Here is a 72,089-nt window from a genome sequence, read left to right on the forward strand (position 1 = left end):
GATATATGAATGCCATAATTTACAAAACTTTGGTTTTATTTTTTTTTAAAGATTTTATTTATTATATTTGACAGAGATCACAAGTAGTCAGGCAGGCAGGGAGAGAGAGGAGGAAGCAGACTCTCTGCAGAGCAGAGAGCCCAACGCGGGGCTCGATCCCAGGACCCCAGGACCATGTCCCCAGCCGAAGGCAGAGGCTTTAACCCACTGGGCCACCCAGGCGCCCCGGGTTTATTTTTAATACCAATGTTATTAGGTCACAAAAGTCACAATGCTTCTTGTGTCAAACCTCTTGCTAATGAGAGCAAGAAGCCAAAAAATCTACAGAACCGCCTTAAGTGTTTCCATCCTATATATCATTTTATTTCCCTGCTGAGTGTTTTATTATGAGGAATGTTGAAATATAAAAGGATAGAATCATATGAAACTGATCAAACAATAACATAAAACTAAAAGCATTGCCTACATAGTTACTTGAAAAGTATTATAATTATATTGCCAAGCAAAAGAAATTAGACACAATTGGTGGCATATTGATGAGACAAGTTTTCTGGGAATGGTTGAGCTGTTTTATGAATTGAAGCAGGGGAAGATAGTTGAAACAGATTCTTTCAACAGTGATTCTATCAATCCTATACCACATCTGCCTTATATTTCATATTTTGAAGCAACCTATAGGCTAAAAAAAAGTTCATCTCTGACCTTTACTTTCACCGTGCAATTGAATAATTTTACTATTTTCAGTTCAGCCAGCAGCTAATTTGATTGTGTCCTGTTGTATATACTTGCTGATACCAGCAGAGTAGATTTCCTAATTGTTGAGCCACTTAAGAAATGTTAATGGACAGCTCCTCTTTAGAGAAGGTAAACAGGGGCGCCTGGGTGGTTCAGTGGGTTAAAGCCTCTGCCTTCAGCTCAGGTCATGATCTCAGGGTCCTGGGATTGAGCCCCACATCGGGCTCTCTGCTCAGCATGGAGCCTGCTTCCCCCTCTCTCTCTGCCTGCCTCTCTGCCTACTTGTGATGTCTCTCTAATAAATAAATAAAATCTTTAAAAAAATTTAAAAAGAAGTAAATATGTTTTTCTTAGAAAAACAGCCTGGAATGAAAATCTTGGTTCTGTGACCACAGATGTAGCCCCAGGGATGCTTTTTGATACATGTCATTTTGCTGTTTTTATACAGAAGTAAGCCCAAATATCTCTGTAAATTTTATGCTTTGATACTGACAAGTGTTAGCTGAGAGATACTCAAACCATCTTATTTGCTGAAATGAAAATTTTACCACCAGAGCCTAAGCATTTTTAAGAAGTTTTGTAAAGAAATGAAAAGAGAATATGCACTTGTCCTCTACTAAACAAATATTTTTTTTTCTTTCCTCAAACTCTGTCTTTAAATACTTGATTAGATTTAGAATGGGTGTTTTGTTTTCTTTTGTTTGAGAGAAAATGAAAACTCACTTTCAGAGAAAGATTAGTTTCTGCGTGGCTTGGCCTACATTATTCAAGGGAATAAAATTATGCCTTAACATCAAAACCTTTTTGTTACTGTTATGGATACTTTTGAAATCCTTTTTTTGGGGCGGGGGGAGAGTCAGGTTATCCCTTCACAAGAAGGAAATGAAGTAGACAATTGGACAAATTTCCCAGTGCTGGACAAAGCATTTTTATAGGCTGTCATTATTTCAAAGCCTTGTAAATGCATCTATAGACTGAATTCTGCATACCCTTGGATGTACTACTTAAATCTTTTGACGTAGGGGCCCCTGGGTGGCTCAGTGGGTTAAAGCCTCTGTCTTCGGCTCAGGTCATGATCCCAGAGTCCTGGGATCGAGCCCCGCATCGGGCTCTCTGCTCAGCAGGGAGACTGCTTCCCTCCCTCTCTCTCTGCCTGCCTCTCTGCCTACTTGTGATCTCTGTGAAATAAATAAATAAAATCTTTAAAAAAAAATATCTTTTGACATATACTTATGCGACTTAAGTATGCATGTATGCCAGATTCATACTATTAAGTATGCATTATCGCCTCAACCCTTCTCCTTTCCCAGTACCCGTGCCATTCGTCATGCCAACTTTGCAGCACCTTCCCATTGGATTTTTTCAAGACTTGCTTTGGCCAGTGGAGGCACTGCAGATGTAATGTGGAGATCACTTGTGTGTTCCTATATGCCTTCTTACACCTTTGCAATCTCTTGATAAGAAAACACCTGGATTTGTTTACCAGCCCAGAAGGGGAATGAAAGACACATGTTGCCAGACCAGTTTGAATCTGCAAAGCCCAGCCTAGGCCTCTATATACAGGAGGAGTATGTATGTACCAACTGTATACCTCTGATGTTTTATGTTTTTTGTTATTATTGTTATTATTTTTATTGTTATTTGACACGATTACTGTGTCAAAATATAACTGATACAGGTTTCATAATTCTTTCTTTGCTCACATAGGCAGTATCAAATGTTGTCCCATAACAAATATATTACAATTATTTGAAGACAAAAGAAATTTTGCAATAAATTCAACAATACAGTATTTTAGGTAATTCTATTGTACTGTGATGTAGGGTTATCTTTTTATGGTAAAGCACATTGTAAGTGCTTTTCTTAAAATTATGCATTCAAGTTGAACAGGAAAACACTACATTGTCATCGTGGATAAAGGAGCTGCCTTCATAGATACAGGCTAGTGACAGGGTGCTCAATTTAGGTTGGAGAGCAGAGGCTGAATTTGAATTTGTTTTGCTCCTTTAGCTCAATAATCTAAAACATTTATAACATTGTGAGTCAGAAGAAAAGGTCAAATTAAAAGTTCTGTGTAATGAACAGAAGAATTTTAGGGCAGTGAAACTATTTTGTATAATACTATATGGTAGATACATGTCATTATATATTTTTCAAACCCGTAGAATATAAAACATTAGGAGTGTGCCCTAATGTAAACTCTAGACTAGGGCTTCCAGGGCTATGTTGAATAAAAATGGTGAGAATAGACATCCTTGTCTTGTTCCTGATCTTAGGGGAAAAGTTCTCAACTTTTCACCATTGAATATAATGCTAGCTGTGTGGGTTTTTTTATGGCCTTTATTACATTGAGTTATGTTCCCTCTAAACCTACTTTGTCGAGGGCTTTTATCATGAATGGATGTCGTACTTTGTCAAATGCTTTTTTTTTCCTGCTTCTATTGAAATGATCGTATAGTTTGTATTTTTTCTCTTGTTCATGTATCACATTTGATTAATTTGTGAATATTGAATTATCCTGGCATCTCAGGAATAAATCATATTTGATCATGGTGGATGATTTTTAAATGTATTGTTGGATTCAGTTTGCTAATATTTTGTTGAGGATTTTTGTATCTGTCTGTTCATCAGAGATATTGGTGTATAGTTCTCCTTTTTTGTGGTGTCATTATATTGTTTTGGCATCAAGGTAATGTTGGCCTCATAGAATGAGTCTGACAGCTTTTTTTTTCTCTTCTGCTTTTTTCAAATAGTTTGAGAAGAATAAGTATTAACTCTTCTTTAAATGTTTAGTAGAATTCACCTATGAAGCTATCTGGTCCTAGACTTCTGTTTGTTGGAGTTTTTTTATTACTGCTTGAATTTCATTACTGATAATTAGTCTGTTCAAATTTTCTATTTTTTTCCCAGTTCAATTTTGGAAGGTTATGTGTTTCTAGGAATTTGTCCATTTCTTCTAGGTTATCCAGTGTTTTGGCCTATAATTATTCATAATATTCTCTTATAGTCCTTTGTATTTCTGTTGTGTCAGTTGTCATTTCTCCTCTTTCATTTTTGAATTTGTTTGAGTCCTCTTTTTTTCTTTCTCTCTCTTCTCTCTCTCTCTCTCTCTCTCTTTTTTTTTTTAATGAGCCTGGCCAGAGACTTATCAATTTTATTGGTATTTTCAGAGAATCAATTCCTGGTTTCATTGATCTGTTCTAATTTTTTTTTAGTTTCTATTTTATTTATTGTTGCTGTAATCTTTAGTATTTACTTCTACTGGTTTTGAGGTTTGTTCTTTTTCTAGCTTCTTTATGTGTAAGTTTAGGTTGTTTAATGTGAAATTTTTCTCGCTTTTTAAGGTAGGTTTGTATTGGTATGAACTTCCCTTTTAGAGCAGCTTTTCTTCATCTTAACAGATTTTGGACAATTGTGTTTTCATTTTCATTTATCTTCATGTATTTTTTTAATTTCCTCTGATTTCTTGGTTGACCCATTCATTATTCAGTATCACATCATTTAATCTCCATGTATTTGTATCCTTTCCAGATTTTTTCTTGTGGTTGATTTTTAGTTTGTGGTCAGAAAAGATGCATGGTATGAATTTGATCTTTTTGAAGTTGTTGAAACTTGTTTTATGGCCTAACATGTGATCTATTCTGGAGAATGCTTTGTGCTCTTGAAAAGAATGTGTATTCTGCTGCTTTAGGATGAATGTTCTGAATATATCTGTTAGATCCATCTGGTCCAGTGTATTATTCAAAGCCACTGATTCCTCATAGATTTCCTATTTGGATGACCTTCCCATTGATGTAAGTAGGATTTTAAAGTACCGTACGATTATTGTATTACTATTGATTACTTCCATTTGTTAATAGCTACTTTATGCATTTGAGTGCTCCCTTGTTGGGTGCATAAATATTTACAATTGTATCTTCTTGTTAGATTGTTCCCTTTATGATTATATATTGTCCTTCTTTGTCTCTTGTTACAGTCTTTGTTTTAAAGCCTATTTTGTCTGTTAAAAATATTGCTATACCAACTTTCTTTTCACTTTCATTAGCATGATAAATGCTTCTCTCTCCTGTCATTTTCAATCTGCATGTGTCTTTAGGTCTCAGATGAGTCTCTTGTAGGTAGCATATAGATAGGTATTACTTTTTTATCCATTCTTCACCCTATGTCTTTTGATTGGAGTATTTAATCTATTTTACATTCAAAGTAATTTTTGACTTGTATGTACTTATTGCCATTTTGTTACTTGTTTTATGGTTGTTTTCGTAATTATCTATTCCTTTCTTCTCTTACACTCTTCTCTGATGGTTTGTTGGCTTTCTTTGTGATATATTTAGATTCCTTTCTCTTTGTTTTTTGCATATCTGTTACTGGTTTTTGATATGTGATTACCATTAGGTTTGTATGCATATAGCAGTCTATATGAGTTGATGGCTGCTTAAGTTTGAACCTATTCTTTACTACTCTCCCCTCCACATTGTACATATATACTCTGATACTTTACAACCTTTTCTTTTGTGAATCCCTTGACTGATTTTTAGGGATATGCTTAATTTTACTGCTTTTATGCTTCCTACTTTTCTTCCTCCTGCTTGTAGTCTTTCCTTTCTACTCAGAGTCCTCTTTAACATTTCTCTTAGCACTGGTTTAGTGGTCATGAATTCCTTCAAATTTTGTTTGTCTGAAAGACTCTATCTCTTCGTCTATTCTCATTGATAGCCTTGCTGGATAGAGTATTCTTTGCTTCAGGGTTTTTTTCAGTAAAGATGTAATTTTAAAAATGGGATAAAGACCAGAAAAGATGATAGAGAAGAGAACCATTTTAATGTGAAGAAAAATTAGAAGGTAAAGAAAGCAACTCCAAAAATCTCTGAGGTGTAAGCTTGCACCTCAAGATGGAACAAGGAACAGCAAGGTGGTTCCAGAGGAAATCAACTTTAACGTAACTCTGTACTTAATACTCTAAAATTAAATTCCACAAAACATATTTAGACACGAAGTAATCCAAGTACTATGAAATAACTGTATATTAAATGTTTAAGCAAAAGAATGACTGAAAAAATAAATGAGGCACAGAAGGTCTCAAAATTAACCAAGCATGTTTAAAAATCAAAGCAAACATCTCAGGTTTAAACTTGAAATGTAAAGAGCTTAAAAAATGTTGCTCCCATTTTTACAAGACAAAGCTGAACAAACTGAAATCACTGACTTCTCTTGGGACCATAAAAGAACTTAAGTTGCATGGCAAACTCACTCTGAGATCTGGACACTGAGATGCATCAGAGAAATGGGAACCAAGATCTTCTCTGGAACAGAAACCGCTAGAGCCATAAACTAGTAGGAATATTTCAGTGGTAGTTTTGATGAGTTGCTAGAGGCTAAGTATTATAAGTGAGGTAGAAGAAGAAGAATGGAGGGGGAGTTCATGTTGGAAAATTAATGCCAGTGGTATATAAGTTGGAATTTATTGTCAAGATCTGGGGAAGAAGACAGAAGGGGAAAAAAAAAAAAGAGAAAAAAAAAAACAACTAGCCGAGAAAATTTGTTAAAATAAAGGTATATCCCAGATGATACAGAAACCCAGCAGAGGTGTTCATATCTTGTATCTTAATTGAAATAAAAATAGATAAAGTGGGTTAAACAAAAATAACAGGAATCCTCAGAGAAATTGATAAATCAGCTTTGTGCTGATGATATGGTAAAAGCCTGGGTCAAATAGGGCACCTGAAAAGAGCAGAGTTCAGTAATTCCAGGAAAAGATCTATCCTGTAGTACTTGAAAGATGACAGCTCCCGAAGGATGAGAGAGGCTTTAAACTGCCTGATTTTGGCTGCAGTCAAAACTAATCCAAATGTGAAAACAAGGTATAGTTAAAAGGAGAACTTTGGATATTCTCAGAAATCTCTGAACAGCCCAGTTCCCATGACAAACAGCACAGGATGCCACGAATTTACAATAATAGTGTCTGGAAGGATAAGTCTCACACCAGAGGATTGCAGTATATTCTGAAAACCCCGAGAAGACTGCTTTATCATTAGTTTAAGAGCAAGGAAAAAAAGGAAAAGAAAGGCTAACTACATAGAGCAGATGGTATAATGTTAACCAAAGATTAAGGATGATAAGAGCACTTTGAAAGGAGGGCAGTCTCAGTATTTACATCCACTAATGTCATGAAACAGTTAACATATCTCTTATTTTTTAAAAATTTATAATACAGTAGTTGAAGTTACTGATGATATTTCAAAGTTATCCATAGTTAAAGAGAACTTATAATAGTTCAAATGCATGTGATTTTTTTTTGTAGCGTAATGCTAATTTTCATGTGCATATTTTGGCTCTTGATTTCTAGGTGGTTGTGGTGTAATTATTTTATAATGTAGTCACCACAGAAACTAAACACAGTATGTAAATGCATGTTCTTTTGTGGTCCGATGTGTTTTTGATTCTCATTTACTGTCCAACTAGTGAATTATCAGAAAGGACAGGAATAAAAATATAGTATGTGGTGTTTTGGTAATAATCTTACTTTCTAAAGTTTATCTAACATTGCTTTTTATTTTTATTTGTGTAATAATTATTCAATTGTATTTCACTTTATTGTTAGTTTAAATATATGCCTAAAGATGAAATATGGAGACCTTAGACATTAAAACAGAGTCTGCTCTATTTTCTTTAATGAAATATAGGTAACTTTCTTATCCCAAAATCTTATATTAATGAAGAGATCTTAAGGGTGCCTTGGTGGTCCAGGGATCAAGTCCCACATTGGACACCCTGCTCAGCAGGGAGTCTGCTTCTCCCTCTCTCTCTCTGGCCCCCCACCCCATTCATGCTCTCTCTCTCTCTCTCAAATAAATAAATAAAAATCTTTTAAAAAAATAGTGAACAGATCTTAGAATTAACATGGACATTATAAAATTGATATATTAGTATCAAAATAGAGAACCAAAAGTGCAGAATGTCCCATAGCTCCAAACAGGCAGGTAGTAACTAAGTTTGATTTTGTGTTCAAACCATGTATTATAGACAATGAAGTCCAAATTCAAAGCACTCATTAACATAAGTTTGCCAAAGTAGAAAGAATAGATAAATTAACATTTTCTGTTTTCTTTTCCTCCCCTCTTTCTCTCCATTTCCTCCTTGTGCCTTCCTTCCTTCCTTCTACCTTGCTTTCTTCCTGACTTGCTCAAGAAAATCTGCCAAACTATCATTCTGTTTCCTTTAATTCCATACCCAACCTGTACCCAAGCACATTTCCTTAACATCAAAAGGAAAACTTTTGTTTAAAACTGGAAAATATAAGGGAGGCATTGAAGGGCAAATGAATAAAATGAATTTTAATACATATGGCTTGCTGCCCCCTACAAATTATCAAAAATCTTCCAGAATGAGAGTCCCAGATCTTCAGTATACATTTATTTCTCAGATGACCTAAGTCCTTCTGATTTACATCTTTTACCTTTTTATACTGAGGTATAATTTTGACTATTAAAATGTCTGCATTTTATTTATTTATTAAATAAATATTATTTACTTGACAGAGAGAAAGAGAGATCCCAAGTAGGCAGAGAGGCAGGCAGAGAGAGAGGGGAAAGCAGGCTCCCCACTGAGCAGAGAGCCCGATGCGATGCGGGACTCCATCCCAGGACCCCAAGACCATGACCTGAGCCAAAGGCAGGGGATTAACCCCCTGAGCCACCCTGGTGCCCCAAAATGCCTGCATTTTAAAGATATAACTGAATTAATTTTACTAGTGTATATATTCACGATTATATATACACTGAAGATTAGAGATATAGGCCAGGGTGCAGGTACATAGTTTTATCTCACTGTGGTTTTAAATTATATTTCTCAGCTGCATAATTATATTAAGCATTTTTGGATATACTTATTGTCCATGTGAATATTCTCATTTGTGTAGTGTCTATTTAAGTTTTTTAACCAATTATAAATTAGCATGTCAATTTTACCTTTTGTTATTTGTGTATTTTGAATAAGAATTTTCAGATATTTTCTCCCACTCTGTAGCTTGCCTTTTCATGTTTCCATTACCAAGATGGTGTAAAAAATAATTTATTTTTCTTTTATTCCTTAATGTTTTATATATACTGTTCACATTTTTATTGAGTTAATGCACTATTCATCTTTGGGATATAGTGGGACATAGTGGGAAATAGATAGTAAGATTTATACCAAGTTTTTATAATTCCACAATTATATTAGACAGTTCAACATAGAAAGTTGTACATTATGTCTTTTATCTTTATCTATTTTTAGCTCAACATTATTGTGATTTCTCCAAGAATCAACTACGGGAAAATTATTCATAAAAATAGACTCTTTTACTTTACTTCGAGAACTGTGCTCCTTAATCTGATGGCTGTACATCCGTTTTCCCAGTCATTATAATTCTTAAGAGAAAACCAGAAATATCTCTGAAATAGAAGTTCTATGAGCTTTGAAAGCAGGTGTTATTAATTTAAGCAAGAGACAGAAAATATTTAAAAAGTTAACGGGAAATAAGGGCATAAATCTCATAGCTGGCAAATTACTGATTTATGACTTTCATTATGCTTTTACAATTAGAACAAGGATGTGAAACTTTGTGTTTAAATTATTATTCTTTCTATGACCAGATATAGTTTTAGATAAACTACATGAAATAGTCATGTTAATAATCTTAGACAAAAAGAAGAATCAATACAGAATTCCCAATGAGGTTTGCTTTGTTTCTGCTACATTCTCTTGCATTTCCTTCCTTGAGAAGGCATAATATGCTAGAATAATTGAATCTAAATTATTCATGCTCTTTCTACCTCAGCTAATTTTTCAATAAAATAACTGGAATATATAAACTATGCACATAATTTCCCTGTGAATAGTGATTGGGAGGCAGAATTATTAGACTTTTTATCAATACAATTTTTCTGGATGTTCCAGAAACTTTCTAGCAAATATAATTATTCAGCAAATATTTATTTGGTGCCTAGTAATTTCAAGGTTCTATGAGAGCCACAAAGATAAAAAGAGAATTCCCATCTTTAAGGAAAAAAAAATGATACCAAGCCAAAAGAATTCTGTACAGATAATATAGAGTGTAGTATAAGGAATACAAAGATCTGTGCAGAAAGATGAAGTATTGTAAAAAGATATATATGTGTGGACTACAATGAGGACATGAAAGGAAAAAGCCATTGCAACATGTTTAGAAAATAGAGGTTATTCTTAGCGGGGAAGGCTGAACTCATCCTTGAAATTTATGTTGGTTTTAGGCAATTGGTCTTAGAGAAGATATTCTAGCTAAGCCAGAGGACATGTGAAAAGTCACAAGATTATGAACATGGATGGAAGTCATAGGATCTTACAGTTAATTTGGTATATCATGATGCATAAGTCTAGGGACAAACAAGGAAATGAGTTTAGAAGGATTGTCTGTGGCCAGTCTGGATTTTACCCTGAAGAAGATGGGGATATGATTATGCAGAAGTATAATATGCTTATTCGGAATTTTAGTAAAATCACTATAGCCAGTGAGTAGCAAAGGCAGCAGAAATAATAAACAGACTGGTAAATTACCATGGAAATTAAAATTTAGAACTCATATTCCTAATTCATGTCGTAGGCTTAACAAGTCCAAAATGATCAATTCTGTCATCTGAAATTATCCTACTGATGCTGCAATTAAAACAGTTTATGGGGGCACCTGGGTGGCTCAGTGGGTTAAGGCCTCTGCCTTCGGCTGGGGTCATGATCCCACGGTCCTGGGATCGAGCCCCACGTCAGGCTTTCTGCTCCATGGGGAGCCTGCTTCCTCCTCTCTCTCTGCCTCTCTGCCTACTCGTGATCTCTGTCAAATAAAATTTTTAAGAAAACAGTTTATGTACCCCTGCACACAACAGACAGGTTCATAGGAAGTGATATTACTAGATGCCAGCACCCCCACCTAATTCCTACTGTCTAGAAACGATTTCCATCTGTCTATGCTAGTTTCTCTGGGACCCCTATAGGTGAACAAATGCCACATGAAGGAATAACTGACTTTAATTTAAAAATAACAAAATTACATTGAAATAACAGAAATAACGAGGACAAACATAGAGAAAAGGTGACACAAATAGGGTGACCATAAGCAGTGACTGCAGTCTGAAAAGGAAAAAACTAAAAGAAGTAGAAAGGAGGACACAGAGAAGCTTACTTATACTGACAAAATCAGGAAGACCTTAGATTTCTACTCTTTTTTATTTTTAGACTTCAAAGAAAATACACAGAGATTTATCTGGAATTCACCGGTCTACCACATGAATTTGTTTCTACACATTCCTCTGTCACTGTCTAATTTGCCGAAATAGCAAGAGGACAGTACTTAATACAAACATAGTTTAGAAAGGGAGTAGATTAAAAGTGCAATGTATGGATCAAGGGTGTAGACTGGTACCCTTATAAAAGTAGATTGGCTGCCATGGGAACGGGGAGATACAGAAACTGAAAGAATTTGAAATACTGTAATAGTTGAGATATATGGACTCAGAAACCTAGGCTTATTCATCTTTGTATTTCAATGCCTAACATGATTCCAGTCACATAGAAGGTGTTTAACAAAGTTTCCTTGAATCAGTGAATTGGGAACATTCTATGCACATACTATGATTGCATTATTTTATTGTGTTGGGCAAGAGGGGAAAGATAGGGAGAGTAGGTACCACAAGTTTTCTGAAATTGGATTTGCCCAACCTGGTTAGTATGGTTTGTTTTGTTGTTGTTGTTGTTGTTGTTTTAAGTATTGCACATAAGTTTAAAATGGTCATTACGAGATGGCTTTAGAACTCTAGAGAATAAGGTATTACTGTTCCCTTCTGTACAAAATATGCTATGCTATCTTTCATTTGCCCTTTAAGATTCATTCTTCATTTTTCTCATTTGACTGCCCCAGAAAACTGACCTGCATTGATTGAATTGGCTGGTTCTCTTGTCTTCTGGCTCCCTATTGGATTTGGCCAAAGGGGAGCACCATTAAAAAATGTCAATAAGGGGAAGGGGATAAGATCACAGTTCATGTGCCTCTAGCACTTGTCTGGCAGCTCATCTAGGACTGGCTGCTTTCCAGTTAGGGGGCTGCCCTACCTTCTGTCTTTTCCTGCCTAAGAGAGATCCTCAGCCTCACTACTGCAGCCCAAATTACTGCAATATCCTTATGATTTCCTTACACCCTACAGGAATGCTTTATTATACTCTCTGCAAATTATTCAATTCTATTTTGGTATTTATTTCTTGGTGGATACACGTGGTAATCTATATTAATCTAATCTAATTTTATATTAATTCTTAAGATAGTCAATATGTCTATAATTGATCTTTTTTAAAACATACACAAATAGAACTATTAAAGCTATGGTAGTTTTTACTTTTAGAATCTAGTCTCATTCATTTATTTAAATTCCTCATTTAATGGCTGACAATTTATCAAAAAATACAGAAACATATAATCTTAGTAGAGATTATGTGAGAAATCAATAATGTTTGTTGCTAAGAATAGAAAATATACCTAGATAGAAATAACTGTGAAAGTAATGCCATTCAGTTTCATAAGTAGACATTTATGAATGAGTTTAATAGAGAGAACAAGTCTAAACTATTCCAGATCCAATAAGGATATGATTTATAACATTCAAACTCACTGTTTTCAAGTTATGTGTCTTCAGATACATAAAAATAGAAATTTGTAAATTTGTGAATTTACAAATGTTACGAATTTATTTACAGAAATAAAAATCTTTTCTTAATTTTAAGGGAAATCATTTTGGGAAGTTTAGTACTTATTTAGAATATCAGAAATGATATTAAAAGATGGTATGAAAGTGAGCCATTTCTAGAACATTATATATTTATATATGTATATAAATCTTTATAAACAAAATTATAGTTTAGATGAGTGTTACTTTTTCATATTAGAACAAGTTTTATTTTGACTTCTAAAACTTAATTTTTTTTTATTTAAGTTAACTATAAGTTATATATATAAATCCCCATACAGTTATAAGCAATAATACAGAGTATTCTATGTATCCTTTACCTAGTTTCTCCCAGTAGTAACAAATTGAAAAAATGTAGTGCAGGACCACAACCAGGATATTCATATTGATACAATCCACGTCTTATTCTAGTTTCCCTAATTTAATTATACTTGTATATATGTGTGTATCTGAATTTAAATATCAGAATTGCTACAGGGCTTTCTTGCCAATTCTTAGTTACCATCAGACTAAATTCAACATGAAAATTGAAGGCCGCTAGAAAAAAGGCACTTGAGTGAAATGGTATTTTATTGTGAAAAACTAAAAACATTTATTGAATAAGAAATTTAGTTTTCTTTTAAACAAATATATCATCACAATGAATATTTTCATTTAATTAAACTTGGTAAGCCATAGCTTGTTTCAGGATTTACTTCTTTTTTAAAGTCAGAAGCAAAGATAATTGTAGAAATTGGAAATAATTGTAAGGTTATCTTTACCAAAATATTTAAGAGACTTCTGCATACAATATTGATAGGAAACTGATTCATTCCTGCCATACCCTGATCAGTATTGAAATTAATATCAGAAATATAAGAATCAAGGAAGATCACAAATGACCCTTAAACTTAGAAAAATATTCATCCATATGCCAGAATCTTTTACTTATAGAAAATAAAAGTACGAAATGTGCTGACTCGTAGTTACTTCTAAAGAAGGAGAGAAAATGGTAGATATACAAAGCCTCATTAATGTCCCAGATTGTAAGGACTAAGTACTGAAGGAGACAGTAAGCCAATAGAAGTTCTCTATTACCTGCCTAGATCACCAACATTTTTTTTTCTTTTAGATTTTTTATTTATTTGTCAGAAAGAGAGAGAAAGCACACAAGCAGGCCGAGAGGCAGGCAGAGGTGGAGAGAGAGGCAGGCTCCCTGCCGAGCAAGGAGCCCGATGCGGGACTCGACCCCAGGACCCCGGGATCATGACCCGAGCCGAAGGCAGCGGCTTAACCCACTGAGCCACCCAGGCGTCCCGATCACCAACATTTTTAAAAACAGTTTTTCTTAGGAGACTAAATGTAATGCAGCAACAGCTAATCTAAGGCAAACAGCAGTAAAGAGATTGTCTTTGATTTGGCAGTACTGCTATCCTATAACAATGGAAATGAAGTGAGGCATAGACAGAATTTGTAACTGATGTAATGCCTGGTCCAGAAATTCCAGGATGTGCAAAATTGACTCCTTATATATTACATACAAAACCATCATCAAGCATAGAATCCTTGTCAAACATCTTGTGCTAAGACCACCTATGGCTCCAACTCCGTTGGAGTTGGTACAATACTGAGCTGGTAATGTAAGTTTATATCAACTAACCATTTAATCTAACATACATTCAGTAGGGTCTGATGGTAACCAGGTGCACTGCAATATTGGCAAAGAATCTCATTTCCCTTGCTTTTGGAAAGATATCAAGGTCATAAAATGCTCTGTTTATTTAAGGAGAAGTAAATTTTAGAACAAAAAACAACAAAGTGCCTGGAGCACTTAAAAAATTTCCGTCATAAAATCCAGAAAATATGTTAGCTAAGATTCAGTAAGTAGAAATTATATTTAAAAGTTACTGTAATAGGGAAAAAAGAGGATTCTCTCAATGGATTTGAGGAATCAGTGGAGGGAATAACAGAAATCAAACTGAAAGATTACAATATTGTTAGATAGTAGGATAGTGAGATATTAAGGTAATATTGAAGAATTAATACATGGAAAACTTATAGGTAATGATGATTTACCAAGTAAACTGTACCGAGGAGATGACTTAAGATTGGAGGTGAAGCTCAATAGAATTGAGAACAAGAAAGCCAGAGAATCAGGTGCAGATAGGCTAGGCTTGAGGTCACTGAAGATACTGCAAAAAGAACTAATGTCAAAGGTAAACTGAGAACCAGAAACAAGAATAAATTGTAAGACATCAGGTGGCAGCAATAGAGACAATTTAGAAAGTAGTTCTGGAGACCATAAGCCCCGAATACTTCTCATATTCAAGTGACGAGGGAAACATATGTTGTAGAGTCTGTCACGTACACAATAATATTAGTATCACTGAAGTTACAGGTGCACAGTGTATGGAAGCTTAATATTACTGTGGGTTTCATCATAAAGTAGAATATCAGGTGGTCTACCTTTTGTTAATAAAATGATTTTTTTTCTTCCTTGGAGGCATTTTAACTGTATTGTGGAGCTGCCAAGGTAACATAAAAAAAGAACGAGTGTATACTAAATATAATTGGTGGTAATCCATATCAAGTGTACATCTCTTTTAGAGAGTCATCCAATAGTACTTTAATTTCATAATGCCCAATGACATTGGCAAAGTGCATAATCTGAATAATAGGATATAGGAAATTATTAATACATTTTAAACACCTATAGATATTTTTTCAAGGCAAGAGGTGGGGATGGGGTGTTAGTACTATGCATTATGTTAATGGTACATACCAGCTCTGCTAAAAAAAAACAATACAACAGTGTGATTTAAGCTGCTGGTATACTTGCTATATACCACATAGAAAAGATATAATTGGCCTTTTCAGATATTTAGAGATATGATTGAATTAATTTAATTCACAAATTAATTCACAAATTCTGTTTCTTTATTGTGGCATATATGGAGTATAACAGTGCATAGAACCACCATATTTTAAGTTTGTATTTCTAGGACAATGGTTATTGTAAAGCATTCTCTATCGCATGCCCTTCAAAGAGAGGCTAGAAGTGGTTGTCAGTCTGCCTCGGTTCACGTTTTGGCTTTACTTCTAACTAGCTGCATTACCTTAGGTGATTTACTTAGCTTTTTGGAACTTAAATTTCCTTACTTATAAAGTAGGGTATTACAATGATGTGTAATAAAAGAATCACTTTCCCCTCCATCTGGTATATAATACCAATAGTGTATGTCATGTATAGAATTAGTAGTATAAGATGTATAATAGCACTCAGTAAATGTTAAGGTACATTACAGTATTGCCATTGTCATCATCATCAGTATCATCATCATCATTATAAAGAAAGAACTGGAATATTAGGTAATTTGAAAAGACAATGATATGTTTCATACAGTGAATATTAGATGCTAGGGACTTAGGAAATATCTGATTTAGTCCGTATAATAACCACATAAGGTAGTTATTATTATACCATTTTACAGGTGGAGAAATTAAAGCTTACTGAATCTGGATCAAATTGATTATAGATACCATGCTTTTCCCCTTTTATAGTTTGACCTTATCTTTTTCATTTAGACTTCCACTTAATTCCATATAGAAAATGATGTGCTATTTGCTTTCCTAACTCAAAATTCTTAACTTGGAGTACTTGATTCTGCTAAGTTATATTATACTCTTAGCTTTTAAAGAAGGAATATTAAATAGGGATATTCACCTCAATTTTTAGTCACTCCAGTTTAGGGGATAACTAAACATACAATTTTAAATGCTTTGTGATAGAATCTCTGGTGGCTGGGATATCACATGTTATTTGTTATTTTTGTGTACCGAAGCAGTTGGTACCTGATCTAAAACAACTATGACCTTGCAATGACATTGATTTTGACCTTGTTCCTTCTCTACAATATTAAAATTGCTTATATAAACTAAATTAACTTTCAGTTTAAATAATATTTCCAACTGTTTCTGATTGCAGTCAAGAAATGGACTATAATTGCAGTCAAGAAATGGACTATAATCTTTATCTTCCAAAAATATTCTTTGTATCTCTAATAAAATTGGTAACTTTTAAAAGAATCCGGATAATCTAATGTAATCCTGTTTTGTATACTTAAGGTAACATATTCACTCTGTCTGTGCCACCACCTTTAAGTTCTTTGTGCTTTCTGACATCTATGTTAAATATTCCAACTCTAGGCCATTTTGCAACCCGAAGACAAGCAAATCAGAGAGACACAGATAGGTGGAACACATCACAACTACTTCTACCAGCAGCTCTGCCAAGCTAACTACTTAGTCAGGGGTGTGTGTGTGTGTGTGTGTGTGTGTATCCATGTAGTATGGAGAGGCATGTATACATCTTCACAAAACTTTATATTTTTCTTGAAGCTTTGAAAAAGGTTATATTTTCTTTATGTTTATTTTTCTACCTTGGATACTCTGATAAAATTAATTGTAATTTATTGCAGCAGAAGTCATAGATACAATCATTTTTAAATGATTTCATTTGTTAGAAATCAGTTATTGTCATTTTATTAAAAATTCATTACCTAAGTATCAATAATCTTTTTTAATATTTGCTTTAGGGATATAACAATGTTGCTTTACCTGCCTCTAATTTTATAGTAAAATAGAGGTTTTCAGTATTAATTCATTGAAAAGAGCATTTTTTTAACTTGGTTCAGACAACTAATGTTTGCCCCTCAGTGTTGAAAGCAGATTCTAACCAATACACTGCTTGTTCCCCCATCATTCAGTAATTCTAGTTTACATCTTTAAGACATTTGCAGGAAAAAAAAATCAATATTAACTCAAACTTGCCTTCTATTAATGATTCAATCTTAATTACAAACCAGGAATGAAAGAATATCACTACAGGCCTAACTGAAACAAAAAATAGATTTTATGACAACACATGAGATAACATAGATGAAATTCCTAAAAAGATGAAACTGCCACAACTGACTAAATGAATAGCATATCTGAACTGTATAGACCTGAAGCTGATTCTGCTAAGTTAAATTATATATGATAAACCTAATAGCAACCAATAAGGATTCAAAAGATAGAGTGAAAAATCACTACAAATTTAGAATGCTACATCAGAATATACTCATTTAACACAAAATAAATCAGTAAGGAAGAAATAGAGGAATAAAAGAGATATGAGACTTATTTCCAGGGTGTTAGAGGTGGTAAGGAGGCTGAAGAGGTAAAGCACAGGGATTTTTAAACAGTGAAATCATACTATATGATACTGTAGTAGTGATTACAAGACATTAGACACTTGTCAAGAACCATAGAACTTTACACATAATTTTACAACTTTAAATAAACCTTGAGGTATATAAATCTTAAAAATCAATAAAAAATACTGTGAGTCTTGGGGCATCTGGGTGGCTCAGTCAGTTAGGTGGCTGCCTTTAGCTCAGGTCTGGACCCCAGGGTCCTGGGATTAAGCCCCACAACCTGCTTCTCCCTTTCCTTCTGCCTACCACGGCCCCTGCTCTGCTCTCTTACTCTCTGTCAAATAAATAAATAACTTTTTTTTAAAAAATCACTATTAAAAATAAAAGAAGGTTGGGGAATCTCAGGATGGAATGCACGATGTTTCAAAACAATCTAAATATAATACAATGTATAAAACAACATCACTGAAGGGAACAAAGGTACTGAAGTAAAGTTTGAAATGAATGGGATCTATAAGACTAAAGACAAAGGAACTTTATATGACCATTGTAATATTGTTGATAAAGTTGTTTTTTGTGGGAGTATGGATTGATTAATAGTTCAGAAATCACCATACATGTATATTAGACTTGAACAATTAAGTAAAAGAATGCAAGTGGTAGGAGTCAGGTGCCTCATTGTTGGAGAGAGGTTATAGATAAGAGAGATGAGTAGGCTAGAATGTTCCATGTGGTAATGGATTAGAGTTGGAAACATCAGTATGGAAGCATGTTTAACTTAATATAGATATATGTGTGGAAAGTAGAGGGTTGGTACGTGTACATGGGTTGGTATACACAAATGTATCTCCTTGCTTTGTCAGCTGAGAGGACCTAGAAGCAATGACCTCTTAGTAACAATGAACATACACAGAAACTGGATCTTGGATTCAAACACTATACTCCAATAAAAGGAAACAGGGCCCCTTAGAGAAATCATTGAACCTACAATGGATAGTGGGGCAGGAATTACACAAGATTGAGCCTGCAGCATCTGGTAGTGACAGGAAGTAAGAATGCACTAAAAATAATAGTAACAATGAGAGTGTGTCAGTGGTATCCAGGAGCCAACTGAAAGAGCTCCCAAAAGTAAAAGCTGGACCAATCTAAACAGTAAATAAGAAAAATGGTATTGAATTTTAACTGAAAATATAAAATAAATATCCATGAGTCCTTACTGACATAAGTAGATAAATGGAGAAGACCAATCTCCCATGCAGAAACTTTCCAAATAATTTATGTAGGTATTCCATTCTTAAGGAGGTGAAGTATAATTTCTTACTTTTTAAGTGGGAATAATGACTTTCTTCCAAAGAATACAGGATGAAAAGGGAGAGGGGAAATTAGCTATAAATCGGACAAGAGAGAAATGTGAGTACTAGTCAGGCCAGGTGATCAAGGTTAACATCAACAGTGAAAGTCATATTGACACTCTTGACATGGGATGAGGATGGCACTCGATCTCTGTGATCTTCTTTCCCAAAACATTACTCCAGTCTAATCATGAGATGAATAGCAGACAAAACTCAATGCAAGACATGTTTACAAATTACCTGATGAGTACTCCTTAGAACTGTCAAGGTCATTAAAAAAGAAAGAAAGAAAGAAAGAAAGAAAGAAAGAAAGAAAGAAAGAAAGAAAGAAAGAAAGAAAGAAAGAAAGAAAGAAAGAGAAAAGAGAAGAGAAAAGAAAAGAAAAGAAAAGAAAAGAAACAGACAGACAAGGAAAATCTGAGATACTATCACAGCTAAGAAGAGGTTTAGGAGACATGATAAAGAAATATGATTTCCTGGATAGGATTCTAGGACATAAAAATGACATTAATGAAAATCCAAGGAAATCTGAGTAAAATGCAAACTTTTGTTAATAATAAAGTATTAATTTGGGGAGCCTGGGTGGCTCAGTTGGTTGAGCGACTGCCTTCGGTTCAGGTCATGATCCTGGACTTCCAGGATCGAGTCTCGCATCAGGCTCCCAGCTCCTTGGGGAGTCTGCTTCTTCCTCTGACCTTCTCTAATGCTCTCTCTCACTCATTCTCTCTCAAATAAATAAATAAAATCTTTAAAAAAAATAAAGTATTAATTTTGGTTAATTAATTGTAACTAATGTACCATCCTATGAAAGATGTAATTGATGGGACTACTAGGTGTGGAGTATATAGCAACTCTGTGTGCTCTCTTTACAATAATTCTGAAACTTCTGAAATGCTTATTTAAAAGACTAGTAGTCCCTAATAGTTTCTGATTTGCCAAGTTTCCCCTTAAATACTTATAAAGACATGAAACAGTTGTAAAACCTGGCGATCCCGTATCCATAATTCTGAATCAATTGCTAAAAAGGGACTTATAGAATCAAACAGAAAGCCCTCTATCTTGGAACCTCCCAAAAAAGAGAAAATACCTTGCTAAAAAATTATTGTTATTTCTACCAGATCTGCTCCCCCACCCCACCTATCCTCATTCTTACCTTTGACTTTCCCTGCATTATAAATTCAAGATTTGAGCAGAACACATCATTTCTAGGCCTTCACTGTAGTCCGAGGCTGGTACTTCTTGAGAAAACCAAAGTGTTCTTTTTTTCTTCACTACCTTTTTCTCCACATTCACTTAAGCAATGCAGCTCTCCAAAAACATAACTGGAATGTTAATAGTTAATTGCATTATGTGAAGTAGATTACTTTTTAAGCAGTGAAAGAGAAATAAAACATCCTAAACAAATACGAGAATTTGAGAATTTTCAAATAATTGTCCAAAATACAGAAATTCTGAACTTGCTGCTAGGAAATAACATAACTGCCTTTGGTAAAAGCCCATTCCAAATTGGAATTGAAAAGTAAGCAGTTTCATTAATATGTTTTGAATTTCAGATCTATGAAAGAAATTCAGAGGGACATCAAAGTCAAACCACACCCCTGCCTTTCGTCATATACTGGCTTTGAGTGAATTCTAAAAAAGAAAAAAATAAATAAATAAAAATAGGCCATTAAAAATTGCAACAATGGAAAATGAAAAATACCTTAAGACCTTTATGCAAAAGCATACTTCTAAAACTTACCTACTACAGCATCCAATAGAATATTCCCTTAAACTATTCCCATCCTCAATAGAATGATATGATTTCTATCAAATAGAAACAAAAAACTCAAAGAGGTGAACCGAATGAGATGACAAGTGTACAAATAACAGGAAGAGAAGGAAAGATGAAGCAAATTGTATAAAAAAGAATTGCAAAATACCTAAGAATATACCATCAAATTAAAGTCTATGTTGAAGGCAAAAATTAAAGACCACAAATCATAAGCCTTTCCCAAATTGTAGTTCAAACTACAGGTCGTACATTTCAACAGAATATATTGAGAATTTGAATCAAGAGATTAACAAACAAAAATACTGGGCCAAATACATAGAAGATGAATAATTATTTATAAATATTTATCATATAAACAATATCCGGTAAAGTACAATTCTGTTAGGGAAATATATAATCTGCAAATTTTCACCATAAAATTGAATTTTCTGGTAGTCTGCTTTTCAGTAGATAGTGTGTAGAACTTTACTTAATTATAATGGTTTTCTGTTATTTCCTATAAATGACACTTACTTCAGGGCTCTCCTTGCTGTAATTTTTTATAGGTTTACTGTCAGAAATTTTGCTTACTTAATGTGTATTTGTAATAGAATTTGTATTTTATTAACTTATAATTTTGATTCAATAAGTATCGCTTTTTAAATTTTATTATAATTAATACAACCAATTTTAATAATGTGTAGAACATGTCAGAGTTAGTGAATCCATCTCTAAGATTTGCCCCATTAAGTAGATTTATGCCAGAAAAAAAAAGAGAAATTTATAACAAAATTATTTTAAAAACTGAATGCAGGAAATTTACTTCTTATCTATGAAAGAAAAAAAATAGAGCCATGAAATCAATCAGTTTTATAGAAGGAAAGCATGAAAAAAAATTCAGAATAAAACAAATCAATTAAAATTAAGAGAGAAGGAATTTCATACAAGATATGCAAATACAGATACAAAATTTAAAATATTTTTGTTCCTTAAGAAAGTCTGATAGCAAATGGAATTGAAGCCTCTATAAAACATGTTATATATAATTTTCATTTATATTAAAATAAACTTTTTGATAGAACTTAACTGTTTTAATCAATATACCAGCAAATATAATTAAAAATACCTATCTGAGAAATTTTTAAGTTAGTTTTATTTTTTATTTTAGAACCAAAATATGTTATTAACAAGTCAACAATACAGAAAATTATAAACAAAAAAATACAATTTTCTTCCAAAAATTACTAATCTTGTAGTGTCTGTATATTTTGATGGATTTCTGTGTATCCCCTAATACACACCAAATTAGGATAATAGTTAACACATTCCTTGAGCTATTTTTAAATTAGCAAACATCATGAACATGTTTCTATTTTAATAACTTAAAGAAGTAATATCACAGTGTTTAATAGTCTTTTAACAGTTAGATTATAGTCGTTTGCATTTTTTGCCATCTTGAACAGTACTATTTTGTGCAGTGGAGAATATGTAAAGTAGCAAATCACCATGGTATTGAGGAATGGTGGGTAATATGTACAGTGTACATAAATTTATTTGAAGCTTTATGGAATGTAGGATGAGGGTGTCAACAAATGTAGAAAAACAAGTTTCAACCAAATAGTGAAAGATTACCTACTATAAAATTGAACAATATTAAAAAATCCTGAAAGTCAGACTTACGTCAGGGTAATCTCGGGTGTAATTATTTCCCAATTTATTTTTATGTAAGTGTGCCATTTTTTTTCATGTATTTTCTTCTTGTTTTAAGTTCTGATATGATTTATTTGTGTAAATTACTTTAGTACTTGTGTTGTGGGGGCAAATATGTATTTGTGCAGTGCATAATAAGTAAGCATAATCACCTTCCCTTAGTTTTGCAAAATGATAATTTGTACTCTAACTAGGAAAATTCCACAACTTAGAGCTAATCATTCTATGTGACTTACCCATGCCTAAGAAGCTCTATTTCTTAGATTTAGTAAAAATGATAACTTCAAATGTGTTCAGTTGCAATCATTTCAAAATTTACTTCCTGAGGAGGCATTTTATTCTGAGGTAATTATAATCACTTTTTTTCAAAATAACTGATTGGATACTATTTCATCTTCCGGAGAAATGCAGGGACTGCCTTGTTAAACAACTTTTGAAAATGAGAGCTGTGAGGTGAAAGTGGAGTGATTCTAAAGTTCTGGAGTACTTTAGTTTTGAAATTAAAGATTCTCTAAACCTGCCATTTTTGCACTTCATTAAGCAGCTTAGAGAATAATTATAATGCATTTTTTAAAATTAACTTTCTAGGTTCATATCAATTTTTTATTGTGGAATTCAAGCAGAATATGCGAAATTGCTCCAACTCCAATCTCAAGAACTTCTAATTTCACCAAAACAAGTATATAATAAGTTATCAAGAAATTCTTAAAGTGTAGAGATATAATTTAGAGACAGACTTTAAGATATATATTTTTTTCTATTTGGATAACTTGGATCAGTAGATGAAACTAGTTGCTGTATACTACAGAGGTAGCCAATTAATGAGATAATCCTTCAACTTAGGTAACTAATAAATATTGATAGGAGCATATTAGCATAAAAATCCTCAATAGATTGTATTAATATTAATTTCATCTCTGACATAAATTAAGGGTTCAGCGATCTACATTGAAATTTGATGGTTTTTAAACTCAGAATTGTATATGCTTGTCATAACATTAAAGATAGAACACTTAAATATTTTATAATTAAGTAAAGGTTAAATTCAAGCTTGGCGTATAAAATCTTTAGGCAAATAACTTTATTAAATAACTCTCAATAATGGTGCATATTTCAAAAAAGCTTCTAATATGTGAAATAATTAAAAATCAGAAACATTTATAAGTATTGTTGTAGAAGTTACCAATATTAATTAGTATTATGATTTTATCTATAGTTTAACATTAGTGAATTTTTAATCTTAAGACTAAAAACAAAAAGTAAACTTTTTTATTTTTTTGCTTTTAGTGCGTTGGTTTATAAATAGTGAGAAAGTAAAATCTTCAAAATAATTGGAGATATGAGTACACCTGAGCTACAAAAGCCAAGAAATTTAACATTAATATCAAGGTTATATTAATGCTTTTATTCTTCCTTCTAGACCTTACATTGCTTATTGAAATAATTGAATAGTTACCTATTAGCCATATAATGTTATTCTTCAGTTACTTATTACTGAATTATTATGTTGCTATCAACACCAAAAAATTTATATTTCAAAAGTTATTTACAAATGATTGAAATGAGAGGGTAAGTACATTCACAGAATCTTAAGGTTTATTTTGTTTAACTAATGTGTCTCTTTATATGTATTTGAACACACTTAAAGAGGCAGATGAAACCAAATGTTGAAGGGGACTTCTGTTCCATGTCGTGACCATAGTACCAAATATGAGGATAATAATCACTAAGTGTATATATATATATATATATATATATATGTTCTGGAGAGAATACTAAGAAAAGATAGGGCTCTGGCACTACATGCAACCATTTGATTATACCTGACATATATATAGTTAAAGAAAAAAAGGAGGGCAGATTCCATGTTTATAAATTTTAAAAACAAGCAAAAGTAAACTATGTTACTTAATAAAGGAAAATTAGTCATAAAAAGTTGTAAAAAGTAAAGAAAACAAATGGTGATCATGAAAGGGCAGTGGTTACCTTTTTGGGACAGGAGATCTTGTGATTGGTAAGATATGCTAGGAATTTCTTGCCCCAGGTGATGGTTATATGGGTTTCACTTTAAATATTTGTGAAATTGTGCAATTATGTTTTATATATTTTTATATGTACATTATTTTTATGATATAAAATTTTTTAAAAGCTAGGAATAGGAGCGCCTGGGTCGCTTAGTGGGTTAAGGCCTCAGCCTTCAGCTCAGGTCATGATCCCAGGGTCCTGAGATCGAGCCCCACATCGGGCTCTCTGCTCAGCGGGGAGCGTGCTTCCTCCTCTCTCTCTGCCTGCCTCTCTGCCTACTTGTGATCTCTCTGTCAAATAAATAAATAACATCTTTAAAAAAATAAAAATAAAAATAAAAAGCTAGGAATAAAGCAACTTATTTGTACTCTACTGAGTTTATTCAGTAACTTAGTGTTACACAGATTTAAAACTCTGCATACCCGAACAGTGTACATTTGATAGGCCATAAACAGAATATAGCTTCACAGTGTATAGTTTTCCTCTCAGATCTGCACTTACCTGAGAGAAAGGTTAACTAATTCTATCAGTTACTACACATAAAGACTTCTCTGCTATGCCAAACACCAAACACTCATGGCTAGTGGGCTACTTTTCACTAACCTGGACACTTCTGTTCCACCAGTTGAGTTATAAAAGTATACAAAAACTAGTTAAGTTTGATTACAGAGTAGCTGTTATTTTTTTATTATACTTCTTAATACAAATATATGGTTTCATTAACTATTATGGAAAAACTGAAATATATCTGTGAAAATAAGGAATGATTTCTATGAAAGCTCAATGAGGTGTTTTAGGAAAGCTTTGTTTTAAAAATCCTATAGCATTAATTAGGGAAAATAGCCATAAAAATCTAGGTGATTCTTCTTTCAGATAACTTTGCAAGAGTTTTTAATTTAATATTATATTTTAAAGACATTTTCTGCCATAGGTGATGTATTCTAATTGCAGTTTAGGTAGGTAGGATTATATGGAATTCTAATCAGCTGTCTGAAAGAAAAGAACTTAGCCCTTGAATAAAAAAATAAAATCTTAAAAAAAAAAAAAAAAGTTTATAGGGGCGCCTGGGTGGCTCAGTGGGTTAAAGCCTCTGCCTTCGTTCGGCTCAGGTCATGATCCCAAGGTCCTGGGATCGAGCCCCACATCGGGCTCTTTGCTCAGCAGAGAGCCTGCTTCCTCCTCTCTCTCCCTGCCTCTCTGCCTGCCTCTCTGTAATCTCTGTCTGTCAAATAAATAAATAAAATCTTCAAAAAAGCAAACAAACAAACTTGTAGGTAAAAAAGATTGGTAGTTGTCAGAGGCAGGAATAAGAGTGTGTTGGGGGGTGGAGAATGGGTGAAGGTGGTATTAAATGTTTTAAAAATGAATCTAGATGCTGACTATGTATATTACTATATCAATTGATAAGAAGAACGTAAATTGACAGCACAGTTATAGTTTAAAATAATACATTCTTGTACATGGTTTTATGAAAACTGTGAGGTAGAGAGCCATGTATTACTTTAGGATGGGATAAAACTAAAATTTTGAGTTACTAAATGAGTCATTAAAAAAATCCATTTTCAATTAACACTATTATTTCATTAATAGTACAGTTATTTTGTAACAATATTCCCAATTACTCCCTCCTATCCTTTAAAAAAATGCTGTCATTCATCTTACCTATTCTTATTCTGTAATCAGAAGTACATTGTTACTATTACTATTTTGAACTTTTATCTAGTAGATTAATAATGATAAAAAATTGAAGATTTTATTTTTGTTCAAAAAATAAATGTTACTGTAGTCTTTTGTCCTTAGCTTTCATATAGTGTACTTTTTCTACTTTGTTCTTAAGTATGCTTTGAAAATGTGTTCTTTATTGAATGCAGAGTTATATATTGTATGAATGCACTATAGTTTTTTTATAATTTCTCCATTTTGAGATATTAAATATCTGGACTCTGAATCTTCTCTTTGTGTTTTCCTTACTTCTGAGGATTAAGTGCCTCTTGTGTTTTCAGAGAAGTATATAACATCTTATCATTTTCCTTACATGTTCCAAGTTGAATTTCTAGATTCCTGGGAGAAATAAGATGCACAATCCTGCTTAGACAGACCTTAATTAACAAATATCCATCAAGTATCTATATTTGCCGAGCACTATTCTAGAAACTGACAGAAATAACAACAACAAAATACAACATGCTTAATTCAATATGATGGTTAGGTTCCCATCTCTGTGAACCTAGCACAGAAAGAGGTACTTAAAAGAGAAAGGAGAGCTGTTGAGAGCTGAGTAGACTTAAGAAGATGTGCTTACTACAGAAATAAAATATCTAAATGTTTTCCTCTGCTTTTACTTATAAATTTTTGAGATCACCTTAAGATCATCTACACATTTTCCCATACAAAGAAATGTCTATTTTTCATGGGGCTTTGTTTCTTTTACATAGATTTCAAGTGACATTGTTTTTGTACATAATGTTAGTATAAATATAACTTTATTTTTCTAGTACTTAACTGGTTATCCCTGTACCAACTGTGAGATAATCCATACTTTCCCTATAAATATGAACTGCCATGTTCATTATCCTTGGGTTTGTTTTCAGATTTTCTATTCTGCTTTTTTCTCTGCCTGACTGTTTTTGTGTCTGTATTACACAGTCTTAATTTATGTAGCTTGTTAAAACATTAAAAATTCTTGATTATCCAAGAACTTAATTTGAATTATATTTTAGGTACTAAAAATAATTTTCATTATTATTTTATGATAATCACATTAATATAACAAACTGATTTGAAGTATTGTTATTTTGTGATATTGATCTTTCCATCTAGCTGTTTAATATGCTTTTACTTCATTCCATTCTTCTATATCTCAGAATGAAATTTAAAATTTTTCTTCCTTGGTTCTTATCCATTTCCTGTTAGTATTTTTATAAATTGAGATCATTTTAATATACTTCTTTTTATTAAAGGAATATAGGAAACTGTTGGTATCTAAAGATTTATTTGCATAGTGCCTTCTAACTTGAATTCCTTCCCAAATTTCATTCTTTCTCAATTAACATTGGAGTACAAAGTATACAATCATATTACCTCTAAGTTTTGATTCTTTAGATTCTCTTTATCTCGTAATAATTTTTACTCTGTTGCATTTGCTGGTATTTCAAGAACGGTATGAGATAATACTGTTGAAACATACATAATTTTCACTTTTCTGATATCAGTGGAAATATCTTTGGTATAAGTATGGCAAATATGTTTTATATTACAATACTGAATCCAATATACTAATAGTAGATGCTTTGAGAAATATGTTATGAAGGTTTCTACAGTCATGTCTGAGCTCGATGGAAAACAATACCATAATTAGTTAACAATGTCTGTTATATGGAGGTAAAAAGGAACAAAATAATACCTCTTTGCCATCCTTTTTCACTGTTTAACATTAATGATAAACATTTGGAGGAAAATTTGAAACTAGATTAATTAAAAGTTTTGAAATATTCCAAATATTTCACACTTTTAAAACATATGCTAAAGAAATAGTTTTTGAGGAAGGAGTCAAGATGGCGGAGAAGTAGCAGGCTGAGACTACTTCAGGTAGCAGGAGATCAGCGAGATAGCTTATCTAAAGATTGCAAACACCTACAAATCCAACGGGAGATCGAAGAGAAGGAGAACAGCAATTCTAGAAACAGAAAATCAACCACTTTCTGAAAGGTAGGACTGGCGAAGAAGTGAATCCAAAGCGACGGGAAGATAGACTGCGGGGGGAGGGGCCAGATCCCGGCAAGCGGCGGAGCAACGGAGCACAAAATCAGGACTTTTAAAGGTCTGTTCCGCTGAGGGACATCGCTCCAGAGGCTTAACCGGGGTGAAGCCCACGCGGGGTCAGCGTGGCCTCAGGTCCCGTAGGGTCACAGAAGGATCGGGGGTGTCTGAGTGTCGCAGAGCTTACAGGTATTAGAATGGGGAAGCCAGCTACAGAGACGGAGCCGAGGAGTGAGCTCTCAGCTCGGGGTTACCTTGAACCGGTCTCAGGCTCAGTCAGCTCGGAGCGCGGCCAGAGGCCAGGGTGACGGGAGTAATTGGGCACTGTTCTCTGAGGGCGCACTGAGGAGTGGGGCCCCGGGCTCTTGGCTCCTCCTGGCCGGAGACTGGGAGGCCGTTATCTTCATTCCCGCCCTCCGGAACTCTACGGAAAGCGCTCAGGGAACAAAAGCTCCCAAAAGCAAACCCGAGCGGATTACTCAGCCTGGCCCCTGGTAAGGGCGGTGGCAATTCCGCCTGGGGCAAAGACACTTGAGAATCACTACAACAGGGCCCTCCCCCAGAAGATCAACAAGAAATCCAGCCAGGAACAAGTTCACCTACAAAGGAGTCAGTTTCAATACCAAGGAGAGCAGCGGAATTCCAGAGGAGGAGAAAGCAAAGCACAGAACTCATGGCTTTCTCCCCATGATTCTTTAGCCTTGTAGTTAATTTTTTTTTTCTTTTTCAATTTTTTTTTCTCTTCTTCTGCTAATTTTTTTTAACTTTTACCCTTTTCTTTTTTTAACGTTTTTTAACAAGTTTATCTAATATATATATTTTTTTCCTTTTTATATTTTTCTTTATTCGCTTTCTTTTTTTAATTGTTCTTTTTTTTTTTTTCTTTCTGAACCTCTTTTTACACCTTTCTCCCCACTCACGATTTGGGATCTCTTCTGATTTGCTTAAAACATATTGTCCTGGGGTTGTTGCCACCCTTTTAGTATTTTACTTGCTCCTTCATATACTCTTATCTGGACAAAATGACAAGGCAGAAAAATTCACCACAAAAAAAAAGAACAAGAGGCAGTCCAAAGGCTAGGGACCTAATCAATACAGACATTGGTAATATGTCAGATCTAGAGTTCAGAATGACGATTCTCAAGGTTCTAGCCGGGCTCGAAAAAGGCATGGAAGATATTAGAGAAACCCTCTCTGGAGAGATAAAAGCCCTTTCTGGAGAAATAAAATAACTAAAATCTAACCAAGTTGAAATCAAAAAAGCTATTAATGAGGTGCAATCAAATATGGAGGCTCTCACTGCTAGGATAAATGAGGCAGAAGAAAGAATTAGCGATATAAAAGACCAAATGACAGAGAATAAAGAAGCTGAGCAAAAGAGGGACAAACAGCTACCGGACCACGAGGAGAGAATTCGAGAGATAAGTGACACCATAAGAAGAAACAACATTAGAATAATAGGGATTCCAGAAGAAGAAGAAAGAGGGAGGGGAGCTGAAGGTATATTGGAGAGAATTATTGGAGAGAATTTCCCCAATATGGCAAAGGGAACAAGCATCAAAATCCAGGAGGTGCAGAGAACCTCCCTCAAAATCAATAAGAATAGGTCCACACCCCGTCACCTAATAGTAAAATTTACAAGTCTTAGTGACAAAGAGAAAATCCTGAAAGCAGCCGGGGAGAAGTCTGTAACATACAATGGTAAAAATATTAGATTGGCAGTAGACTTATCCACAGAGACCTGGCAGGCCAGAAAGAGCTGGCATGATATATTCAGAGTACAAAATGAGAAAAAATGCAGCCGAGAATACTATATCCAGCTAGGCTATCATTGAAAATAGAAGGAGAGATTAAAAGCTTCCAGGACAAACAAAAACTGAAAGAATTTGCAAACACCAAACCAGCTCTACAGGAAATATTGAAGGGGTCCTCTAAGCAAAGAGAGAGCCTAAAAGTAGTAGATCAGAAAGGAACAGAAACAATATATAATAACAGTCACCTTACAGGCAATACAATGGCACTAAATTCATATCTTTCAATAGTTACCCTGAATGTTAATGGGCTAAATGCTCCAATCAAGAGACACAGGGTATCAGAATGGATAAAAAAACAAAACCCATCAATATGGTGCCTACAAGAAACTCATTTTAGGCCCAAAGACACCTCCAGATTTAAAATGAGGGGGTGGAAAACAATTTACCATGCTAACGGTCATCTGAAGAAAGCAGGAGTGGCAATCCTTATATCAGATCAATTAGATTTTAAGCCAAAGACTATAATAAGAGATGAGGAAGGACACTATATCATACTCAAAGGATCTGTCCAACAAGAAGATCTAACAATTTTAAATATCTATGCCCCTAAGGTGGGAGCAGCCAACTATATAAACCAATTAATAACAAAATCAAAGAAACACATCAACAATAATACAATAATAGTAGGGGATTTTAACACTCCCCTCACTGAAATGGACAGATCATCCGAGCAAAAGATCAACAAGGAAATAAAGGCCTTAAATGACACACTGACCAGATGGACATCACAGATATATTCAGAACATTTCATCCCAAAGCAACAGAATACACATTCTTCTCTAGTACACATGGAACATTCTCCAGCATAGATCACATCCTCAGTCCTAAATCAGGTCTCAACCAGTATCAAACGATTGGGATCATTCCGTGCATATTTTCAGACCACAATGCTCTGAAGCTAGAACTCAATCACAAGAGGAAATTTGAAAAGAACCCAAATACATGGAGACTAAACAGCATCCTTCTAAAGAATGAATGGGTCAACCAGGAAATTAAAGAAGAATTGAAAAAATTCATGGAAACAAATGATAATGAAAACACAACGGTTCAAAATCTGTGGGACACAGCAAAGGCAGTCCTGAGAGGAAAATCTATAGCAGTACAAGCCTCTCTCAAGAAACAAGAAAGGTCTCAGGTACACAACCTAACCCTACACCTAAAGGAGCTGGAGAAAGAACAAGAAAGAAACCCTAAACCCAGCAGGAGAAGAGAAATCATAAAGATCGAGCAGAAATCAATGAAATAGAAACCAAAAAAACAATAGAACAAATCAAGGAAACTAGGAGCTGGTTCTTTGAAAGAATTAATAAGATTGATAAACCCCTCGCCAGACTTATCAAAAAGAAAAGAGAAAAGACCCAAATAAATAAAATCATGAATGAAAGAGGAGAGATCACAACTAACACCAAAGAAATACAGACAATTATAAGAACATACTATGAGCAACTCTATGCCAACAAATTTGACAGTCTGGAAGAAATGGATGCATTCCTACAGACGTATAAACTACCACAACTGAACCAGGAAGAAATAGAAAACCTGAACAGACCCATAACCAGTAAGGAGATTGAAACACTCATCAAAACTCTCCAAACAAACAAAAGCCCAGGGCCAGACGGCTTCCCGGGGGAATTCTACCAAATATTTATAGAAGAACTAATTCCTATTTTCCTGAAACTGTTCTAAAAAATTGAAATGGAAGGAAAACTTCCAAACTCATTTTATGAGGCCAGCATCACCTTGATCCCAAAACCAGACAAGGATCCCATCAAAAAAGAGAACTACAGACCAATAGCCTTCATGAACACAGTTGCGAAAATTCTCACCAAAATACTAGCCAATAGGATTCAACAGTACATTAAAAGAGTTATTCACCACGACCAAGTGGGATTTATTCCAGGGCTGCAAGGTTGGTTCAACATCCGCAAATCAATCAATGTGATACAACACATTAATAAAAGAAAGAACAAGAATCATATGATACTCTCCATAGTTGCTGGAAAAGCATTTGACAAAGTACAGCATCCCTTCCTGATCAAAACTCTTCAAAGTGTAAGGATAGAGGGCACATACCTCAATATTATCAAAGCCATCTGTGAAAAACCCACCGCAAATATCATTCTCAATGGAGAAAAACTGAAACCTCTTCCGCTAAGGTCAGGAACACGGCAGGGATATCCGTTATCACCACTGCTATTCAACATAGTATTAGAAGTCCTAGCCTCAGCAATCAGACAACAAAAGGAAATTAAAGGCATCCAAATCGGCAAAGAAGAAATCAAACTATCACTCTTCGCAGATGATATGATACTATATGTGGAAAACCCAAAAGACTCCACCTCAAAACTGCTAGAACTTGTACAGGAATTCAGTAAAGTGTCAGGATATAAATTCAATGCACAGAAATCAGTTGCATTTCTCTACACCAACAACAAGACAGAAGAAAGAGAAATTAAGGAGTCAGTCCCATTTACAATTGCACCCAAAACTATAAGATACCTAGGAATAAACCTAACCAAAGAGGCTAAGAATCTATACACAGAAAGCTATAAAGTACTCATGAAAGAAATTGAGGAAGACACAAAGAAATGGAAAAATGTTCCATGCTCCTGGAACAATAAATATTGTGAAAATGTCTATGCTACCTAAAGCAATCTACACATTTAATTCAATTCCTATCAAAGTACCATCCATTTTTTTCAAAGAAATGGAACAAATAATCCTAAAATTTATATGGAACCAGAAAAGACCTCGAATAGCCAAAGGAATATTGAAAAAGAAAGCCAAAGTTGGTGGCATCACAATTCCGGACTTCAAGCTCTATTACAAAGCTGTCATCTTCAAGACAGCATGGTACTGGCACAAAAACAGACATATAGATCAATGGAACAGAATAGAGAGCCCAGAAATAGACCCTCAACTCTATGGTCAACTAATCTTTGACAAAGCAGGAAAGAATGTCCAATGGAAAAAAGACAGCCTCTTCAATAAATGGTGTTGGGAAAATTGGACAGCCACATGCAGAAAAATGAAATTGGACCATTTCCTTACACCACACACAAAAATAGACTCAAAATGGATGAAGGACCTCAATGTGAGAAAGGAATCCATCAAAATCCTCGAGGAGAACACAGGCAGCAACCTCTTCGACCTCAGCCGCAGCAACGTCTTCCTAGGAACATCGCCAAAGGCAAGGGAAGCAAGGGCAAAAATGAAATATTGGGATTTTATCAAGATCAAAAGCTTTTGCACAGCAAAGGAAACAGTTAACAAAACCAAAAGACAACTGACAGAATGGGAGAAGATACGTGCAAACGACATATCAGATAAAGGGCTAGTGTCCAAAATCTATAAAGAACTTAGCAAACTCAACACCCAAAGAACAAATAATCCAATCAAGAAATGGGCAGAAGACATGAACAGACATTTCTGCAAAGAAGACATCCAGATTGCCAACGGACACATGAAAAAGTCCTCCATATCACTCGGCCTCAGGGAAATACAAATCAAAACCACAATGAGATATCACCTCACACCAGTCAGAATGGCTAAAATTAACAAGTCAGGATATGACAGATGCTGGCGAGGATGTGGAGAAATGGGAACCCTCCTACACTGTTGGTGGGAATGCAAGCTGGTGCAACCACTCTGGAAAACAGCATGGAGGTTCCCCAAAATGTTGAAAATAGAACTACCCTATGACCCAGCAATTGCACTGCTGGGTATTTACCCTAAAGATACAAACGTAGTGATCCGAAGGGGCACGTGCACCCGAATGTTTATAGCAGCAATGTCTACAATAGCCAAACTATGGAAAGAACGTAGATGTCCATCCACAGACGAATGGATAAAGAAGATGTGGTATATATACACAATGGAATACTATGCAGCCATCAAAAGAAATGAAATCTTGCCATTTGCGACGACGTGGATGGAACTAGAGGGTATCATGCTTAGCGAAATAAGTCAATCGGAGAAAGACAACTATCATATGATCTCCCTGATATGGGGGAGAGGAGATGCAACATGGGGGGTTTAGGGGGTAGGAGAAGAGTAAATGAAACAAGATGGGATTGGAGGGAGACAAACCATAAGTGACTCTTAATCTCACAAAACGAACTGAGGGTTGCTGGGGGGAGGGGAGTCGGGAGAAGGGGCGTGGGGTTATGGACATTGGGGAGGGTATGTCCTATGGTGAGTGCTGTGAAGTGTGTAAACCTGGCGATTTACAGACTTGTACCCCTGGGGATAAAAACATATGTTTATAAAAAATAAAAAGAATTAAATTAAATTAAAAACAGATATGAAGCAAAAAAAATTATAATTAAATAAAATTTTTTAAAAAAGGAATAGATTTTGATGGGGAAAAAAATACAAAAGCTCTTTTTGTTCAAGAAGCTGTAAAACCTTAATGTTACCCTTTTATACATTAATATCTAAGGGTGATGACCTTAGAGCAAATCTCTAACCTATTGAACTGGTTTTGCATGAATCTCAAAGGCTCAGCATACTCGGTGGAGATAAGAGGTATTATTTATGACTGAATTTCACTTTAATACTGAAAATTTTGACCACCATGATGAAAATGTTATCTATTATGCATGATAAGTTAGGGTCAGGGAAGAGTGTTGATGTATCCTCAGAAATAAAATATAAATGCAGACACTTCTATTTATTATCTCAGCAAATAAAAAGACACAGTTATCTATTTTTATATATATTTTATATAATATTTTATATAATTTATATAACTCTCCTTTATATGTTTTATGTATTTTTATCTATTTTTGTATCTAGTTTTATATAAAGTTAGTGGATTAACACATCATTCATTTTATTATCTGTTTTGTTGGTTGATGGGTTCAACTTGGCAGTTCTTTTGGAGGCTTCAGTTAAAGTTTTTTCTGAAGTTGAATGAAGGCCCCAGCTGGTGCTGGAATCTCCTTGAGGCTCAGCTAAGATGCTAGAATGATTTAGTCTTTCTTCATGATCATGTAATCATAGTACCTATCTTTTCCACATAGCTTTTACATAGGTCTCTACACATGATCTCTCCAGCAGTGTAGTTATACTTTCTGCATGGAAAATCAGGGTTCCCAAAACCCAGAATTCCATGGGAGGAGAAGCAGAAGCTGTCAGTCCTCCTAAAGGCAATGACTGGAAATTACACAATGCCAATTCTATCATATTCTATTTGTTATTGCAAGCTACGGACTGTCTTTGGAAATTGTCAACCACAATTGACCTTCTGGCCCCTGAAGAGTAATAGTCTTCTCACATGAAAATACACTCAGACCCAAGAGCCCTAAAAGCCTTATTCTACGGTGACATCTGGCCCCAATCTTAAGGCTTAATATATTTTCATTTAAACAAGGCCAGGGTATAGATGTGGTTTCTTGAGTTTCTCTTATTCTGAAAACTTGTGAACTAAAATGACATATTATCTGTAATCTACATACACAGGATAAAATTGTGAAACTGGCTCAGGTGAACTGAACAAACAAACAAACAACAACAACAAAGGGTGGGGGGATGTCAAATGGGAGGCACATAGCAGTCTCTGGCCATAGCAAAGATAAAATACAGGCAAGTATGGCTTGACAGTCATTCTTGCTCCACTGATAAGGCTCTATTTCTACTCCTTGGTACTCCTCAACTGAGTTCTGCCCACTGCTCTCTTAACTGTAACCATTTTCCCTGAAAAATAGTCCATTTTTCCTAATGCTTTAGTTTTCCCAGCCTGATTGCTCATGTAGGAAGCTGGAGACTCCAAGACCTCTTTGCATTTTGAACCGTGTACTTTGCGAAGTGCATAACTTCTCTGAAATCCTTGCAGACTTTCTGTGTATCAGATAACAATCCACTCCATTAGACAGAAACCATACCTACAAATCTCTTTGAGCAAGTTCCTCTCTCCCTTTGGCTGACAGTAAAGACGCTAAGTGATAATACTTCAAAAGATTTTTAGAAACCCTCTAGAAGAAAAGGTCTATGAAGAATGCTCATAGAAATCTTTGTGTCTCGCTGAGAGCATTTATGAGGCACCATCATAAATCTCCCAGAAGTCTTACAAAAGAGTATTATAAGCACACCCTTGGGATGTTAACCCCCAGACCATCTTTTACTGACAGAGCCCTGGGTTTGATCTTTTCTCTCAGGCCATTTCTTAGTTTGAAACCTATGTGAAAACAAACAATTTCAAACCCAGCGGGTCCTTACATGAAAATGTATTCTCTAGATTCTATCAGAAATTTTTATTTCTTAATTGTTCATTTTTCTATATCAGATGGTAGATAGATAAAGAGAGAGCCTTCCTGAATCCAGTGGGCACTTTAAAGCTTCTGCCCAGAAATCTTCTTACCCAAATACTCAATCCCATTAGGTATCTTATTCACTTCCACATTCCTGTAAGTATCAGTGGAGCTTAACTTTTCACCACTACATAAAACTAGTCACTTTTTTTTCCAGCTTAGAAGCAATGAGAAGTGATATGGGTAGTACAGATTAGAAGGGTCAGCAACCCATAAAGGATTACCTTAGTAGAGTTCATCGCACATTCTTTATTCACCTCTGATGTGGTAAAAATGTTACTTGTACTGTCAAAGGAGGATCAAATGATGCAAGTCTTCAAAATCCTCAGCTTCCTGGAAAATGCCTGAATGACTGCATAATAAGTTTCAGGGATTCCCTCCTAGTCAAAGCCTTAAATTTAACATTAGATTCTGTAAGACTGCAACTATATGTTGTGGATTAATCCTACAGATATCTGTAGGATTAAAGTTCATGTGTTTAGTTTTGAGAAAATCAGTCCTGTGGTTGTAGGAGACAATGGTGTCTTTCAGGGAAGTCATGAAAGTGTTGTGGATCATTACCAGAATCTGAGTAGAGAATTAAAAGCCTAAGCTTACCATCTGATTTCTCCAAGTTCTTCAATGCAATTAAAAGTAATATATGAAACACTTTATATTCCTTATGTTCGCTTATGTCATTATTTTCACTCTTGCAGCAAGTTTGTGTCCATCCCAGTATTTCTTTTTTTTTTTGCGGGGGGGGGGGGAATTTTTGCCTTGCTATAGTGAAAGCTTCCATAATTTCATAGCCAAGTATTTGGGCTTTGGGTTGCTGTTGGCCATCATGGCCAAAAATTGGGAAGAATAGATAGACATGTATTAGATAAAAACAAGGATAAGCTGGAAGCAGCTGGGATATCTCACTCTGCCTCCAACAATGACACATTCTAAGTATAGTGCCTAATTCACTTAGCATATCCCAAATCTCATGATTTTCTTTGGTTTTCATTTTCTTCTTCTTTTTTTAATTTGACTAATGTTAACCTAGAATCAGAGTAGGTATTCTCAGAAATTTAGTTTCACCTGAGCCAAGTTAATATAATTCAAAACACAATGGAACCATAAAGAGAAGTGGTACCAGCTTAGTCAAGTTGACATTAGCTTAGCTCAGCTAACACAGACAAGACTGCAATACTTGTACGAGCTCAAGTGATCAATATTTGCTAATACTTGTTGCCCTTGTTTTCACACAAGTACAATTTCTTTCAGGCAAAAAAACCCATCTTGAGGTACCTGGGTGGCTCAGTTAGCTAAGCATCTGCCTTCAGCTTAGTTCATGATCCTGGACTTAAATGGAACCCTACATGGGGCTTCCTGCTCAGTGGGGAGTCTGCTTCTCCCTCTTCCTCTGCACCCCACCACCGCCACTTGTGCTCTCTCTTGTGCTCTCTCATGCTCTCTCACTCTCTCTCAAATAAATAAATAAAATCTTAAAAAAAAAAAAAAGCCATCTCTAGTTATGTTCCAGGCATTAAAGAAATAGAAAAAGAAATTTAAAGATTTTATTTATTTATTTGACAGACAGAGATCACAAGTAGAGAGGCAGGCAGAGAGAGAGAGGGGGAAGCAGGCTCCCCACTGAGTAGAAAGCCTGAGAGCAGGGCTTGATCCCAGGACCCTGGGATCATGACCTGAGCCAAAGGCAGAAGCTTTAACCCACTGAGCCACCCAAGTGCCCCAGAAATAGAAAATTTGAAGGAAAAAGTTGTCTACCATTCAGATAACAGGCTTGGAAGATAATCAGAGATTTGGATAAATGATGATGCATCACATAAACATACTGTATGGGGACATAAAGCAAAGTAAGACAGGAGGATAAGGAGCTGTTGGAATTTGAGAAAGAAGCACTAGGTGATGGTAATAAAATGAATAAAAAGAAGCCCTAGGTGATGGGACAATGGCAATATAGGGTACGTGGGGATGGGGGGTGTAGGGAATAAGAAACTCTGGTCCTTGATTCATTCTTGAATTTAAGCCTTTGCAATTTCTGGAAGAGAAACTTAAATAAAGTGTATGTAAACTTCATATAGAATTTACTTCCTGCCAACAACTTAGATTTTAAGCATTGAGTTTTAGAGAAATAGTTTTGTGTTATTTTCTGAAGTTTGCAATCCCATGACTAATTTAATAAACAGAAAATGGAGTTATTTCCATGTATCAAAATGGGTACCTTGAAATGATTATATAAGTTATTTTAATGTATAAAATGATTAGTACAGGGTCTTAGGAAAAGAACTAGATACTTGATGGAAGAGCAGAATAGAGTAAAAAAGACAACGATTGATTTTGCCTAGTCATGCATTTAACCTGTTACAACTTGAAGTCCAGCAGACTCTGAGATAGCAAAAGATGATTTAAGAAATAAGATACTCAGGAAAGCCACAGTGGAAGCAGACGCTGCAAAAGCATTGCAGTGAACAAATACATCTTAAAAGAGGGTACTGGCCTTTACCCTTTGTAGTATGTTACAATCATCTATATGATTCTAAACAAGTGAGAGTAGCAAAAAAATAAAAAGTGACTTGTTGCTTGCTTTTTGTCAGCTTTTCTTCCCATTAATTCTTTCCCAGATGCACATGTGAACTTTACATCAGGTCAGTGTTCAGCTAAAGCAAGAGCTTCTTTTAATAATGATGCTTTGATTTGCCCTTTGCACAACTCTTAATGAGCAATTACTCACAGCGATTGCTCTCGGAAAGATGGGGCAAAGGAACTCAGGAAATATTGGTAAGAGAAGCTTTATCAGTGGGATAACACTTATTTATGTAACTAAAAATATTACAGTCTAAAAGATGTATTCTATACTGTTTGCTCTGTGCAGTTTTGTTTTATTATATGGAAGTAAATGGGAAAAATGGAATATTATATTAGTTTGCTAGGGTTGCCATTACAAAATACTACAAACAGGGTGACTAAACCAATAGAAATTTGTTTTTCATGGTTCTTAAGGCTGAAATCCAAGAGCAAGTTGTCTGCAAGTTTTGTATCTCCTGAGACTTCTCTTTTAACTTGCAAATGGCCTTTCTTTTGCAACATGTTCACACATGGTCCTCCAAATTTGCACTTTTGCCCTCAATGTTTCTTCCTCTTCTTCTAAGGACACAAGCCATATAGTATTAGGGCCCCACCCTAATCGTCTCATTTATCTCAGTCACCTCTTTAAAGACCTTATATCTAAATGTGGTTACATTCTGAAATACTGAGGGTTGGGACTTCGACATAGAATTTAGGAGGGACACAATTCAGTGTTGGTTTTTGTTTTGTTTTGTTTTGTTTTGTTTTTGCAAATATCTTGATGAAATAATGTATTCATATTAAAAAATTTATAAATCTAAACTGCCTTACCCAGATTTCATGATAGATACTTTGTTTTTGTTTCTCACATCAATAGCATGGGTTCATATTATTATTACTATTTCCAAATAGGAAGGCAAAGCACAGAGAGATTTAATCAACTGCATTTTTTTATTTAGGAAGAAAGTGCAGTGTCAGGATCTGATCCTAGTTTTGCTGACTTTAGCACTCTTTCTAATAAAGCTGCCTCTGCATTTTATTCAAGAAGTGTTAATAAGTTGTGAATCAACATCAGGAATTGGCAGATGGTGCCTAGCTATACACATCATTCAATTTAATTATATTTAATTAGAATGATCAAAATGAGTATGTGCAGGAACATAGATAATGTGTATTTAAAAACGCACCAGGCTTATTAATGTGAGATTGAATAAATAGTCCATTAAATTGTATCTTTTAAAATCTTAATTTCTTACAAATTCCTCTTAGAGTTTTTTTTAAATTGGAAACTTGATTATGAAACAATTGCTATAGATGCACACTGTGTACCCAATTCTAACCTAGTGTTTATTGTGAAATATGGACATAATGTAGTTTTAAAATCCATTTGTCAAAAGTAACCCTCCATCTTTAAAAATCATAAGCTACAGTTTAGACCAAGTAATCTAAAGAGAATACAGATTACATTGGCCCCAAAGTTACTCACAAATTTTTAACATGTGATGTGCACTAGCCACTGAGTTATTATAATTGTAAATATATTAAATGGAATTTCAGAAATATATGAGGTCCCTCAACTGAAGCAATGAATTCCATCAGGATCAGTTAAAAAATAAAAAGAGGAAAATTTTTCAGTTACTCTTCAGTATTGGAACCGGGTAGACCTCCTGAGTATTGACCTCCTAGCCACTGTCATATGCTCATATGTCCCATGAAGATGAAGCAGTGAGACCCCAGTTTTTGTCTTCTGCTTGTGATCCTCATTCTTGCTTGGTTTTCCTGTGTTTTATGTTGTGAGAGCACTTCTCAAATTCACCCTTCTTTAACAGTCTGCCTTCCTTTGTCTTAGACTTTAAGCTTTTTCCAAACCCTTTAGCTAAACCCACCATAGTCGGTGTACACATGTCACTTCCTCTCAGTGGCATAAATCACTGCATTCTGAATTACACCCAATGACTGAGTAATAGGAAGCTGCTATTCTTTAAGTTTCTATGGTTCACCAGGCAACAAACTAGATGATTTATATAAATTTAATAATTTCAACAACCCAGTGAGGTAGACTCTCTTACTTTATGATATAACTATTATTTTTAGAAAGCTGAGACACTGAGATAGTTTAAGAAGTTTGCTCAAGGGGCTGCCTGCATGGCTCAGTCTGTTAAGTGTCTGCCTTCAGCTCAGTTCTTGATCCCAGAGTCCTAGGATTGAACCCCGCATCAGGCTCCAAGCTTCTTCCTCTCTGTCTGCCCCTACCCCCCATTCTTGCTCTCTTCTCTTTTTCCCCTCTCTCCCTCTCTATAGCAAATAAATAAATAATATCTTAAAAAAAATGTTTGCTCAAGATACACTCATAGTGGAACTGAGAACAAAATCTATACATTGATATATTGTGAAAAGAGTATCTCCATTGTAGAAAAATAGAGCTTTGTTGAAATATCAGCCCTACCACTTACTATTAAAACCTTAGTTTTCTTATCTTTAAAATGAAAAGATAAATGATGTTTATCTTAGAGTATCTCAAGAATTAAGTGGAAAAAAACATGGAAAGTTCTCATAATATTATTTGGAACAAGGTATATCATCAATCATGTTAGCTTATATTATTTTATGATTGCACTATTATCCCACCACTTAGCACTGCTGAATTACTTGAAGAATAAATAGGGTTGCTCTAGGATAATAGCAGCTGCCTAAACCTGAATTTCTCAACACATCCTCCCAGATAAGCATAATATGAACAAACAAGATAAAACAAAAGAAACATGAAATAAAAGCACTTGCTTCACAACTTAACAGTACTAGGAGCCAGAGATTTTCACAGGTGAAATTATTTATAAAGAAATAAACAACCAGATATCATTAGTACAGATACTGTGCATGAAAGGAATGAGAGAGAGGAGACTCAAGAGACTCTGCAAAAGAGAAGGGAATTGGAGGTCTTAGATGAAGCACAGATAAAATCATCCATAGGAAGAGAAAGTCTATAACTTCAAAGTACTGATCACACATCTAGGTCTTAACAAGTCACAATATTAACTATATAAAAGGGGGTTCAAAGAGACATGGACCAGAAGTGACACCCTCAAAGAAGCATTTTTTTCCTAGGAGAAAAGCAGATATCTAGAGACAAGTGGTTCTTCATAGAGAAATGGCAAGAGTAGAAGAAATGATGGGATTCCAGAAATAGGAAAAAGACCGACCAACTGGATATGAAGCTACTGTGTTAAGCATACAGAGAATGTAAATCAGCTGATTATCCTTTCTCACAACAAAATGATTTCAAAATGAAAGAGAATTATAAAACACACTCCAAATCCTCAATCAAGTACAGACAAATATTAAACAAATGATGGAATCTGAAATTCAAAAATTAAGAATGAATTTGGTTTAAAAAATGCAGCATGCAATTTAAGGAGAGTTGTTTGAACTTAAGAGAAAAATTGATTTAAATAAACCACTCTCACTATTAAAATGAAAAATAAATTACAACATGTCCAAGAAAATATAGATTGAAATAATTTAGTAAGGGGCTTTGAAGGATGATGGGGAAAATAGCCAAGAGAATAAAAATTACATCCTTAAAGGGTAAGATCAAAAGTGACTAAAATAGGGGCGCCTGGGTGAAAGCCTCTGCCTTCGGCTCAAGTCATGATCCCAGAGTCCTGGGATCGAGCCCCGCATCGGGCTCTCTCCTTGGTGGGGAGCCTGCTTCCTCCTCTCTCTCTCTACCTGCCTCTCTGACTACTTGTGATCTCTCTCTGTCGAATAAATAAATAAAAAAAAAACCTTTAAAAAAAAGTGACTAAAATGGACAGTAAGCAAAAAACAAAGCAAACAAAAACCCTGATATATATATATATATGTATGTGTGGTGTGTGTGTATAATCTGTATGTACAGATTATATGTATAATTAGAAGATATGAAGAAAAAAGAAAACAAATGTTTTAAAATATAACACACGAAAAATGTTCTTACATTTAAAAAAAAAAAACATGAACTTGGGAAAATTGACCCAGAAAAATCCACAATAACACATAATTTAATAATGTTGAGCCAAAATTCTCAACATAGATATAACATTTTAAAGATTTTATTTATTTTGTTTGTTTATTTGTTTGAGGGAGTGGGAAAGAGACTCTCAAGAAGACTCCTAAAGTGGGCCTCCTTTCTAGAACCCTGAGATCATGAACTGAGCCGAAAACAAGAGTGGGTTGGTTAACCAATTGAGCCACCCAGGCACCCTTAGATATAATATTTTCTGACTTCACCTTCTTTCATCAGTGTTTGGTAGTTCCCCTCTCAGAAATAAATCACACTTATGAATTTTTTTTTAATGTATTGTTGGATTTGGTTTGCTAATATTTTTTTTTTTTGCATCCCTGTTCTTCAGGGATATTGACCTATAGTTTGTTTGTTTGTTTGTTTGTTTGTTTTTAGTAGTCTCCATCTGATTTTGGTAGGACTGTAATTCTAGCCTCATAGAATGAACTTTGGTGTTTTCCTACCTTTTCTGTGGGTTTTTTTTTTTTTTTTTTTTTGGAATAGTTTGAGAAGAGTAAGTTTATCTCTTTTTTAACATTTGGTGGAATTTACCTGTTAAGCCATTTGGTCCTGGACTTTCATTTATTGGCAGTTTTCTAAATTACTGATTCGATTTCTTTTTTTTTTAAAAGATTTTATGTATTTATTAGAGAGAGAGAGAGAGCACAAGCAGGGGGAGGGGCGGGGGGGGAAGCAGACTCCCCACCGAGCAGTGAGCCCAATGCGGTACTGGATCCCAGGACCCTAGGATCATAACCTGAGCTGAGGGCAGCTGCTTAACCGACTGAGCCACCCAGGCATCCCTACTGATTCAATTTCTTTTCTTTTTATAGGTCTCTTCAAGTTTCCATCTCTTCCTGTTTCAGTTTTGGCAGTTTATGTTTCTAAGAATTTATGCATTTCTTCCAAGTTGTCCAATTTGTTGGCATGTAGTTTTTCAGAATATTCTTTTATAATCATTTGTATTTCTGTGGTGTTGGTAGTTATTTCTCCTCTCTCTTTTGTGATTTCATTTATTTGAGTCCTTTCTCTTTTTTCTTGAGAAGTCTCACTAGAAGTTTAACAATTTTATTGATTTTTTTTTTCTAAGAACCAGTTCCTGGTTTCACGGTTTTATTGGGCTTTTTTAGTTTCTAATCACTTCTTTCTGCTCTAATCTTTTTTATTTCCTTTCTTCTGCTGGTTTTAGCTTTTTTCTGTTATTATTTTTCTAGCTCCTTTAGATATAAAGTAAGGTTGTTTATTTGAGAATTTTCCTGCTTCTTGAGGTAGGTTTGTATTGCTATAAACTTCCTTCTTAGAACCACATTTGCTGCATCCCAAAGGTTTTGGACTGTTATGTTTTCATTTTCATAATTTCTTCTCTTATTTTAATTCTTAATTTCTTCTCTTATTTCTTGGTTGACCTATTCATTCTTTAATAGCATGTTATTTAACCTTCATGTATTTGTGGTCTTCCCAGATTTGGGGGCGGGTTTTTTGTTTGTTTGTTTGTTTTTGTTTTAATTTATTTATTTTAAATTTTTTTGTAGTTTTTTGTGTGTGTGTGTGTATGGTTGACTTCTAGTTTCACAGCATTGTGGTCAGAAAATATGCATAGTATCACTTGATCTTCTTATTTGCTTGAGGCTAATTTTTATGGGCTTAATATGTGATCTACTCTGGGGAATGTTCTGTGTGCACTTGAAAAGAATGCATATTCTGTTGTTTTATGATGGAATGTTCTGACTATATCTTAACTAAGTCTGTCTGTTCCACTGTTTCATTCAAAGGTTTTGTTTCTTTGCTGATTTTCTGTTTATGTGATCTGTCCATTGATGTGTGGAGTCCCCTACTGTTATTTTATTATTATTGATTAAATACTATATGTCCATTATTAACTGTTTTATGTATTTTGGTGCTTCCATGTTGAGTGCATAAATAGTTACAATTGTTATATCTTCCTGTTGGATTGTCCCCTTTATGATTATATAGTGTCCTCCTTTGTCTCTTGTTACAGTCTTTATTTTAAAGTCTCCTTTTTCTGATAGAAGTATTGCTACTCCAGCTTATATTTGATATCCGCTAGCATTATAGATGTTTCTCCACCCTCTCACTTTCAATCTGCAGGTATCTTTTGGTCTAAAATGAGTCTCCTGAAGCCAGCATACAGATAGGTCTTGTTTTTTTTATTTCCTGTCACCCTGTCTTTTGATTGGAGCATTTAGTCTATTTATAGTCAAAGTAATTATTGATAGATATGTATTTATTGTCATTTTATTATTTGTTGATGGTGAATTATATGGTTGTTTCTGAAGATTATTTTTCTTATCCTTTCTTTTCTTTCTTTCTTTCATGATTTGCTGATTTTCTTTAGTGATACATTTCTTTGTATTATTCTTTGCATACTTGTTAGTGGTTTTCCATATATAGTTATCATTAAGTTTTTATATAACCTCTTCTGCATGTAACAGTCTACATTAAGCTTATGATCATTTAAGTTTGAACCTATTCTTTTCACCATGTTTTAGATATATGCTGTCATACTTTAATCTTTTTATTCCAATAACCTAAAATAAATTAATGAGAGCCACTGACGCTTGAGTTGGGGGCAGAAAAAGCATTGAAGCAAAATGATGGCCAGAATTTTCCAAATTTGAATAAAATAAAATCTGACAAACTCAAGCAGTTCAAGAAAACACAGTGAATATAGAATTTAGAAAATCAAATAAAGGGACATCATAATTAAATATCAGAAAATCACATAAAGGGAAAATATTAAAGACAGTTAAAGAAAAATGACACATGTTGATTATAGTAGACAAACAAATAAATATGTGATAGAATAAATCCTTTCCTGATAATAGAATTCTAATAAATATAGAATGGATTATGAATTAGAAAATTCCTATTTCAGAATTAATGTAGTAAGTTACATTCTGGTAGGAATTCTTGATGGGTACTAGAACTATGGAGTAGAAGGGTCGTTGTGGAATAGTATATTACATCATCTCAACCGCCCCCCATAAATGTATAAGTAACAAAATAAAAACCAGTAACTAAGTGAGTGGTAAAGGAATCAGAAAATACCATAGTAAGTCTTACAGTGTGGAGGGCAGACTCTTAGATGGCTCCCTCCTTCTGGTAGTTGGTCTGCTATAAACTCATTTCATTGAATATGGGCAGGAATGGTTACTTAAATCAATAGAATACAGCAAAGATAACGAGATGCCCCTTGCAAGATAATACTATGTAAGTTTGTAACCCATCTTGCTAGTAGAATTTCTCCCTTGCTGGTTTTGAGGAAGCAAGCAGCTATATTCTGAGCTGCCCTATTGAGAAGCCCATGGAATTGAGGGAAGCTTCAGACCAATAGGCAGAAGGGACAGTCCTATGGCCTGTAAGGGTCTGAATTCTGCCTAGAGTCATATGAGATTTGAAGCAGATCATTTTCTAGTTGAACCTTGAAATGATACCACAGCCTCAACTGTGGTTCCCATCTTGGTTATGAACTAGAACACCCACTGAGCCACCCCTGTTTCTCTGACCTAGTGAAACCGTCATACAGTAAAGTTGTATATTCTTTAAGCTGCTAATTTTGTGCCCCACTATTAGGCAATAATAGATTAATTCACCAAACTATCAAAATTAACATCATCAATACAAGACAAACAGAGATTATATGCTACTAGATATGGTATTCTGAAAAATATATAACATCACTTATGTAGTGTCACAGCCCATAATACATACTTGAATCTATTCACAGGAAGACAGTAATACCTAAGTTGAGGAATATTCTGTAAAATTACTGGTTATATTCTTTAATGACACGAAAGAAAGAAAACATAAGGAACTGCTCCAGGTTGAAGGAAACTAAATAGACATGATAGCTAAATACAATTTCTGATCCTAGACCAAATCTTATACTAGAAAATAAATAGCTATAAAGCATATCACTGTGACAATTGATGAAATTAGAATATGCAACGCAAAGTATGCAAAAGTTATGTCCATGCTACGTTTCTTGAATTTGATTACTGTGTTATGGCTTTGGCTATGCGATTAAATAATTAGGTCTTAGGAAATGCATGCTGAAGTATTGTGGGCTTATAAAACTACAATATGATTTCCTATAGAGAAGGTAAGGCAAATGTGGGCAAGTGTAGAAAATTAATAGTCTGCAAAAAAAAAAAAAAACAGTTATTTTATACAATTTTTATAAATTTTCTCTAAGTTTAAAATTATTTAAAATGAAATGGTAAAAATAATGATAAACAGATATTCAGTTGTTCCTGAACACATTGTATTCCACTGAGAAACCTAACAGGACTTAGGATTTCCCACGATATAACCAAGGCCCTGTCATACATTGAGCCCTATATATAGTTAAAAATGCACAAACTATTAATGCCTTTTAGCTTCTACTAGCTTGCAGAAATCTTGACATACAGAGGTAGAAAAAATGCAGTTTTTCTCCATTCCTAGTTTAGAAGGTATCCTTATATATTTTATCAAAAGCTAATTAAAATTCCATGCCACTCCTAAAAAGAACATGAACACGAAATTTAGCAAAGGTAGATAAATCACTAGGACACTGGGAATTGACTGCAGGGGAAAAAAAACTTGAATATTGCAGCAAAACTAGGCCGTCTATTCACTTCAGCAAGAATCGATCGCTTATAATTTATCTGCAGGGCTGCCTGAGAAAGAGAGGGAAAGCCACAGTATCGTTATCATCATCATATAATTACTTACATATTAATTGATAATCAACTGTAAGGATACATGTAACACTGAAAAATAGAGAAGGAGAAGGATCTAAATAGGATATAGAAAAAGGACAATTTTAGTCGTAGGGAAAACACAGACCATTTTCTCTCTACAACTTCTCTCTCTCTGATCTCTTGGCTGGGGGAAAAAAATGTAATTGGATTTTACTAAGTTACCATTGCTCCTCTCTGGCAATTACAGTGAAATAGTGAAATTTAAAGTTTCACAGTGTATATACACTCTACATTATTTTCTTCTTCAATTTCCAAAATGTTATTTTATGACATAGCAACTTCAAAATCAAAAGAGTGTTTAAAAATTGTTGGCAGGCTGGATGGCTCAAGAGATTTGTAATAGGTTATACACTGCCTTTGATTTCTAGGTCATTGCTTTAAATCCATTCTGCTTAATGACTATTGGCTGTTTAAAGTGAAATGAACTGGTGAGTTTAGCCAAGTTCCATAGTGATTTGTATTACCTACTACCTTTTCCAAAAAGTTTGTGTATAAATAGTCTCTAGTCACACCCATGCCTCAATAAGCATGTTGAGAGATTCAGTTAAAGAAATATGAGTTCAAGACTGAGATGCAATCACTTTTTTGACTATATAATTATCAACAACTAGTTTGCCTTCTTTTGTCCTTAATTCTCCACTATTTAAATTTGTGCATAAATATGCATGTTTTTCATAAATAAATCACCTATTTCACTGAATTGTTTTATCAAATGTTTTATGTGACCATAGCAACAAACATTTTTTTGAGGGTCTCCTGAGGGACAAATACTACAGTTCACAATACTTTATTTTATGTAATCCGTACAACTCACTGTGAGGTAGTTACTATTTTTTTTTTAAGATTTTATTTATTTATTTGACAGACAGAGATCACAAGTAGGCAGAGAGGCAGTCAGAGAGAGAGGAAGGGAAGCAGGCTCCCCGCTGAGCAGAGAGCCCGATGCGGGGCTCGATCCCAGGACCCTGGGATCATGACCTGAGCCGAAGGCAGAGGCTTTAACCCACTGAGCCACCCAGGCGCCCCAGAGGGACCTTATGCAGCTTCCTTAAAACACATAGCTTGATTCTGAAAGTAAGTAAGTAATCATTCATTTAATATGACTAAACAGGTATTACTGGTCCAACTTAATACTATCAAATATTGTCCAAGGCACTGGAGAAATAATGGTGAACAAAAGACAAAGACCAAGCCCTCAAGAGCCACTTTTTGGAGGGCAAGACAGACAATAAACAAACATGTCAATAATAACATTTCAAATATTAGTAAAACTATGAAGAGCATAAATATATTTAATGAAGACAGAGTGAGAGGACATGTGTTGCATAGAATAACCCAGAAAAGACTCTATGGAACATTTAGCCAAAGACCTGAATAATGACAAGGAACAATGTCCTTTGTCAATGTGCTGAGATTAATGTGCAAATTTATTATAATTCCATTTAGCTCTATCCATATTTCTTTGCAGTCTTGTCTCTTGTCTTTCTCCTGATTTTTAAAAGACAAACGATATAACAAATTTTCAGAGATTGTCAATCCAAAATTGGAGACTATTTCACAATCCTAAAAAATAGAGGGAAGAAAGAAAAAAAATAGTTAAGGAAAATAAAAATAACCCTACATACTTTGTAATAAAATGACTGTGAAGTTTAATTTGGTCTATGCCACTTGCCTGTCATGTGATTTGTGATTTGGCTAAATTCCCTCTTCTTCTCACCAACAACAACAAAAAAGCTTTTGTATAATATCCTCAGTTGCTCTGAGGATTAAATGAAATAACTTTTTAAAATATCTAGAATATAGTAAATGCTTAAAATATGAGTACCTGAAATTGGGAGGCGTGAAGTGGAAATTAAGAAATAATTCTCCTGTGGATATCTTTAGAAAAAATTTTAAAGATTGTGACTCCTTTTCTTTCTTCATTTAATATAATATGCTAATTGAAGGCATATTAGAAAATTCAAAATATGACGGTAATATGAAATAAATGATAAAGTTGGTTCTTTGTGACTTGAGAACATATCTGCTGTAAGCAAACCTATAAATACATCCATCTATTCATTTTCCATTCAAAGAGTTATTAGTTATTTATTCTCACATAGTGTGCTACACATTAGAGAAATAAACTAGGTGATACTCCTCTTCAAAAAAACGTTAAATGAATGTGATTAAATACCATTAACAATATACAAAAAATCCATAATAGACCTGAACTTTCTGTGCTACCCAGAGAGGGGTCCACACAGCATTCTGCATTCCTGTTGTAATTTTAAGTTACAGCCTTCCACAATATCGGGAGCCTTTGATGTCCTGCAAATGAAGGAGGAGGATGCCCTCAAATTACTTGCAGCAGGAACCCACTTAGGTGGCATGAACCTTGACTTTCAAATGGAACAGCGCATCTGCAAAAGGAAAAGTGATGGTACCTGCATCATAAATCTAAAGAGAACGTAGGAGATGCTTCTGCTGGAAGCTCATGCCATTGTTGACATTGGAAATCCAGCTGATGTCAGTGTCATATCATCCAAGAATACTGGCCAGCAAGCTGTGCTGAAGTTTCCTGCTGCTACTGGAGCCACTCCCATTGCTGACTGCTTCACTTCTGGAACCTTCCCTAGCCAGATCCAAGCAGCTGTCTGGAAGCCAAGACTTCTGGTGGTTGCTGACCTCAGGGCTGACCACCGGCCTCTCATAGGGGTGTTTTATGTTAACCTGCCTACCATCGCTCTGTGTAACATGGACTGTGCTGTGTGGGTATTGCTATCCCTTGCAACAAAAACAGAGCTCACTCAATAGATCTGATATTGATGGAGGCCTGAGAAGTTCTGAGCATGCCTGGCACCATTTCCCATGAACAGCCATGGGAGGTCACGCCCGAAATCCTGAAGAGTTTGAAAAAGAAGAGTAAGCTGCTGCTGAAAAGATTGTGACCAAGGAGGAATTTCAGGATGAAAGGACCGCTCCAGCTCCTGAGTTCCGTTCTACCCAACCTGAAGGCAGGTCTGAAGGCGTGCATGTAACCTCTGTGTCTATTCAGCAGTCCCCTACTGAAGACTGGAGTACTCAGCCTGCCACTGAAGACTGGTCGGCAGCTCCCACTGCTCTAGCCACTGAATGGGTGGGAATAACCACTGAGTGGTCTTAAGCTTCTCTTCCACAGAGGCAACAAAATGGAAATAGGTTGACAGAAACTAAATAGTTTCTTTAAATTAAGAAAAAAAGAAAGAAAGAGACCTGAATTTCATTTCAGACTCTATCTAGTACATAAATAATTCTTCAAATTTTGAAATTAGAATTGTAAAGAAAACACTTTCCTCTTAGACCAGTTTGGACAATTTGTATATAAATATTGTCGAGTCCGAAGAAATAAGCATTGTTAGTCTATTACTGTTTCTATTGATGTTTCAAATTTAAGCAACAGTGAACAAGATTATAGCTGAACCTGTAGCCAACCAGGGTTGTTATCTTTCAGCCTCACACTTTTTCACAGCAATACATGAGACTTCCAAAATGTTTAACTTGTGTTAAGAATATTCTAAGATTAGGGGTGCCTGGGTGGCTCAGTTGTTAAGCATCTGCCTTCAGCTCAGGTCCTGATCCCAGAGTCCTGGGATCCAGCCCTGCATTGGGCTCCCTGCTCAGTAGGAAGCCTGCCTGCTTCTCCCTCTCCCACTCCTCTGCTTGTGTTTCCTCTCTTGCTGTCTCTCTCTCTCTGTGTCAAATAAATAAAATCTTTTTAAAAAAAGAATATTCTAAGATTGATACTTAGTATAATATTAATGAAGCAATGTTTTATTCTTTTATAAAGGAGAATAACATTAAATAGGCTACTTTATGGAAATCTCTCCAAATAAGTGGTCAGGTCATTGCTGTTTTTGATTCCTTATGAAGAATCATAATTGCAGAAATATAGATTGTTTTTTAAAAAACTATAATATTTAATCTTTTAGAAGGAAACCTAATGCTCATGACAGATCAACACCCAAAATATCCATGGGCAAGTTAATTGCTCAGTTGATGACAGGATTGATTAGGCAGAAAAACAATTACTATGAAGCATAAAATTTGGGAAATGAACTGTTTAATTTAATGGGCAGAATTGCTATTTAAATCATTCATGGCTGATCCTATTATTAGTTATACAAGTTCTAAGGTGAACATCAACTCTTATCATTTATGATAACCAAAGAACATTACTGTTAGATCTTTCCTTAAAAGCCTTCTTGAACTACTTTCATGTAAGTATTCCATGGAGAAGACATGAAATATGAAAAATATTACTAATGAGATTAATATACAATCACTCTTCTGAAAGAGCATTGCAATCAATCTTCAGAATGGAAGAACAAGTACTACTAAACTCATTATGCTTATGGAAAATTATGAGACAGTGAATTTAAGCAGCTTGTTCAAGGTCACAAAATAAAATAATTTCTAACATACAAATAGAAGTCAGTGCTTCAAAGCCCAGCCCAGAGACTTGTCTACCTAATCTGCACCCCCTGTAATAAAACTGTAACCCTTAACTATTCTCACTATTCATAATTGCTGTTCTCTCAAAGGAGAGTCTTGTTATGCTTTTATGTTGCATCAATAATATCCTTAAATAGAACATAAATATATTCTGTTTAAAATGGAGGATTTTCTCTTTTTTCTCAGCTTAGTCATATCTTAAATAAGAGGTGTTATATGATATATCAATTTTGTATGTAGAAAAGTAAAAACAATTATATATATTTCAAATAAAATTATATATTTACAAATATTTGTGTATATACAAAATAGTTTTTTATAAACCAATAGTTGATTTATTTTTTGTAAATCTTAGTTATATATTGCCAAAGTGTAATGTGATATTAAATGCTAATATTTCTTAATATATCAAGGATTTTCCCTGTTATTGAAGTTTTATTTTAACATCTGTTCATCTTCTGTAAATTTGAGATAAATTCAAATTTTCTCTCAATTATTTCTCACTTTTGAGAATTTAAAAAAGGATGTTCATTGTTAATATTGAATAGGCATTGTTTGTCTTTTCTTAGAAGGACAATAGTCAGGCTTCATGGAAAAACATAACAGGAAACTACTTTTTATATCTGTCATAGATTAAATGTAGAATTATAGATAATATTTCTGTGCATCTCATTGTACTATAAACAGCAATCAAGGCCATAATTACTATCTTCAGTTTCATATGAAGAAATGTTAAATCCCTTACTGACCATTGTTTTCTATAAGACAAAGAGAATACACTGTGACTTATATCAGGGCTGTCTTCTTCTCTCTGAAGTTTTTCCTACTTTTCAGCTAGGGCTATTTCTGGCTACAAAGTTCATCAAAGATTGATAATACTTCTTTACTGTTCAACAATTACTCTATTTTTGTTCAGTCATATCTAAAAGACTTTTCCTTTGGTAATCCACTCATACACATTCAAACTGTACAGTTTGTTTAGAAATGTCTTTTATTTTAAAAAGTTTGGTAAAAGTGTGCAGTACAAAAAATATTAGAATAGTAGAGTTTACATAAAAATGAAAACAACTGATCTCTCATCTTGTTCTGGCATGATCAATGCACAGTTACTTGGGAAACCTGTTTATCAAAGCCAACTAAAACTGACATCTGCATACTCTGTGTGAATTACATATGTGCAGCAAAAGACCTATACAAGAATGTTAATTGAGGGGCACCTGGGTGGCTCAGTGGGTTAAAGCCTCTGCCTTTGGCTCAGGTCATGAGCCCAGGGTCCTGAGATCCAGCCCCACATCCAGCAATCAGCTCAGCAGGGAGGCTGCTTCCCGACCCCCCTCCCATCTGCCTCTCTGCCTATTTGTGATCTCTGTCAAATAAATAAATAAAATCTTATAAAAAATAGAATGTTAATTGAATAATTTCCTATAGTAATTCATACCCAAATGTTCTTCACTGGTAAAAAGGTTAATTAAAATGTGGCATATTCACATATTCATTCATTGAAATACTATATAATGGCAAAAACTGTTGCAACAAATAAAACATAAATTAATAACTTCAAAACTTAAAGTTATAACTTTAAGTGAAAGAAACCGATATCAAAGTGAACATTTGGTATAATTCACTTAAGTTCAAGATTAGTCAAAACTAATCTATGATGGTAGAAATCAAAGCATGGTTGATATTGGTATGATCCATCTTTAATACTTCTGGGATGCTACTCATGTTCTGTATCTTGACCTAAATGGGGATTACATAGCTGTGGTCATTTTGAAACACGTTATATAAACTCTAAACTTTATTTTACACCATACTTCAGTAAAATTGTGGTCCCCTCTAAAATACAGCAGTTCAATTTGGCCATCTAATTTTTTTGGAGTTCCAGTTTGTTCTTGTTTTTAAATTTTTTTTTCAAGTGTGAGAAAAAGGTACAAGATAAAACAATTTTAGATAAAATGAAATTCTCTGGTTTGTTAATGGTTGAAGATTCCAAGTATGGCCCGGGACTCAAAATGCGGAATTATAGTATCATCTCACTCCTTAGTCAAAGGTAAAACCTGCTAATAGCAATATCCTTCAAAGGGGCAAAGAAAAGCTCCTGATGTTGAGAATTTGAGGGGTTCATAGCCGAGTAGTTTTAAGCTCTTTAGTAACCAAAATGTTAGTGGATGGAATCTAACAGAAACACGAATAGAAAAGAAAAAAGAAATTCACATCACATAATATATTTTTTTTTATCTGATCTGGTTTTTACGGAGAGCTTCCTCAAGGCAAAAACTTTGCTAGTACCTATTGGTAATCCCAGCTTGAATACCAGCAATAAGAGCTGTGAAAGAATACCAGGAAAAACATAGAACTGTTGCTTAACTGCAGACTACAAGAAAATAGACCTCAGCAGGTTAGGGCATAGCAAGTATTTTGTTAAGGCCTAATTCTGGTTCCAGTAGTTCACCTGTTCTGTCTTCACCATCCCTGCTTTCCTACCTGGGGGACGTCCTGGTCTCTGATAACATATGTCATGTTTGATTGCCTTTCATTTGCGATTCTTAGGTTGTGAATGAGCCATAACTTCAGTTTGTGGTATCCTCTTAACCCATAAAGTATGGTCACAACATCATACTTAAAAGTTCTGATAAATGATTTAGTAAATTAATTTTGTGGAATTCCTGTTGCCTTAGCTTTCTTTTTTCCTTTTTCTGGGCCTTTCTGGGAAGGGCTGAAAATGCAATGAGCTGTTTGTTTGTCTGTTTGTTTGTAAAAGCATATTAAAATTCTAAGTAACAGAAAGTTTGTATAATAAGTATTTAAGGTAAAGTCAACTGTGTATCTGGACATTCAAAAATTTTAAGTAACTCTATCCCACAGAATCCATTTATCTAATCTGTTAGGACTTTATTTCCATAGGGGGGCAAAAATAACCTCAATGAGAACTTATTCCTCTTTATAGTGTCTTATCTTTCCTAGAAATCTATAGATAAAAATCAAATGATCAGGACTTCTTTTTCTTCTCAGTGCTTGAGGAATGATTATCTTCCATTTTCCCCCTCCAGGTGATGGTGATATGTCTTTGGCTGGTTTTCCTTAATTATATATCCTGGAAAACACAGATTACAAGTACTCATCTAGCCTATTTCTGACTCAGGCACAATCCTCACTCACACTCTCGCTGTCTTTTTCAAATCAGCAGGAAAGGAATTCAGTTTCTTTGTCCATAAATCTTTTCTGTATTTCTTTCCATTCTCTTGTGTATGGGAAAACAGAAAAATCCCTTTCATCCTTACTGAATCTTTCAGTGCCCTCCCTGTCCCTCAGCTCTGCATTTCTTTCCTTAGTGCTTCGCTGTAGAAAAGATGCTGTATTATTTATTAGAGAAGTACCATTAACTGCATGTCACACCTTAATTTTTACTTACATTCAACATATATCATGATCTAATGATTAAAAGCTACCAGCAGTAGATAAATTTTGACTGAAAGTTAGATATTTCACCATCTAAGTGAAAGGGTAGAATTATATTCATAGTGCATAGACTAAGACATCTATTTTTATATTTAACCATCATATCTATTAAAATGATTTGTTATTAAGGCAAATATTAATGAAGGAGAAAGAATACCACGATTATCAATTTAATATGGAAAATGGATGAACAGTGTTTTCTAAGGATGTTATAGCTTATGGACTTACTACCTTTATTGAGCTGAAAATGTATCATTCCTGTTTTATATTCTATAACACATTGCTTTACACAACTTACATATTTGCATATTTTCTTGATATTAATTATATAAATTATACAATAGACATATGTAAAGGCCATTCAGTGCCTTACAAACTACTGTCATTTCAATACCTTCATAGTTTGTACCCTAACGTGTCACTAGCAGCCCACAATTAAAGACACAATGTGTTTTCAAATTGTAATCATGCACTAGGACTTCTGCTTAATTGAGAAAAAATGTCAGCTTCCTCATTTTCAGGCATCATAATTTCAGCAAGAGGTCTTCAAGCATCACTCAGACTCAGGTACTTGTCTGTACTGTCTAGGACTCTAAATTAGGAGGCAGTAATGAGAGAGGCAAAAAGAATGGATTCAGGAGGATGCGGCAGTGGTGGCCACATCTAGTTTCCAAGCAAAGCAGTGACAATAGACAACCCGTGGTTTTTGTCTCCCCTAGTGGCACTGGTTTCCTCGGTGAACTGGTTTCATGGCATGAATTTTACATCCCTGTACTAGTGCCCCTCTTCTGAGCTTTCCTTCCATATCTCCATCAGTTGAGTGATTTTCTAAATGTCCTATTAATACATTCCTTCTTAACGAAGAAAGAATGCATTTTGGTGCTTTGCAAATAAAACTGCCTATGCAGTTGTCAACCACAGCCCTCATATATTCATGACTGATAAGGTTAGAAAATCTAAGCCTCAAATGAATGCTTCAGAACAGTAGAAAATAGTTATTCTGGAAGCCCAAAGGTTAATCAGGACAAGATTAAAACTCTCAGCATCTATGTGTTCAAATTCATCTATAAGAAAACTATAATATTTATAGATACTTCTACTAAACCATTTTCAAATCATTTTAACAAGCTAGAAATATACTCTTCCACCAATAAAGCCCATGAGAGTAAAAATAGAAAAAAAGTATTGAAACAAAGATACAAATTCTATTATTCTTGACCTGAAATAAGATCTCATGTGCCTTGACAACTAGCCTGGTGTTTTCCTACTGAAGTGCACTGCCTCCCAGCTATTTTAGGGGAGAAATGTGTTCTACTTAAATTACTGGCCTAGTGAATACTTTGGGAAGTGATCTCTGATCTCTTTTTCTGAAATCATGAGTACTTCTAAGTCTTCAGGGAAAAGACTTGAAATACTGAGCACTGTCTTAGAGTACAGACTTTCTTTTTTTTTTTTTTTTCCTGTGTAAAAGTGATTGCAATAAAGAGAATGTGAGAAATGAAGGATTCAGAGGAAGAAGGGCAACTATAAAAGGTAGGTCCACATTGACCATAAATTATTAAAGATTTTAAGGTTAGGGGCTTTACCTTATGGGCTTTGACAGTGTTTGGTTTTTGGTTTTGATTTTGGTTTTGGTTTTAATTCTCTATGTATTTCTCTACTTCAGAAGCTAGAAAGTGGCAAAAAAAAAAAACACCTTTCATTTTTAACCACCCGTAATAATTAAATATTTAGTGAAGTGTTTAAAAATAGAATAACACATATTTAAGTTCCTAAAAATCTTATAGAGCAAAAAGAAATAAATTTATATCCACAAAACCTATACCTTGAATTTGTCCGGGGAACTAAATAAACAATATAAGTAAACTTTATTAGTCCCTACCACATTCTTCTGTAATATAAACTTAAATTACAAAATTGAATAGCTAGACTCTTCTTTGAAAGCTATATTATCTTTTTAAGAGGTTTACTGAATAGTTGATTTGTTTTCCTTAAGAAACAGCAATAACCTGGGGTGCCTGGATGGCTCAGTCAGCTAACCGTCTGCCTTTGGCTCCCGTCATGATCCTAGGGTCCTGGGATCGAATTCTGCATTAGGCTCTCTGCTCAGTGTGGAGTTTACTTCTCCCTTGCACTCTCACGCCATGCTCTCTCTCTCTCTCTCTCTCTCTCAAATAAATAAATAAAAATCCCAAAGTGCTGAGAAATCACAAAAAGATTTGAAATGTGACTTTTCCCAGATTGCAAAAAGAAGAAAAATACTTACTTGAATATATAAAGTCAAAATGACTTGGTCCTCTTAGGAAGACAGAGATCCAAATAAATTAGTGTAACTCTTCCCACCAAAAGCAAGTTGGGACATTTAAACAATGATTTACAAAGGGGACCCAGAAAAGTGTATCCAAGCATTTATTTAGTTCCATAACCCAATTGACAGTATAATAATAGTACTTAAAAATGATTTTTTAAAAAATAAATAAGAGATGTCACATACAATTTCATAATGTATTATGTATATAGGTATATATGTTTTACTAGACTTTTTCTACTAAGCAGAACTTTCTAGTCCTTGAGCTTGTTAGAAATTGAATCTATGATTTGAATTGACCGTAAACCCTTCAAAAACATTTTCTATTCTTAATATACTGTATTCAGAGAAACCAAGTTAGTAATGTGTAAGGAGCAGATAGTACATTAACAGAAGGTACTTGCCCATTTTCTGCTTTTCTTTGTTTTATTTTTACATGAACATCTGGGTGTTTCCTTTTTCAAGTTTTGCTTCCTGTAGAGGGTGAGATTGGGACTGTGTTAGAATCCTGTTGTTAAGGAACAAGACTAAATGTGGTACTTAAAATCTGATGAAAAAACTTTTGGGATGTATTGTCTCTGAGCAATAATAAGACATTTTGTTGCAATGTTCGACAGTGATTTTTTATAAAACAATAATTTTGACTTGGTCTCTATTTACCTTTATACTTCCCAGACTAGACATTAAACACACACACACACACACACACACACACCGTGCTATAGCACATAAAATTATATTCAGTTCCTCTAACAGCTAACATTTTCTCTTACTTCCAGGCATTCAGGCATGTTATTTCCTGTGTTTATGTATTTTTATAACTTATTCCATCTGGTTAATTGCAATTCGTACTTCAAGCTTCAACTTAGACGGCATTTCCACTAGGAAGCTTTCATAACTGCCGAGATTTCTCCAACCCCACCCAGTAGTTTCAGTTAAATGCCTTTTCTATGTGCTCCCTGTATTATCTATATCAGGTGCATTTATTGACAACATTAAACTTACCAGTGCACGTACTTGTATCTCTGTCTAAATTGTAATTGCTTGGGAACTGTGGAGGTCATGTCTGCTCAAACTTTTCAGTATCTAGCATGCCTGGCATATAGAACATCCTCAATAAATAATTGCTGAGATCAGTCTTTAAAGTGGCCCTTATGTCAATGGTCAAAAATAAATCGTGGTGGATGACAGACAATTACTGAAGTGTCACTCCTGAACTAGGTAGGAAAAGTAAAAGGCACAATGTATAGTATTATGTTTTAGGAAGAGTACATTTAGAGTAAAAATGAGTAGAGGACAGGTTACGAATCCACAGTGTTGAGGAAGAAGATTATGTTGTTCTGTGTCCATGCAGTGTCATGAATTAGAAAATTAAAATTACTATAGATCTCAGCCTTGGGATTCCAATATAAGCTGAGACCTGAAGATATATCTCAGATTTGAGAAGGAAAATGTTAATAAAGCAGCATTGGTTGAGTGCCAAGTTATTAAATAAGATGAGCATTTACTCACTCACCTGCTTTAATAACCTCACTGCAATCAATGTAGGCTACGTGGAGAAGGCTCAAAGTAGGAAGGAACTCACCAGAAGCTTCACAGTTCCACAGTTCAAACTGAGTCCTTCTAAATCAATAATACTGATTTCATTTTGTTCCTAAGGCAACAATAATTTATGATGAATTTGTCATGGTAGACCACATGTATGGAAAGATAATGAATAGACTCTTACTTATCTTAATAGATAAGTTATTTTCCTTAAATATTCCTGCTCTTTCTTGTGTGTCACTTGCAGTTGACCAATTAATTGTTATCTTCAACTGTTTTCCCCAAACTTCCAATAATATTGAAACTACTTCTGGTATTTATGAGACATAATGAACCTTGAGGTACATAGCTTATCAAGCATCTGCCCTATAAAGAAAGACTATCTCTTGTTTCTTCTTCTCTTTTAAAATTTCTTATTTATTTATTTTTAAGGCATGGAGGAAAGGGAGAGGGAGAGAGATAATCCAAAGCAGGCTCCATGACCAGCTCAGAGCCCAGTGTGGGGCTCAGTCTCACTACCCTGAGATCATGACCGGTTCTGAAATCAAGAGTTGGACGTTTAATTGACTGAGCCATCCAGCTGTCCCTTCTCTTTTAAAGTTTCTATCAGGTTCTCACTTCAAAATCTAGATTCTGGGTTTAAACTACATTAATATTTTCATAAATGATCAAGGCCAGAGTGACCTTATGAAAAAAAATAGACATTTTGAAATAAAACTGTATTATAGAGAGAACACTTCCTCTAATAATTGCTTACTTCATTGTGCCCTTCTCAGTGCTGCTTTTTATCAATCACCTAATAGAATCAGTTTCTCCTTTGTCTTTCACTTTTTGTCTCTAACAAATATAGAATATGACTGAGCTGACACCTGTGCCTTATTATATTCCAAAACATCTCATGTCATCACAACCACAATAGTTGAGACATTTTAAGTTTTATCAATATTAATTTAAACAAATGCTTGAAGATATATTTCTCTGATAATAGAAAATCGTCATCTCACCTAATAAAAATCTTCAAAATTCTCTAAAACACAGAAGGGACGTATGATATAGCTGTCTTGGTCTTCCTTGATTCTTGGAAATTTAAGGTATGATCTGGGGAAACGAAAATCTTAAAAAAAAAATTTAGGTCACTAAACTTACATTCTCATAGTCAGCTTTGTATATTTCTATGCTTACGACAGTTTGCAAACTGATGGCTCTTACCCACCAATGGAAATCCCCTTTTTATTGTTTTTCATAGAAAGCTGATAAGGCTTTTGATGGCGTTGTTCAATAACTTGACTGAAGATTGAGGCATTAAGGAAGAGTATCACATACAATTATGTCTTTGAATGTAAACCAAATCTGTTATAAACAGTATATTTTTTTAAAATGCTACTTTTTATAATCATTTTACTTATTATAATTTCTGATGAGGCCTTAGTTCTGCCATTTTGTTGTCATTATATATATATATATACATTTTAAGATTTTATTTTATTTATTTATTTCACAGACAGAAATCACAAGTAGGGAGAGAGGCGCAGGCAGACAGAGAAGTGGACGCAGGCTCCCCACTGAGCAGAGAGCCCGATGCGGGGCTCGATCCCAGGACCCCGAGATCACCACCTGAATCGAACGTAGAGGCCCAACCCACTGAGCCACCCAGGTACCCTATATATATATATTTTTTTTTTTTTTTTAAGATTTATTATTTATTTATTTATTTGAGAGATAGAGTGAGCGAGAGAGAGCACATGAGCAGGAGCAGATGGAGAGGGAGAAGCAGACTTCCCCTCTGAGCAGGAAGCCTGATGCGGGGCTTGATTCTAGGATCCTGGGATCATGACCTGAGCTGAAGGCAGACACTAAACTGACTGAGCCACCTAGGTGCCCCATTTTTCTATATATCTTATGTCCTTTTGTTCATTTCTTCCATTGCCTCCTTATTTTGTAATAGATTTTTAAATGTACCTTTTTAATTCCCTTATTTTACTATATATTTTTGAGGTTGTTTTTTTTGTTGTTGTTTTGTTTTGTTTGCTTATTCATTTCCCTAGGGAATAAAATTACCATCTTAATTTATGATAATCTAGTTAGGATTAATGCCAACCTAACTTCAATAGTATATAAAATCTTTGCTCCTATATAGCTCCATATTCCCCCTTCCCTTATGCTGCTGGTATGATCATAAATTACACCTTTATACATTGTGTGTCCATCAATGTAGATTTGTAATTATTGCTTCATGCTGTTCTCTTTTAAATCAGATTGAAAAAAATTTACACACAAAAAATAATTTGTGTTATATTTTATATTTACCTATTACTATTTGCTGTTTTACCTTTACTAGTATTCTTTATTTTTTTATGTGGATTCAAGGTACTATCTAGTATATTTTTAGAAGGTTTTTTTAAAAAGATTTTATCTATTTATTTATTTATTTGAGAGAGAAAATGAGAGCAAGAGAGCACACATGAGCATGGGAGGAATGTAGGGAGAACAAGCAGACCACACTAAGTATGGAGCCTGATGTGGGGCTGGATCTCAAAGGCCTGACATCATGACCTGAGCCAAATTCAAGAGTCAAAAAGAGAGGCTTAACTGACTGAGCCACCCAGGTGCCTCTATCTAATATATATATTATATATATAATTATATATGTCTATATATGTATGTGTGTGTATATATATGTATATGTATATATACAATTTAAAGATTTTATTCGTTTTAGAGAGAGAAAGAGTACACGAGTAGGCAAGGTAGAGGGACAAGGAGAATGAATCTCAAGCAGGCTCCACACTGAGCACAGAGCTGAGCCAGGGCTCAATCCCACAACTGCAAGATCATGACCTAAGCCAAAATCAGGAGACAGATGCTTAACTGACTGAACTACCCAGGTGCCCTTGTCTAACTTATTTATCTTTCATCCTGAAGGACTCCTTTTATTGTTTCTTATAGGACAGGTATGATAGCAATGAAGTCTCTCAGTTTTTGCTTATTTAGGAATGTCTTGATATTTCCTTGAAGGAGAGTTCTGCCAGGTATAGAATTGTTAATCTTTTTCTCTCAACACTCTACATATGTCATCCCACTGCTTCAGTCCTACAAATGATCAGAGGTTTCTGATGACAAATTAGCTGTTAATGTTATTAAGAATCATTTGTATGTGTGAGATGAGGAGTAACTTATCTCTACTTTCAAGATTCTCTCTTTGCCTTTAGGGGTTTTTAAAAAAATTTTAATTTGAATTCAGTTTAGTTAACATACACTGTATTATTAGTTTCAGGGTAGAATTTAGTGATTCATCAGTTGTGTATAACACCCAGTGCTCCTTAATGCATGTCACCCAGTTACCCCATCCCACCCCACCCACCTCCCCTCCACCAATCCTCAATTTGTTTCCTAGAGTTAAGAGTTTCTTATGTTTTGCCTCCCTCTCTATTTTCATCTTATTTTATTTTTTTCCTCCCTTTCCCTAAGTTCATTTGTTTTGTTTTTTAAATTCCACATATGAGTGAAATCATACAGTATTTATCTTTCTCTGACTGACATATTTCACTTAATATAATACCCTTTTGTTCTATCCACATTATTACAAATGGTAAGAATCCATTCTTTTTGATGGCTGAGTAATATTCCACTGAATGTATATACCATATCTTCTTTATCCATTCATCTGTTGATAGACATCTGGGCTCTTTCCATATTTTGGTGGTGGTGGACATTGCTGCAATAATTATTGGGGTGCATGTGCCCCTTTGAATTACAGAGCTGGAACAAATAATCCTAAAATTTGTGTGAAACCAGAAAAGACTCCTAATAACCAAAGTAATGTTGAAAAAGAAAAACAAAGCTGGAGGCATCACGATTCTGGACTTCATGGTGTATTAATTACAGAGCTGTAATCATGAAGACAGTATGGTACTGGCACAAAAACAGACACACAGATCAGTGTAACAGAATAGAGAACCCAGAAATGGACCCTCAACTCCATGGTCAACTGATCTTTGATAAAGCAGGAAAGAATGTCCAATGGAAAAAAGACAGTATCTTTGCCTTTAGTTTTTAACCATTTGATTATGATATGTCTAAGTATGGATCTCTTTGGATTATCTTATTCAAGTTCATGGATGGGTAGTTGTATCTTCTTCAAATTTGTGAAGTTTACAGGCATGACTTCTTAAAATATTCTTTCCTTTTCTCTTTCTCCTCTCCATATAAAGATCCTGTTCCACATATGATCGGACACTTGATAGTGTCCCACAGATCTTTGAGGTTCGATTCAGTTTTCTTTGTTCCTTTTCCCTCCTCCTCAGATTGAATAATCACAGTTAACCAGTTTTCAAGTTCATTGATTCTGTCTTCTGTTTTAGCCATTTCTATGCTTCTCTAGTTAATATTTCATTCTAGTTATTATACTTTCCAGCTCTGGGATTTCTGTTTTTATAGTTTATATCTCTTTGTTGATATTCTCTATTTCATAAGACATCATTTATATATTTTCTTACTTATTTGAACATATTTATAATAGCTCATTTAAACTTTTTGTTTAATAAATTCAATTTGTGGCTTTCCACAGAAACAGTTTCAATTGAATCAGTTTTTCCTCATGTACATGGGCAATACTGTGTTGTTACTTTAAGAGCCTTATACAACTTTTAAAAAAATATATTTATTTTGAAAGACAGAGAGCACAAGAGAGGTGAAGAACAGAGGGAGAAGCAGACTCCATGCTGAGTGGGGAGACATGGGGCTCAATCTCAGGACTCTGGAATCATAACCTGAGCCAAAGGCAGATGCCTGACCAGCTGAGCCACCCAGGTGCCCCTTCCTTATACAACTTTTTAAGAGACAAAATAAATAAAGTAGTATTGGATTATATAGTATTATAATTATTATATTATAATACTTATTATTATATTTATTATATTATAAAGTATAAAGTAGTATTGGATTATATAGATATATATATACACACACATGAGTACAAATTGACATTTATAGCTCTAAATGCTTATATTAAAAAAGAATGATTTCAAATCAATAACCTAACTTTTCAGTCTTAGAAATTAGAAAATAAAGAGCAAACTGAACCCAAGGCAAGTAGAGAAAAGGAAATTTTATATATATAAAAGATAAATGAAAAGTGTATAGAAAAGAAGAGAAGATTAACAAAATCAGAGTTGAATTTATAGATCCATTTGAGGAGACTTGACTCTTGGTATCCTCTGCAATCCATAAACTGATTATGTATTTCCATTTGCTTAGGTCTTCTGTGACTCATATGTGTTTTGTAGTTTAGCATCGTAAATAATACATATTTTGTTGGGTTTATACCTAGGTATTTCATGTCTTTTAGGAATACAGTAAATCATGGCTTATTTTTTTAATTACTAAATTTTTCCTCAATAATATAAAAGTTACTTCTAGTAACTTGATAAAGTTACTCATTCTAGTAGGACTGTTTATATTTTTTGAGATTTTTCTCTGTAGAACACACTGTCATGATGAATATAGTTTTAGTATATGTGCTGCCAAAGTGAGCACTGAATAGAGATAGTTTTAATTTTACTTTATCTTGGTATTATGATGGGAACAAATTTTCTCTGCACCCTAGGGCGATAGTGGAATCCTTTTTTTTGCTTTTGATATGCTATTTATTTTTCTAGGTTTATTAGAACCCGTTAAAAGACTAGGATAATTTACTCTGACTATATCCATTAGCTATCAAAATGAAAACCATAAGAGATTATTACAGATTCCATGTAGTTCTGTGCCCCATTTCACAAAGTATTAACGGTAATTAATATCAATGTGTGCCCCTTTCAGTTTCCTTCCCCAAGAGGTTAACTCAAGAATACGCAAAAATGTAGTCACTGAAAAGAAAAGCTGTCTTGAAGAGACTATTAGTAAGATGTGTGTTCCTAGAAACAGTAGATTTGAACATAGCGGTAATTTCTGGTGACAATTAATTAAAAGGGCTCTACAACTAAAACAGTGACCTTAGACAAAGGAAAAGATAGATCCAAATGAAGGAAATTTCAGTGCCTGGGTTGTAAAAAGATGACAACTTGAAGAACCTAGGTGTGAGGTTGAATTAGAATGAAGAGAGAATAAAGATCTGTAATCACTTTCTGAAATTCTGTGCCCGTTACATGATAAATTTGAATGCAACTTTGCTTTCTTTAATCAGTAAAATGAACAATCTCCCAACACTAAAGATGTCTCTTTTATAGGGTGGGTAATGCGTAAGGAAAGTCGTGTGTGTGTTGTGTGTAATGGAAAACCTGGTTAATAAGGAAAACTTAATATAAGAACAGGGCCAACTACATGGGCATGCAGCCTGTATAGTCACTCAGAGCCCTGTGATCAGTAGTCTTTTTGTCACTTTTTGAAATTATTAATAATTTTTGACAAAGGAATCCTGCATTTTCACTTTATCCTGGGCCCCATGAATTATCTAGCTGATCTTTTACAGGGTATTTGGAGAGATATCAGTTTATACCTCTGAATACTAAATCAATTTCTTTGGCTTTTATAAACCTGAGGACTTGGTGAAAAGTTCTGAGCTCTGTCTGATGATTTTCTATGCAATGACAAGGAAAAAAGGTGTGCTAAGGGAAGTAGAGAATTGTTACATAATCATAGATAACCAAATTCTTTTCACATTGTTTCAGATATTCTGCACAGAATTAAACTTACCTATATTTAACTTTAGAAATCACCTTTCTTCTATATCCTTTATCTTCCTGCTTCCTCTGTCATCATTTCATGCAATAAACATTTCCTCTAGGCATTTAAAAGTAGTCATTTTTCTGAACTACATGCCTGCATGTTTTTTCACTGAACACCAACATACAGCATCAAATAGCCTGATGAAGAACATGCCAGCTGATTGTCAGGTTTATTCCATTTGAGTTTTTATTCCTATTAATAAGCTACTTTCCCAAGGATCAGGAATTCATGAACTGTTCTTCAGTCACTATCTACAAATGTGATATTCATGTCACTTTCGAGTTCTCTAAGCTTCAATTTTCTGAGGTCCTGATACTCTAAGGTAATTGAGAGGTTGAAATAAGCTTCCAGAAATTTCTTCAGCAACTGTGAAGTTTTTATCAACCATGGAACTCTATTAATTAGCTGGCATTATATATTAAAGCAAGTCAAATTAAGCCTATTGAGATGAGTCAAGGAGGGAACAACCATCACATTGCAGTGGAAGGAGCAGTACTCTGGTGTCAGGTTAACTGATTTAAATCCTTTCCCATCACCACTGCCACAGGGTACCTCCATTTATTGTCTATAAAACAGGAGGAGATGTATAAATGAAACCCCTGTATTAAAAACATTGATGCCTTTATTCTTACTAAAATTTTACAGATTTGCAGAGCCATCATCCGCTACTATACCTCAGTATTATTTGCCACCCATTTCACTTTTCCTATGCTTCATTTATTATTTTCTTTTTTTTTTTGCATTAAACATTTTTTTCATGTTATTGCTCCATCTCCTCTAATGTAAGCTACCCTAAATATAGCTTCTTGAAAAATTTGGTGCAACAGAAGTAAAGTGAGTTAATCAGATAAGAGGCCATCAATTTCATGTATGATACAAAATACAATTTTGATATCCACAACTGCCCTTTCTTTAAAATAAACAATTTTTAAAATCTACAGTGTTGAAACTTAGCATCTTATAATTACAGGAAGTTAAAATGATATTAAATGCATAGAAGTATCATCATTTAATGTATGCTTATATTTAAACAGAAAGACCCAAGAAATGCATACATTAGATGTTTTGAGGGAAAAAAAATAGTTTTGTTCAGATATGTTTAACATCCTAAAATATCCAGGTAGTAATCTCTAACATATAATTCTTAATCTAATTGCCTTAGAATATGTTTTTGAAATTATACAATAAAAATACAGTTATGGGACCAAAATAAAACCCTAACAAGATTGCTCAATCGTATTCAATAACATAGCTCATTTTTTAAAAAAGCTATGTGTTCTTGTTTCTCTTTCAATTAAAATCATAGTTTGATTCTTTAACTTCATTTCTGTAGCTAATCTGTCCTCGGAGACAAATATCTACTATCCCCTAGGCTAATCTGCTCTGCTTGCAACAAATTATCTGATCTCAGATGTCACTTAGGAAACATAAATATCATTTTAAATATGTTTTCAAATACCACTTAGCAGTGTTTAGTTTATCAGAAAAATATTTCGAGTGACATCAGGGATTGAATTGCCTTCCTCTTAGGCTTTATTTAACATAATTAAAATAAAAAGCAATGAAATAAAAGTGAAAAAGATACCAGCATTTAGCCCTGATATTTCATCAACTAACTTACCCTGATGAAGTTTTCTAATTACTTATAAAATATGGGTTTTACTAATGAGCATTCAGCTTATGGCCTCTATTAAAAGACACCATTATTTTGGACAAATACTCCCAAAATGTTGGGTGTTAAACTTCTATTATTTGGAAATCATATGGAAACTTATGAAAGGTCAAGGTAACGTCACTACTACTTTTACAAACTGCAAGCTATACACTTGTGTGGTTACAGAACACACACACACATACATACACACAACACACATTTTACCTGCTATTCATGAATATCATATAAAAAAGCATAGTACCAAAATGTTATATTCCCCTGGTTATATTTTATTCCTTTCTCTGATTATCAGGCATTCCCCTTCTGACAAAGTTGCAAAGGCCTGTCAAACACATTTCAGTAGCTAACATGGTCAGTTGCTAAGGAAACGTCTTTCTACACCCAGCAACATACTCCATTAATGGACAAGAGATTTAATGAATCAGGAAAGATGGAATTTATTAAAGAAGACTTACTTCCTCAGTGATCACTGCTTGATGAGATAACCAATCAGATTTTAAATTCAACACTAAAGACCTCATTTTTGCCTTTCTTCTTACTTGACAATGTATAATTTGTCTCCATTAATAGTCCTCTTCATTTTGAAAGTCCTCTTCCCTTAGATTTCACAAGTGAATTCTGTCCTAATTCTTCATATCGCCTTCTAAAAATTATTCCTTAATCATTGATAGATCAGCTTAGCATCCTTAGAATGGACTTACATATTATACACTTACACACACACACACACGGACACACACACACACATGCACACACACATATATATATGTGTATACACACACACATATTCTGATATTATATAATATATACATAGGTGTGTGTGTATATATATATGTATGTGTGTGTGTGTATACACATGTTTGTATATATATAATCTCGGTTCTGTCCTGAGCCTCTAACCTCTCACCTATTATATATTCTTCAGTCCTAAGTCTATCCGTAGCACCACACTCACTACCCACTGAGGAGGGATTGCCTGATTGGAAATTTATCCAATAGGTACAATAGATAGCCATCATCTTCCTTGCATTCTCCATCCCCTGCAATCTGATTCTTCCCCTTTGTAGTCTGGCCACCTGTTACAATAATACATATTAAATCCTGTTAATCAATATCAACAATTTAGACACATCTCTACCAGTAATTTGTCATCAACCCAATCCAGTATTATTTTGTAAACATCATGTCACATGGTTCCCTTGTCCATTTTCTTTCTTTTTTTTTTTAAGATTTTATTTATTTATTTGACAGACAGAGATCACAAGCAGGCAGAGAGGCAGGCAGAGAGAGAGAGGAGGAAGCAGGCTCCCTGCTGAGCAGAGAACCCAATGCAGGCTCAATCCCAGGACCTGGGGATCATGACGTGAGCCGAAGACAGAGGCTTTAACCCACTGAGCCACCCAGGTGCCCCCTTGTCCATTTTCTATCTTAATTCAACATTTATTTTTGTTGACACACATTGTCTCCTTGAGATATGTCTGGTTCCAGTTTCTTTCCAAACTTTATCTCTACTAATTTATTATTACCCAATTAAGTAAGAGCTATCTTTATCAGATTTAAAAATCTAATAATTTTTGCTATAATTAAAACTTAATACACACATATTTAATGGTTCCTGATTCTTTTTTTTTTTTAAAGGTGTTCCTCATTTATTTAACAGAGAGGAGAGAGAGATCACAAGTAGGCAGAGAGGCAAGCAGAGAGAGATGGGGAAGCAGGCTCCCTGCTGAGCAGAGAGCCCAATGTGAGGCTTGATCCCAGGACCCTGGGATCATGACCTGAGCCAAAGGCAGAGGCTTAACCCACTGAGCCACCCAGGCACCCTGGTTCCTGATTCTTTAAAATGGTATCTATGGCTACCTGGAAATAAACCTAACCAAAGAGGTAAAGGATCTGTACTTGAGGAACTACAGAACACTCATGAATGAAATTGAAGAACACACAAAAAGATGGAAGACCATTCCATGCTCGTGGATCGGAAGAATAAACATTGTTAAGATGTCTATACTGCCTAGAGCAATCTATACTTTTAATGCCATTCCGATCAAAATTCCACCGGTATTTTTCAAAGAGTTGGAGCAAATAATCCTAAAATTTGTATGGAATCAGAAGAGACCCCGAATTGCTAAGGAAATGTTGAAAAAGAAAAACAAAACTGGGGGCATCACGTTACCTGATTTCAAGCTTTACTACAAAGCTGTGATCACCAAGACAGCATCGTACTGGCATAAAAACAGACACATAGACCAGTGGAACAGAGTAGAGAGCCCAGATATGGACCCTCAACTCTACGGTCAAATAATCTTCAACAAAGCAGGAAAAAATATACAGTGGAAAAAAGATAGTCTCTTCAATAAAAATGGTGCTGGCAAAATTGAACAGCTGTATGTAGAAGAATGAAGACCATTCTCTTACACTGTATGCAAAAATAAACTCGAAATGGATAAAAGACCTCAATGTGAGACAGGAATCCATCAGAATCCTAGAAGAGAACATAGGCAGTAACCTCTTTGATATCAGCCACAGCAACTTCTTTCAAGATATGTCTCCAAAGGCAAAGGAAACAAACGAAAATGAACTTTTGGGACTTCATCAAGATCAAAAGCTTCTGCACAGCAAAGGAAACAGTCAACAAAACAAAGAGGCAACCCACGGAATGGGAGAAGATATTTGCAAATGACAGTACAGACAAAAGGTTGATATCCAGGATCTATAAAGAACTTCTCAAACCCAACACACACAAAACAGATAATCATGTCAAAAAATGGGAAGAAGACATGAACAGACACTTCTCCAATGAAGGCATACAAATGGCTATCAGACACATGAAAAGATGTTCATCATCACTAACCATCAGGGAAATTCAAATTAAAACCACATTGAGATACTACCTTACACCAGTTAGAATGGCCAAAATTAGCAAGACAGGAAACAACGTGTGTTGGAGAGGATGTGGAGAAAGGGGAACCCTCTTACACTGTTGGTGGGAATGCCAGTTGGTGCAGCCAATTTGGAAAACAGTGTGGAGATTCCTTAAGAAATTAAAAGTAGAGCTTCCCTATGACCCTGCAATTGCACTACTGGGTATTTACCCCAAAGATACAGATGTAGTGAAAAGAAGGGCCATCTGTATCCCAATGTTTATGGCCACAGTCGGCAAACTGTGGAAAGAACCAAGATGCCCTTCAACAGACGAATGGATAAGGAAGTATTGTCCATATACACTATGGAGTATTATGCCTCCATCAGAAAGGATGAATACCCAACTTTTGTAGCAACATGGATGGGACTGGAAAAGATTGTGCTGAGTGAAATAAGTCAAGCAAAGAGAGTCAATTATCATATGGTTTCACTTATTTGTGGAGCATAACAAATAACATGGAGGACATAAGGAGATGGAGAGGAGAAGGGAGTTGAGGGAAATTAGAAGGGGAGATGAACCATGAGAGACTATAGACTCTGTAAAACAATCTGAGGGTTTTGAAGGGGTGGGGGGTGGGAGGTTGGGGGAGCCAGGTGGTGGGTATTATGGAGGGCACATATGGCGTGGAGCACTGGGTGTGGTGCATAAACAATGAATTCTGTTACGCTGAAAAGAAATTAATAATTAAAAAAATGATAAGGAGCCCTTATATCAGTGAATCTTTAGCCCAAGATCAAGGGTTAGTAGTGGCCTACTTGTTCCCAAGCTTGTGGAAATCTGTAATCGCAGGCATGTAGATACTTAAAATTTGTGTTTGGAAGTTTGGAATTTTGTGGAGCATTTGCATTGATCTCAGCGATTTAGTGGCAATGGCCAGAGATGGTAGGGATCGTGTAATGCACAGGGTATCCTGCACATCAAAGAATTGTGGGGTACCTCCGTGGCTTTGAGGGTCCCATGCATGGCATGTTTGTGAAGGGAGCTGAAAAAGTTTATATGATTATCTCTGCCTGTAACTTCACTTTGTTTTATGTATAAAGACAAAGTATTTTTAGGCTTTTGTTTTAATAAACACTAAGTTTTCCAGAAGTGCCACTACCTCGCCTATCAAAAGATAATTGTACCTTATATTGTTTGGGACAATTTCAAAAAATCATTTGACTTCATTTTCCTGTACTTGTGTGGTATGGCTTCTTACCATCTGTCTTTTCTTATACTTAAGTATATGATTTCTAAGTA

The 72,089-nt window shown here is 34.6% G+C and overlaps 1 pseudogene; it reads left to right on the forward strand.

Annotated features, from left to right (window-relative positions):
- Positions 1-10,072: 10,072 nt before the first annotated feature.
- Positions 10,073-50,889, forward strand: LOC116869570 (annotated as a pseudogene).
- Positions 50,890-72,089: the final 21,200 nt, after the last annotated feature.

This window comes from Lontra canadensis, unplaced genomic scaffold, assembly GCF_010015895.1.
Source record: "Lontra canadensis isolate GAN:19392208 unplaced genomic scaffold, GSC_riverotter_1.0 scaffold19, whole genome shotgun sequence".
Lineage (NCBI taxonomy): Eukaryota > Metazoa > Chordata > Mammalia > Carnivora > Mustelidae > Lontra > Lontra canadensis.